General features: G+C 42.0%; 2 protein-coding genes and 1 long non-coding RNA gene across 3 annotated transcripts in view; all 3 read left to right on the top strand.

Annotated features, from left to right (window-relative positions):
* The window catches only part of pld3 (phospholipase D family member 3), a gene marked incomplete at its 5' end in the record, with an annotated part of 7,715 nt that extends 1,388 nt beyond the window's left edge, over nucleotides 1-6,327 (top strand). Inside the window, 8 exons of the mRNA XM_079225426.1 lie at nucleotides 387-567; nucleotides 674-791; nucleotides 1,799-1,926; nucleotides 2,605-2,802; nucleotides 2,904-3,043; nucleotides 3,183-3,348; nucleotides 3,492-3,591; nucleotides 5,020-6,327. Of these exons, the coding sequence (XP_079081552.1) occupies nucleotides 387-567; nucleotides 674-791; nucleotides 1,799-1,926; nucleotides 2,605-2,802; nucleotides 2,904-3,043; nucleotides 3,183-3,348; nucleotides 3,492-3,591; nucleotides 5,020-5,207 (1,219 nt within the window). The 3' untranslated portion in view covers nucleotides 5,208-6,327. The remainder of the gene's footprint in view (nucleotides 1-386; nucleotides 568-673; nucleotides 792-1,798; nucleotides 1,927-2,604; nucleotides 2,803-2,903; nucleotides 3,044-3,182; nucleotides 3,349-3,491; nucleotides 3,592-5,019) is intronic.
* A 1,172-nt stretch (nucleotides 6,328-7,499) lies between these two features.
* LOC306742197 lies at nucleotides 7,500-12,131 on the top strand. Its single transcript, XR_013771067.1, has 4 exons — nucleotides 7,500-7,722; nucleotides 8,119-8,306; nucleotides 9,854-9,902; nucleotides 11,894-12,131. It is a non-coding gene; the product is annotated as an uncharacterized lncRNA (long non-coding RNA).
* A 4,304-nt stretch (nucleotides 12,132-16,435) lies between these two features.
* Nucleotides 16,436-56,978, top strand: prx (periaxin; the record flags this gene model as incomplete). Its single annotated transcript, XM_079224847.1, has 9 exons — nucleotides 16,436-16,493; nucleotides 31,749-31,804; nucleotides 33,277-33,384; nucleotides 36,196-36,321; nucleotides 37,197-37,356; nucleotides 38,277-38,470; nucleotides 38,835-39,106; nucleotides 39,375-54,235; nucleotides 55,475-56,978. The coding sequence occupies 9 exons, from the start codon at nucleotides 16,436-16,438 to the stop codon at nucleotides 55,759-55,761; spliced, it is 16,122 nt and encodes a 5,373-aa protein (XP_079080973.1). The 3' UTR covers nucleotides 55,762-56,978.
* Between the last annotated feature and the right edge of the window lie 13,927 nt (nucleotides 56,979-70,905).

The following is a 70,905-nucleotide window of genomic DNA, read 5'->3' on the forward strand; positions in this document are numbered from 1 at the left end:
ATAAATAATTTTTGGATCCCGTTTGAATTGTGCCATCAATTACACGTACGATGTTTGTCAATTTTAACAAAAGTTGCATGTCGTCATAAAAGTGTAAGTATACGATTTTGTAAACACAGATAATACATTTCATAACTTCCAACTCTCTTTTTTTAATTCACAAACATCATATGTGTAATTTATGGCACAATTCAAACGGGATTTTAAAATAATATGTCTTTCGTTGACTACCGTACATATTTCTTTATAAAATAAGGTCCCATGGGGGGGGCACCGGAAGGGGCGGGACTTCGCCTCTCTATTGGTCAAGCAATACAGTGCACTGCAGGAAAGGAGTACAGATATTCTGAATCATTGTCACACAGCCGTCTTTCTCCCCCTGTCAGGATTGTTTTGGTGGAGAGCATTCCTGAAGGTCTGGAGTTTAACTCCAGCACCACTCACCCCACCATCTTCCAGGCCTGGCTCAATCTGATGGGCGAGGCCCGCAGCAGTGTCGACATTGCCTCCTTTTATTGGACGCTCACTAATGAAGACACCGGCACTCACGAGCCATCAGCCAATCAGGTCAGCCGGAGCTGTGATCGGCCCAAATGGCCCCAGAATCAGTTTTATTTCTCAAAGTATCCGTTTATAGACAAAGTAAGATCGTCTTTCTTCGCTGTGTTCACAGGGAGAGACCATTCTGAAGACACTGGCCGACCTCTCCGGGAAGCTCTCTGTTCGTATTGCAGTGAACACACCACAGAGGAGTCAACCGCAAGGAGACCTCAGACTTCTCAACGACTCAGGTGGCCTTTACTTTGTACCTGCGCGTGTCAGACCGACGCTCGGGTTGATGTTGACTTCCTGTTAAGCTTTTAGTCAGGCTGACCAGTTATTTCATATTCAAATTTTTTAAGATCGCTTTTTGCGACTTTGCGTTTCATCTGAGAGCTAACTGGGGAATTGGGAGGGAGGGCTATGACGTCATCACATGGTGATTGTTTCATCTAAAGTATAACAGTCGAATACACTTTATTGCGTGAAACAGCAGTTTGATGAGGATACCAAATATTTCAACATCACAAAAACATTGTGTACAATAATATTGACATATAGATAATATAAAAAATATGAGTATCCCTGGTCTGTATTTTCAATCAAACCAGTTGAAATTAAGCAATGCTTTATGGGTAAAGGTTACATTAACACCGGGGGGTTAAATTGATTAAGGACGCTGAGCTATTATCTATTTTTATTTTCTACATTTAAGTGGCAGTCTCAAAGATTTTCATTTAAATAAATGTCCGTTAAGTCACTATCTATAGCTGAAGGAGGAAACACCTTAGTGAAGTGTTGCAATATTTAGATATTTGCCAGGTGTGTACACACAAGAACTGGAACAACACACCCAATTCTGAAAAATTACATTAGTATGTCATTTTTGGACTCCAAACTTTGAGCACAATACCATAGTTTTCTCTCAAATAGAAATTCTAGCCGGACAGAAAATCTTAAGGATTGTCACTTTAAATAGGCTGTTTACCCTAAAAGATAATTTAATTATTTCTTTGAACTTTTGAGTTAGTGAAAAACACTGGTTCTTTTCCATATCTGGCTACATGTTACATGATATAATAGCAAATGTTTTTGCTCTGGCAGAATATGATTCAGTTCTTGACGGCTGCCAGTGTCCTCTGGTCTCACTGAACAAAGACGAACAAAGACTATCCCTTAAGCTTGTGGATACAATTATTTTGTCATCACCTTTGTTATTCAGGCGATAATGACTACTTTGTGTGTGTGTGTGTTGTAGGAGCTGATATCAGGACAGTTAACATGAAAGAGCTCACCTCAGGAGTCCTCCACACAAAGTTCTGGGTCGTGGACAAGAAACACATTTACATCGGCAGCGCCAACATGGACTGGAGATCCCTCACACAGGTTACCCATTATATTTTTGTATCCTGTTTGTGTGAATGAAAATGTCTTCTATGGTTCCCCGGGAGATAATGATTAAGTATTGGGCATATGAGCAGAATTATGTTCTGCTTTTAGGAGGAAGTTCTTTCGCCAACTCAAACTTTCGATCACACGCCTCACAGAAAGAATAGTTTCAAATGTAGCTTTCCTTATCGGATATTCAGGGGCCTGTTCATTTTGCTGTCACTGCCATGAGCGTCCCGAGGGCACCAACACCCCAGAGGTTTCTCCATGTCTGCAAACAACAGAGACTATTTATTAGTTTTTTTGAATTTCAGGAATTACCAGTGAAATGTCATTCAAAATAAGTTTAGAAAAGTATATCAAATATTGTCCTGATATGAAGTAATACTGTGGTTTTAAACATTTGCATTCTGACATTTGTGTAAAGAAAAATCATTTGCACGGAGATATGATGTAATAATTAGAGGAATCAAATGACACCAAACATCCGAATATTCAAGCGAAGTCAAAGGAAGGAATTAGATTTTAATTAGAAATTAGTATTAATAGTGAGCGAAACATTTTTGTGTATTTTGCTTCTGCGGTTGTTTTTTCTTCTTCTCATCTCCGCAGTTTAAAAAGATCTCCGAGCTGTGAAAAAGCTGTGATTGAAGTGAATGTTCTGCTGGTGTGCAGGTGAAGGAGCTGGGCGCGGTGGTCTACAACTGCAGCTGCTTGGCTGCGGACCTCGGTAAGATCTTCGAAGCCTATTGGCTCCTGGGGGACAGTCAGTCAATCCCATCCCCTTGGCCCAGCAGCTTCGCCACCCTCTACAACAAGGATACGCCCCTGCAGCTGGCGCTAAACAGCACGCCGTCCAGCGTCTACCTGTCGGTGAGCTGCGGACAGGGACGGGAGTTTTTTGTTGTTAAAGGCCCCCACGTTACTTAAAAATGAACAAATCATTTACGAGATCTCTTTTCTCTCCCCTCAAGAGTTCCCCTCCGTCCTTCTGTGCAGCCGGTAGAACGTCAGACCTTCAGTCCATCCTCAGCGTGATGGAGGACGCCGAGAGCTTCATCTACATCGCTGTCATGAACTACTTGCCCACCATGGAGTTTTCCCATCCTAAAAGGTAGAGCTGGCACGTCACTACAGGGAGGACAGTTTAGAAGAGTCAGAGTTCAGCTTTATAGTCAGTGAAGCACCGCCGCTGACACCCTGGAGTTACCATTTAGCGCCATGAAGCTTTAATGAGCCTCCTCCCTCTGCAGGTACTGGGCCGACATCGACACCCAGTTGAGGCGAGTCGGGTACGAGAAGCGGGTCAAGGTGCGCCTGCTGATCAGCTGCTGGGCCAGCACCACACCGGTCATGTTTCCCTTCCTGAAGTCTCTGGCCTCCGTGTACGACCCCAAGAGCAGGCTGGACATCCAGGTGGTGAGTAGCTCCTCTTGTGTGTCTTTACATGAAGAACTGGTCGTGTGTCCTCTGCCACAGAAAAAGGAGTTTGTTCATGTTATTTAATGCGTATTTTATAGGGAAATTCAAATAACCTGATGGCCGTTATTTCCCTCATACAGAGGCTGTTTGTGGTGCCGGCCAGCCCCAAGCAGAAGGAGATTCCCTTTGCCAGAGTCAACCACAACAAGTACATGGTGACCGATAAGATAGCCTACATAGGTACGCTGCACGCACACTGCACACTTAATCCATAATGAGAATAGTAATAGTCACATCTGACTGTGTATATATATATATATACAGTTATGTTCATAATAATAGCAGTGTGTTTAAAAAGGTGAGTAAACCTCAAAATTCGTCAAATAAATTGTATTTTAATGAACACAAATGCATTGGGGACTCTGCACATTCTATTTCAAAGCAAGAAAATTGGAAAAAGTAATTGAATTTGATAATATTTTACAGAAAACCAAGAAATATAATGTTAAAAAAAATAGCAGTGTTGACATGCTTACTGGTGTGTTTGGGGTCATTGCCTTGTTGAAACATCCATTTCAAGGGCATTTCCTCTTCAGCATACAGCAACATGACTTCTTCCAGTATTCCGATGTACTCAAACTGATCCATGATCCCTGGTATGCGATGAATAGGACCAACGCCGTAGTACGAGAAACATCCCCATATCATGATGCTTGCACCACCATGCTTCACCGTCTTCACTGTGTACCGTGGCTTGAATTCAGTGTTTGCAGGACGTCTGACAAACTGTCTGTGGCCCTTAGACCCAAAAAGAACAATCTTACTCTCATCAGTCTACAAAATATTACGCCATTTCTTTTTAGGCCAGTCAATGTATTCTTTGGCACATTGTAACCGCTTCAGCATGTCTTTTTTTTAACAATGGGACTTTGCGGGGGCTTCTTGCTGGTAGCTTGGCTTCACATAGACGTTGTCTGATTGTTACAGTACTCACAGGCAATCTTAGATCTTCTTTGATCCCTGGAGCTGATCATTGGCTGAGCCTTTGCCTCGCCTTTCTGGTTTTGGCTGCCCTTTCAAAGCGTTTGATATCATTTTAGCTGAACAGCCTATCATTTTCTGCACTTCTTTATAGGTTTTCCCCTCTTTTATTAATTTCTTAATCAAAGAACGCTCTTCTTCTGAACAGTGTCTTGAACGACCCATTTTACTCTGGTTTTCAAGGACAAATGCACAGCCAGCATATGCAGCATCAGTTGTTTTGATCCTTAAATGAGGGCCACCTGTTTAACACCTATTATGTTCACATAATCAATGACCTCACTAATTGAACTCGACACTGCTATTTTTTTTTAACACGGCCCTTTCAGTAAATTATTCAGTTTCACAGAATCAGCAGCATGCACGTCATGCCTGTTGGGTCTGTTGGTTTTCTATACCTTTACTAAACCTTCTAGAAACTTACTTGCAGTGTAGAAGTTGAAATTCTAACAAAAACAGTGATTTATCTTGCTAGTGATGTGGGACTGCTATTATTTATTTATGTATTTATTTATATATATATATATATATATATATATATATATATATATATATATATATATATATATATATATATATATACACACACACACACACACACATCTGTGTGTTTGTTTGTGTCTTCAGGAACGTCTAACTGGTCCGGCGACTACTTCGTGAGCACAGCCGGCTCGGCGCTGGTTGTCAACCAGACTGCGTCGCAGTCCCCGGAGCCGACCGTCCAACAGCAGCTGAGGGCCGTGTTCGAGAGGGACTGGGACTCAGACTACAGCACCCCTCTCACACAGCACTCCAACCTCAAACACTTGTGTTAGGTCCGACAGCCGGTGCTCCAGATACCACGGGCAACGTGGACGCTTCTGTTCCAACACGGGTTGCAGTGCTACAGTGCCCCATTTGTTTTAGTGTTTAATGTCTCGGGCATTTTGCACCAGCCAGCTGAGACGGTTGTTCCCACAGTGAACATGGAAACTCTTGAGTTGAGCAATCGGACGACCTCACAGCGAAGTGGAGTTTCACAGTTGGCCAAGTTCCAACAGGAGATAGTTGACTTCCAGTAAACCCGGCTAACCACAGCTTTAGTGCCGACTCCTATTTGACCAGATTAATGTGCCATCGAACCAGTAAACTGCCCAGTACTGCCAGTCTAACGCTGTCAAAGGGTTGTTCATAGGTGCCTGTTTTTAATTTTTTAAGGCAATAATTATTTTGCATCTCTTTTGTGTTTCTATCAAAGCTGTCCCTGGATCCAAACTCCATGTGTGTAATAAGACATCCGTAGCATCGGACCACGTCGGTGGTATCGTTAAACCATGAACAGGCAGTTGTTTCTCCTGAAAACCTCCAACTGACTTTAATTAATCACGTGGTTAATGCCACGTACTATAAGGCCAGTAGCAGAAGAGGTCGCTGAGTCAGCTTCTTTTAGTTCGGTCTGTTTCAAGATGAATCACAGGGATAATTCCATATCCAGTGGTCTATTCATTGATCACTTTCTAGTTGTAAAAACCTTGTCAACATCAGCCTCAGTGGGAGTTTTTGTTTTTAATATCCCAGCTTATTTCAGGGAGTAACTTTTTTTTTTTCTTAATTCATCATTTTAGTTTGCTGAAGTAGACTGGAATAACGAATGTTCAAGCTGGTGAGCTGTGCCTCTGCTGTCAATAAGATGCAGGCTTTTTATAGTCCACTCTCATTCTTCATGACTGTTTTCCTTCTTCAATAAACTCATTTAATACTAAATCAGAGGTGTACAAAATAGATTGGAAGTTTAATTTCCACTGTGTGGAGTGATTGAAAGAACCAATTGCTGGAGAGGTGGTTGTTATGACAACCGTCTGAAGACGCTAGTCGTGGCGTGCTGGTAGAATTATTGTGTACTGTCCTTATCAGCTTCCTCTTCATACAGAAATCACTCTCAATAAACGTATTTTAATCAAAGTTCTTCCCTCTGATTTCCATATATTCATTTCTTTCCAGCCTCACTTTCCACTATGACTGTTTGTTTCATTCTTATGTTGCACAACGTTTCATCAAACAAAAGAGCTGCAGGATCGAAGACAGTGTGAGAAACATTGAGGTGTATTAGAGAGAAGTATTATTCTGGGGGATAAATACCATGACTATACCAATATTGAGTCCAACTAGAATGGCCTCTAGAGCTACAGCGTTAATTGGAATATAATAATGTGCAGAAGGTCTGATGCTGTAGGACGACCTTCTCTTAGTCAGGCCGGATTAATTACTGAGCCACAGAAGGTAGCTCAAAGTGGAAGAGTCCTCTTACAAACAGATATATAGTCATGTAAAATTCAGTTGTAGGGAAGTAGCGTGGAAGAAAAGGTTTAATTTCATTGATTGTGATGCTCTCACTCTGTGAAAGTACTGAGTTTTATTTCTCATGCTAGAAATAGAGGGTGCAATGTCTGTTCTTTGTTGTTGTTGGAAAGTCACAGAGCTCAGTTACAAGTATAAATGCTTTGTTTTTTTCTGCTCTGTATCAGAGTCTTTTCAAGTAGTCTCTGCAACCAAATACCAACCAAACCCAATCTTATATTTGGTAGATTTCTCTTTCCTTCACAGCTGCACAGCATACTGAGGCTACAGTGACATTACATCAAAACACTGTCCTGTATTTAATATAATAAAGTATTGTGCTTTTGCTATAGTATTCAGTATAATATCTTTGCACCTGATGAACATATATGATATTACATTATATAATATATTGTATATGTATAAATAAAGTAAACCAACAGGATTCAACCAAATTATCTTGCTTCTTTATTTTTATTTTTACTGACAGGGCCAGCTGGGATGTCTTCTTTTATTTTAACACAAAAGACCTGCTGGGGCTTTTTCTTTCTCTACATTCCTACACTGGAAAACATGTGAAGTGGCATTTAATTTAAAAAGAAAAGCTAGGTAGCAATTTCCACACAGAAATTCTAAGTATGTTTTACTCAGAACAGTATCAAGTTAAGTTTACTTACTAGTAAGAATATTTTTTTAAGTACATTTTACAACCAAATTCCTTCCTTAGACACTCCTTTATGGCGGAGTACATGTAGGCTGAGCCTCCGCAGAAAGCCGCGCGGAGGAGGAGCGTTAACTTCACCGATGAGGAGGGACCGGTCAGCAGGGCGCCATGGCGACACGCAGCCCCGCGGCTCCCTGCTGGACTGGAGAAGTTATTAGTATGAAGAGACTTATGATAAAGTAATAATCCTGGACGAGCCACGTGTTTCGGTGCGCAAATCTGTGACTGAGAGGCTGCAAAGTTTCCAGACATGAGATCCAAACCATATCGAACATGTCACATCAAGGAAGGTAAGAATATAAGGATAAAGGGTCATACAATATAATATTAGTTTGAATTGATGCTGCGTATTTCACCATATTCGTATATAGCTCCATAGATAGTTCTAAACCACCGGTGAGTAGGCTTAGGACTATATATGGACAATATAATTTACAGTTGACCTCAACACTTCCAAAGCTATTATTAGACATGCAGCATATGGCTCGGAATGAGTGTCGCCTGAGGCCTCACTGGGCTTCTTGAGCGCACGTGTTGCATTAGCTTCAAATCCAGGTTGTCGGTCAGAGTGAGAGCTGCAGTCGTCCTGTAGCCCGCTGACTGAGGACAACATTCACAAACCGGGGCTCGAACTTCAGCCGCTTTTGTTGAATTGTTGGCCATCTGTCACACCGTTGTCTCTGCAGATTCAAGCACCGCTGATCTCTTGGTGTCCGGCTGATGTCCTCTCGGTGTCCCATCGATGTCTTCTTGGTGTCCGGCTGATGTCCTCTCGGTGTCCGGCTGATGTCCTCTCGGTGTCCGGCTGATGTCCTCTCGGTGTCCGGCTGATGTCCTCTCGGTGTCCCATTGATGTCCCAGTCGGCTCTTTCTGGTAGACATCCTGTTCGCGCTCATACTTTTTCCGCACGCTGCTGTCTCTAACTTTGTTCGCTCAAATTCTTAAAATGCTCCAAAAGTGTGTTTCAGATTGACTAACTTTGACTAAGGTTGTCAACTACAATATAGTAAATTAGGCTTCCTGTTATCCTGAAAGCACAATAATCCATAATTATATCAGAGTGAATTTATTGCAGATTCAAGAATTAAACTGTCCAAACCACACAGTGCTAATTAAAGAATGTTTTTAGCCAAAAACAATTAGTGCAGTATTGAGGTATTTATTATTGATGAAGCAATGTGATAAAAAAAAAATACATATAGTGGCATAAACATGGAAGACAGACGTAAAGACAGACATACAGTCAATAACATAAAGCAGTTAGACGTTGGTAATGATAAATTCGGGAGTATATATTATAATTAGATTGGTATATAGCAGCGGGTATGTTGGTCTTCTTATCATTTCCAGTGGGAGGTAGTTTGGGGATGACGAGTGTCCCGTTGCAGTAGCAGCTTTCCAACACTAGAGTGCAGACAGGACTCCCCTTGTCTCCTCACATGCTGTTCACAGATTCAAACCCAAATCTGAGTCAAGAATCAGGTTCAAACTGTGAGCATAGTAAACATTTAAAAGTTAAAAAATGTCACTAGAAAATGATAAGAAATGTGCGAGACGTGTTGTTCTCGTGTCTCATAACTCAACTCATTACAACGGAGTTAAATAAAAGCAGTTTTAGTCTTTGTCCAGGCAAGTGCACATTAATTAAACAATCTGAGGAACGACTAACAAGAATAGTGGGCCGCCAAGGGATGTGCCTCACAAATATAAACCTGTACACACACACACACACACACACACACACACACACACACACACACACACACACACACACACACACACACACACACACAGACACACGCACGCATACACATACACATATAAATCCTCTGCGGTATCTCCAACATGTCACTTCCCAGTATGTAAACTATTTAGAGGGTCGTGGAACGCAGCAGAGCCCAACCCTGGAGGTTATTTATGTCTCCCTGTTAACCCTCCAGCCCTCCACCCATCCAGTGTGTGTGTGTGTGTGTGTGTGTGTGTGTGTGTGTGTGTGTGTGTGTGTGTGTGTGTGTGTGTGTGTGCGTGTGTGCGTGCGTCGGGCTCTCTAAAATATAATATATGACTAACATCATACTAAACAATAAAGTCTAGCTTCGAGGAACACAATGATAAAGAATATTAACAATGCTAATGAGAAGAATAAGCTAAAGACACATTCAACCTCCAAATGTACAACTCTCTGTTGGAGGAAGGTTGACATTTTATGTCAGTGAACAGTGAAGAAACATTCAGTTTATCTGCACTGCCAAGCTGTGTGTGTGTGTGTGTGTGTGTGTGTGTGTGTGTGTGTGTGTGTGTGTGTGTGTGTGTGTGTGTGTGTGTGTGTTGTACCGAGGAACACCCAGTAAACATTTAAAATTGTCTATGAAGTGTTGTGACAGATTAGATCTTTTGTGTTTGTGTTACTTTTCATGCAGATGATACAGCTCCACGGTGCTGTAGGAAAGACCAAAGTACATGCAGCAGGTACTGTGTGTGTGTGTGTGTTCATGACGTGGCGCTGATCTTCCTTAGCCGTGTAGACATGAAGTTGATTCGCACATTGATTACAAAAATAGAGAGGAAAACTTGATGAAATGGTTTTGAAAAACAAAGCAAGTAGAGCTGCAATCAGTGAACAAGCAACGAAACAAGCAGCTTTTTGAAATATCACATTTAAACACAAAGAGACCACAAACAATCGAGATAAAGGAGGACAAAAAAAAGTGCCGGACAATCAGTCCGCTTTATAAAAAAGAGATGGGATGCAGCAGAGAAATTCAAATGGAATCAAAACATAATAAAGGAGAGAAAAATACCAGAAGGCTTTAAATACAATATTTGCTGCCTTTGTCTGTAAGATTGCTTCTTTTGTGTGTTTTTTTTATTGAAAAAAAGACAATATTTTATAAGAAATTACCAGTCAGACCTGCTACAAATTTGTCTCAATGACAGACCAAATGGGCAGTAGCTCCTCTGCAGATAAAAAAAAAAGCATACAAAATAGCACGTAGCAGCGTACAACCTGAAGTCCATGTGCTCCCTTCTTAACTCGGTTCAGGAGCTGTAAAACTGAACAAGGGGTGAACAAGCAGCATGGTGTGTGTGTGTGTGTGTGTGTGTGTGTGTGTGTGTGTGTGTGTGTGTGTGTGTGTGTGTGTGTGTGTGTGTGTGTGTGTGTGTGTGTAGAGCTGTGTGTGTCAGTGTGTGGAGGACAATACTAACACCTGCACTTTAATTACCATGCTGTCCTCTCAGTGGACAGATGTGGTGACGAGGGTGCGGACAGCAAAGGGTGGAGTCCCGTCTCTTGAACCCGGCCGGTTCTGATCCCAGACCTGCCGGGAGATGGGGCTCCACTACAAAGTCATGACTGGACCTCACGTTACGATGCATGACACTTGACTTCGCTCTCTCATGGGGCAAATAGAAATAGAGTTGTAAGTTTTAGAATTTGTGACTAAGAACATCATTTTTTATTCTATTTAAATGAAACAAGTACGACAATGGAAAGAATTCATGTGACTTTTTTGTGTTGTTTTTTTCTCATTCTTTTAATTTTGCATGTGCATTGGTGTTGTTACCATGTCAGTATTTTTTTAAATGAATTGTCAAATATACCAGAAAAAAACTATTGGTTTGCCAGGTTTTGAAAGATCCCTTCAGCTGGGGTTCTTAATTGACGTCTTATTCTAAAAGAGGAAGCCATAACACTTGTAATAGCTCGCCGTATAATTAAAGGACACCAGTTTCTCACTTCGTAGTAAAGATAGTTCTTCATTCAATGGTTCTTCCACCATAACGACCTATCAGTTGACAGTCTTAACAAAGCAAGTTTTTAGTCAAATTGAAGTCAAATTAATGTAAATAACTATAATACAAATGCTACTAAGATTAACAGTAGTTTTACGAGTAATTCAAATAAAGTTGGACCTGGACAACGTGTCCTCATTCAACGGCTCGTACGATATCATGATATCACGTACGATATAAAGCTACAGCCAATTTTTCCGCACGTTGTCCTACAAAAGTCAGGGGACTCGTGTCGATTTTTTTCTGCTTGTTCCACAGGCGTTCAGTCTTTTCAAAATAAAAGTCACAGGAAACAACTCAGTCAGGTTGAGGCAACAAAACTACTTGGGCTAGGTTTAGAAAAAGATCGTCTTTGGGGTTGAAATAACTAGGGAAGTGGCGTCACTTAAATACAGCAGTTACGTGACTAATAAATCAACGTTGAATTCTCGTTTCACACCCTGTGTTGGACGGCCTATATACATCCTGGTACAGGATTCTGTGCATTATATACAAGTTGATTTTGTGAAACATCTGCAAAATAACATTAATTTTCATACAGCAAAAGACTGTATGAGAACAGGCTGACCTGTTTGACCCTGAAACAAAATTATGTAATACTGTATGATATAGTCTTTATATTAACTGAAGGACTCTCTCCCCCCCCCCCCCCCCCTCTCCCACAGGTCACGATCAGCATAGAACAAACATTACAGCAGCCAGAGAAGAACCGCAGCATTATAACTGGACTTCCTGTGGACGATTTGATTACCTCTACTGTATGATTTCCAGCAAAAGAATCCAATGTGGCTCAACACAAAGCCTTCACTGTCTTGATGTCTCATTCTGTTTTTATTCCTGAGCTGGTTAGGTTCTGCAGCAAGACTGGAAGCTGACAAAAGAAATAAAACGTTCTGTTTCTGAGCTCTCGTCCCCTTTGTGTTTCTGAATATTATCCAGCAGCTTTGATCATTTCTCAGGTCTCTCCTGTGTTATTCATTTGATTGGCAGTGATTGGCTCCAGAAGGGCCGACGCCAAGCTGTGTCCCCTCCAGTGTGACTCATGTATTGGTCTTTAACTCACACAAGATACTTTTCTGAAGCGCCAAAGATGATTGGCAAAACTTGTTTTCCAAGATGGCCTCTCTAAAAACGCCTCTTCAAAAAGACCTGCCACGAATCCCACATGGGGATGCTGGCAATGCCACAGAGTAGAAATAATCTTAATAAACTCTGAAAGGTATTAAAGTGCCAAAAGGAAGGTAGAGAGCTAAGCGGCTCTTGTATTCGTAAACACTTCCACTTTTGTCCACAGGGGCCACCAAACTCAACCAAAAAGGTCAGCGCCTCGTACTAGCTTTAAATATAAAAATCATCTTTGAGTTAGATGTCAGAAATACTCCAGCCATGTACTTGAAATTTATTTGAGTAAATCTTTAGTTTAAATTTACTAAATTGTTGGACACATGGGCGGAAGATGTTCTTACAACACATTGAAACTCCTTCAAAGTTCCCTCAAAAGTTGCCCATGAGATGCGTCCAGTAAACAACAACAAAAGCCATTTGTCGTCATAAATGTGATCTGGTTTGTTTGCTGCCCCTCTGCTGGTCTTTCCTACAGCAGCGGTTGTGTCTTCCAAGAAATGACGATTCATGGCTCAAAATAAATGGTTCATCTTACTGAACGGTGGAAAAGTAGAGGAGTGCTGTCGACTACATTTTTTCAGCTTGAAGGTCTGAGCTGTGAGTGGGCATCGGGAGATGAAAACCTGTGTGATCTTTCTGAGTCACTTTGTTGAACTCAAGGTTCTAAGTGAGTGTGTGAAGCGCACGGCGCGTGTGTGCACGCTGGCTCCATCTTCGATGACTCAGCTCTCAACTACTCTGCACTTTATAGGGCTTAACTGAGGCATGTGGCAGACAGACAGCTTCTGATAAAAGAGTATGAACTACATTAAGCAGCCTGAGAGATGATGAAGCGTCACATGTTTCCTTTGTAGGGGAGGAACCACAAAATGTAGAAAATTAGCGGCCGCCATCTTTATTTAAAAAGTAACTCTTAAAAAGATTTAGAGCATAGGATCAATTCACATGTTAATGCTTTTGAAGGGAATATACAAACTTTTGGAGATATTGAGTGATTTTTGTTGACAGATTAGTCGCATGTGATATAAATTTGGTTCTCAAAGGGAACGAATCATCCTGTAAATGCTACAAAACAATATTTGTTCCTCTCATCCATAGGGAGCAATGTAGGAAGAAATAAGATATTATTATAGAGCCACCTATTCCGCAGGGAGAAGGTGGTGGTGGGTGTTTTTTACGGTTTGGAAGACACTGACAGAAGATGGCTTCCTGTCAATTGTGGCATCAGATCAGAAAACATGCAGCCGATTTAGTTGATTCCTAGTTAACAGCCACATTCCCACTTCCCCAAAACCCATTCATTACCGTTCACTTCCTGTCCAGCAGATGCACGCTTCTGCACGCGCTCCACCTGCTCACATGTCTCCACTTCAACTCACATCATATTTACACAGCATCTGAAAGTACAAGCATGTGCAGTTTAATCTGTGCTCAAACAGAAACACAGATGAACTAAGGAGGACAGAAATAATATAGAAATTATAATTCAAATAAAAAACACCAACTTTCTAGTTGGCACATATAGTGGCATATTCAGCATCTTGTAAATGTTACATTAATACGCAACAGAAGTATAGTTTGAGACAAAATTAAGGAAATAATAATAATTAAGATATGATTTTGATTTGATTTTGATTCTTGTTGATTTTGAACATGAACAGAAGGTATGTGCAAGATGGGCTGACTGTGGCTCAGTGGTAAGCATGCCGGACTTTCAATCAGAGGGTCTGTGGTTTGAACCCCGGCTTTGCTAGTCCATGTCGTTGTGTCCTTGAGCAAGACACTTAACCCCTAATTGCTCCCCGTTGCTGTGTGTACGGTGATTTTCTACGGTGGATTTCTGATTATGAATAATACATACATACTGATCCGCCCATACATATATTCAAACTCCTAGTTATATGCTAATCTACAAATACATGTATATACACGTACATAGTACACGCATACAGTACATATATCCTCATAAGTATATATTAATTCATATACTACTGCCAGCAGGCACATTTAAATGAATATAATCTGATTGATTGGGGTGATGAGGCACTTAAAATTAGCCGATACATTTTCCCAACACTTACGCATTTAACTTGTCTGATATTTTGCCATATTTTGCCCTCACAGCCGTGATGTTAAGCTGCATTCAGACCAAAAGCATTGCAAAAGCACACTTTTTGTGTGAACACAGCTTTAGACTTTGCCATGATTATGCTCTTGACTTCCTCATATGTGTTCATGATCATCTCTTGCTCACAGGCAAACAGGCTTGTCCTTTGAGCCTATTTGCCATTGTAGCGTTAGAAGAGCATGGATTCAGTGCTTGACTATTTCCCCTTTTGAAGAGGAACGGGCGCGCGCAATAATCCAGATGACTGACGTCTAGTTCGAATTAACGAGACTGATTAAAGAGTGCGGATCAGCCTTTGAGAAACCAAGTTAGCCTGACGTCAATCATCGGGGTAATTTAAGCTGGATAATAGGACATTTGATCGACTTAGTTGAACCACGTACAAGGAATGGAGCCCAGTTTAGTTTTCCACTCGTGTTTAATTTTGGAATGGAGGTGGATCAAATATAAGGATTTATTTGTATAACTTTGATGTCAATCATGTCAAGTTTTCTAGTCTCTCTTAAATTTTTTAAAAGGGGGTAAGTGATGAAATGTAGTGCAGTGATTCTTAATAAAACTGCAAACCTGGAGCTAGCCCAAAAGTTACCTCAAGGCAGGTTCCATTTGCTGGTCAGACTTTCAAGGTCGGCAAATGTGCCATCCAAAAACAGGTGCCTGAATAAGATGATTATTATGTTATTCTAAACTGTGTGGGCAGAGTCGAGTTCAGATGGATGAATTGTATGGTTAGTTAACGGGGTTGAATCGCTTGAAGTGTTTACAGAACTGGTTCCATCTCTTCAGTGCTGACAGAATTATTTTACCATGTTGTTCCCGATGTGATTGTGCTGCAAGGGGTGTGTCACTTGGACTTGGACTTTGGAAACGTCCACCTTTGGATCCACTATCCAATAGATTTAAAATTGTGTTCAACCAATTATCCAATGAGAATTGTACACCTGTTATAGGTTGACTATTTATGTGTTTGCGTTTTGTCTTTGATGGAAACACAGTAATGTTGAAATGTTTTAGTTGAAGGCTGCAAATCAGTTAGTGTGCGTCAGTCCCTTTTTCCCTTTTGGTCGGAGTTTGCTGTCCTTGAGCTGAGAGGCTCCTGTATCAACTGCATGCTGCTAGAAGATGATGCACGGAGCACCCTGTTTCGATTTGCTGGACTTGGGGCACAGAGCCACAGGGAAGTTGGAAAGTATTGGCAGCAAAAAAGCCAGCCTTTAACATTAAATTACATTTCTAATCATTCAGTGATAAATTGCCATAAGCATGAAGTTGTGTTGCTCACCATCCGAGGTGTGGTGGCTGTGGTTGTGTCTGACTGGTATCCAGTGTCCAGCCCCTCTAAGCCCAGTAACAAGGCCCTGCTGGGCCACAGCTAAAGCCTCCAGCATCGCAAACAATGGAGCGGGGCTTTACAGAGGGCTGGAGCAAACTGCTGACTGCCCACTAGTGCTAATACACCCCTATTCTGTCTTGTCTCTCTGCTGTCGCCTCTACCTCACACACACTCACACATACATACCCAATGTCTATTGCTAACTCTATGGTGGTTGGCAAAGAAAGTTCAGTGGTCCATATGTTACACACACTGATGAGATAGTCCCTCTCAACTTCTGTCTCTCTTTCTGTTGACCCCCACTGGTAATGTCCATCCCTCTCCCTCCATCCCTCTCTTCCCCAATCCTAGGGCCCCTCCACCTTCTCTCTCTCTCTCTCTCTCTCTCTCTCTCTCTCTCTCTCTCTCTCTCTCTCTCTCTTGCGTTCTTTCTATTTGTGATCCACACTGACAGTGTAGCTCGGTCTCCCGTGGGCCCAGACAGTCAAACCGAACCCCAAATCGCCTCCGACGCCCACCTGCCTCCCCGAGCTTCGCCGCCCAGCATTCCCAGCCCCACAGCCCGTGTGTGTGGGCTTGCTTCATCAGTGTGTTACCTCCATTGGCTTCTTGCTGTGGACCATGTGTGAGTGTCTGCGTGGAATATTCAGAGTCACCTGGACGCCTTCCTCCAATGCAGGTCAGGATAAATAACTGTGGACACAAAAATGTGAACATTATTGTCATATAATTAATGAATTGGATTATATAGAAAAATATATATTTTTCTCCTAATTGTCACATAGACATATTGACATACTGTGATGGCTGAGCTCAGTGAGCTACTTTTTTTAAGGTTCGGGAGTTCAAACTGTTGGGTTAGTTCAGAATTAAATAAGTACCCCTTTCTATCAAAAGTCTGACATGAGTAGAGAACCTTTTCTTTTCACAAATTTAGCCTTAAACTATTGCTTCTTTTTTTTCATGTAATATGTTTGTGAGGGGGAAAATGCAGTTCTCCTATTTTTACTCATTTTAGAATATGCTCACTGCACTGCATATACTCATCCTGCGTGCATGTGTTGGCATGCTGCACTGAATGCAATGTTTCGATTGGTAGGAAGTGGACCAGAGGGACAGTTGATCCTTGTTGCTGTCCTGGTGTTCAGCATTTGATGATAATGTGGCGATGTTCGGTCACATCTGTAACTCCTCGTGATGCTCGATAATATGACATCATGTGTGGTCTAAACATGATGAGGTTTCTAGTAGCTAACTAAGAGGTTCGGTGTCTTGTTTGCTATTAGCAGCTATGCTAGATGGCCAAAGTCATTTGCAAACGTCTGTCCTTCTGTGTTTAATTCTGTTTCATGAATGCAACTCGCACTGCATCTCTGCTTTGCTTATTCGGTTCACTAGAACTTGGGTAATTCAACACAGGGGCACAAGCTTCTATGTTGATTATCTCCCAGAGATCCATAAGTCCAACGCAGAATATATTTATATAATATAACAGTTGCATTTGGAAGTTGTTTGATGTTTTCTTATAATGCTCTATGTCCACTGCTCAGCAAGATGAGCTGACATTAAAGTCATGGTTCTGTTCATTTAATGGATATTAATCTAACATTCAGTTTGTTTTTCTGTGTTTTAATTATTTTACTTTGGTGTCAATCGGAGACATATTGGTGTAGAAGGTTTTGGATTTTGTTCAGCCATTTGCTCTGTATGCTGCCTCTCGAGGGTACAGTCAGTTTGTCAAAGGTTGTTTTGTGAAAATAGCTCCCTCTTTTTTTATGGACGTGTTGATGGTGTTGTGTGCTGCCAACTAAAAGATGTTAAAAGCAGCGGCTTGTTGTTATTAGGCTACTATTTACACTATACACAGTCATTTTAATACATTTAAATATTCCTATTTATCCCTCAACCCTTTTTTTTTACTATTAGACAAGAGGGGATGAAGACTCTTGGCAGCACATTCAATCACAGCACATTCAATCACAGCACATTCAATCATAGTTGATGATCCCATTTGTTTGCTTTTTCATGGGTATTGGCCATACTTTTTTTCTCAATTAGCCTTCTCTGCTTCCAGAAACCATCGCTTGGAGACTTGACGCTTGAGAGAAGACAGATGTACATGATTTCAAGTAGCGCAAATAAAACTGTCCCACTGCATTTATATTTCGTAGAAATCATACAATAGACCACGAATGCTGTTGCGTCTGGAGAAAGGACCTCCTCGCGTTCAGCTCCATTAATATCCAGAGGTCAGGTCAGCACCGGAAAGGCCGCTCAGTTGCAGGTCAAGGCGAAGCCGAGAGAGGAAGTGAGCATTGTGTCACTGAAAACTGTTTAGTTTATCTCGTCGAGCTGATGATTTTGAGTGATCACCCACTTCACACTGTGATTGGTCGGCTTTGCGGACGTGAAAAAGAAGCCAGGGTTTGGACCTCTTCTAAGCTTTCTCTGATCATTCTCTACATTTGTGGCACTTTTGGTGAACAACCTAGTTTAAAATTACGTCTGTCTTCCAGAAGAACGTATCGAAAAAATCGAGCATTAGTTCATAGATGAAAACATAGTTATCATGTTGATACAATGGCTGCTTTAAGGCAAAAACACAGAATGTGTTTAGACTCTCAGACACAGCATGTTTTTCAGTGTAACGCACAACCTGCTCCAGTTTCTTGGCCCATTTAAGCGCCGACGAGGGCATAGCTGCCGATTGGTGGGACCTCATGACAATCGTGCCGCCCATCCTCACCACTCCACTCTTGCTCAGTCCTCCTGGAGCTCCCCAAGTTTGTTTCTTCCGTGACTATCCTCACTCCCGCCAATAACGCGCATTCACAGACTCCTGTGCACGTCTGCCGAGCTGCCATAATATATCATAGGAGACTGTCGCTGCGGTTTCAACTTGATAGTGATGCTTTTGGTTTTAATAAAAGAGCATGTAATCCATCAGTTCAAATGAGGAAACGTGGAAACCACTGAGAGAGAAAAACAGATCTCTCTCTCTCTCCCTTTATCTCTCTCTCACTCTCTCTCTGTCTCTCTCTCTCTCTCTCCTGCCCGGCCCAGCCCTTGTTTCATGGTCCCAGGCCTCCCCCGTATCTAAATCCTGGCTTTGTGTGAGAGCTGGAGTGCAACAATGACCATGTTAGCTGACACAGTGTTGGCTGCCTGATCTGCGCTGACAGCATCCCCACACACGACCCCCACCACTCGCCTCTGCACGACTCTCTGGCAAGAGACACGTCCATTGCTCTACAGTAGGGCTGTGGGCTGGGTTCGGGGCTGGATAGTGCTGTACTGGGTCCATCGGGGGAGGAGCATTGGTCTGCAGTTGAATGTGGTTTCTAAAGCCCCGGTCTGGGTAGAGGCTTAAAGGATCTGCACACCAATGCAGGTGTTTTCCCGTATTTTGGCTAATCAGAACTCTGCTCAGGTTGCAGTTCGGTACAGTCGCCCGGAAGAAATGTTGGCGTTGTACATTTCAGCAAACCCGCAAACATGTTTAATGTCGATGTTTTTTGCATTCTGTCAGAGCACGTGACGTAGTATGTTGAGCAACCATTATTGAAAGTTATAGTATAATGAAGAGTTCAGTAATTGAGAAAGAGGAGCAGTGGATGGGTCAAACAATAACGTGACTTTCACCCAGGAGGCCGCTGTTTGGGTCCCGTGAGAAACCCTAAACATTGACTTTAGGCTTAGTACGTTAAGATGTTACGTAATGCCACCTAAGAATGTTTGCTCAGGGTGGTCAATATCATCTACGTTGTCACGTTATTCTGACACAGACCATGATGTTTTGTTGAACCTTAATGAGTTTTGTTGCCTGAACCTAAATAATCGTTTCACCACGTAGCATTGTGTGCTTCTGCAAGCGTGACACAAAGCTGATATGAAACATATTTATGAAATGACGACATGCTACGTATTCTGTGGTTTGCAAAAAAAATCAGAATCAAAATCAGTCTGGCAACTAAGTTGTGTAGTTTGGTGGAGCCATGATGATGGGAATATTGGGCGTTTACGCCGGATTTCGTGAACCACCAAGGAATGAAAACGTTGCAGGTTGTCCAGCTCTGAGATGTTGATCATGTGCAGTTTGGGTTTGTACCAACCAAGAGTCCAGAGCAGGGGTAGAGTGAGTAAAATTATGGGTGTGTGGGGGGCTTCAGTCATCTTGAATCCAAGAACTTGATTGAAAAGCTGACATTAGTGGTTCACATTGTTGACATCTCATTGCTTATTTTGTCTGAACAACACATAGAAATAAAATGAGGAACGAAATCCAGCGTTACAGAGCAGAGCCTTCAACGTTTTTGATTAACCTTTCTTTTAGTCCACTGACTTAAGCGATCATTTGTCTTCCTTTCCGCACTTCCTCAGACTTCACATCAGAACATGTTTTATTGTTTAATGCTGTGTATTAATCATTTTCTTCCAAGGGTTGGCTGCCAGCTCCACTAACGTCTTCTTTTGATAGATTAATCTCAGTTGGTAGTCTTCATCAATAAGTAATAAGACATTGTGCCTGCTGTTATCAACCACTTATAGAATATGGAGGCATCTACGCGTCATACAGTTGTGTTTGGGATTTTCTTTACAGTGTCCGTCCAACTTTTTTCATCCAGCTGAATTACTTCCACTGGAGTGAACGCCTCTCCATTTAATTTCCCCTCAGCGGGTGTGCAATTGTGTCTTGCCTTTTGCGCGTTAGTGCCACCTTTTTTTCCACTTGGGGGCAGGTGCTGAATACAAGCCTATAAATACAACGTATATGAGGCTAACACCTGTGGGTCCACTGTGTGACGAGCATACGTCCTGCTGCAGTGTCCTTGAAAGAGACACAGAATGACCACAAAGAGATGCAAAACATCTACAAAGAGACGCAAAATTGTTACATGTGGTCTCTTCTATCGTTGGTGTATAGCTCCTATGTGAGGGGGTGGGGGGGTTACATGTCTCTGCTCAGGGAGGACTTTGGCTCGCCAGCCAGTTGGTTTACTACATATCATCTGTAAGTACAGGGAGGGGAAGCAGACCGAGACATAGACACGTATACAGACTGATATGCACTGACATGTAGAAATGCAGACATGGAACATACAGAGACAAGCAGACAAACATGCACAAACGCACAACAACAGCGTGCCGCTCCACTGGAAGAAAGAGTTACACTTTTCTCTAAAATGAGATCCAAGTGCCTGCTGTTCCTATTTAAAGCCATTTGAGATCAAAATAACTTCGGGACAACATCACTTGTTGGAACGCTCGTTCAGGCATCCAAATACCGTTGGGATTTTATTAGAGCTTCTGTCTTCTGGTTTATTTTGGCTTCCAGTTTTTAAGTTAAATTGCTCAGCTGGGATGTTCAGATCCAAATCACCAACAGAAAGCTTTCTGGTGAGAAAAGCCCCTGTGTCTAATGTAACACAGCATGTCAGGGTGTTTTTATCCAAAGATGTTGAACAGAGTACTGCACATTTTTGGAAGCTGCCTTATTGGACTAATATAAGTCACTGTGGCACTCATACATGTAAACTCAGCATTATGCAGTTGGATGGTAGATGAGGAGGAGCATTACCTTTTTTTATTTTATAGCCTGTAGTCTGCATTGAAAAAAAAATGTATATCATTATGTAAATGTTGTTGCTGTAGCCAGGTCTATTTGTAAAACGTCCACTACAGTATCGCTTAAATTCCTCCTGGGAACAGGGAGAGGAGTCCCTGTATCTGTATCCCTGATAATTCTGCTGATCTCTTGCAAAAGAAGAAAAACACTTTGCCTCAAATCGTTTACAACCAGTGTACCAATTGTTTTTTAGAGCTGTAAACATATTCTATGAGATCAATCAAGTCACCTACAAGCACAGCTCTGTTTTTTTGTGCCTAAATGTCAGAGACGGAAAGTGATGGATTTCATCAAAGTTTGTTGTTGAGGCATGCTGCAGGCATCCGAGAGAGGCAGAGAGAGAAACAGAGTAGACAGAGGGTCTACTATGTCACAAACTTTGTTATCCTCTTAACATTGAGAGGCGTGCAGCCCCGCCTCTCACTGCCCTAATATGGGGGCATCGCTCTTCCCTTTCGGGCCAATCAGGCAGCTGGATGCGTCCCTCCTGTAGATGCCATGGGCTCGGGCCAGGCCTGAGGCTTCAGTGAGGGGAGCAACAAGCTGGCTGGTGACAAGGGGCAGAGGCTTTAGATAGAGGGGGGAAAGATTTTTTTTTAAATACCAAGAAGAACAAGTGAAGCAGATTATCTGAGGAAGCAGATGTGAGGGAGAGGGAGTCTTGGAGAAGAGCAGAAAAGAGAGAGAGAGGCTGAGATTTAAGCTCTGCAGGTGGAGGTCTGTCACCTTTGAACTGCTGGAGGAGGCACGCTAAGGCTGAGAATTAAGGTAGGCTGGCTGGATGTGGTTTCATGAAGTCTTTTACGCCATAGGGCTCTGCAGTGTTGCTCTGTGCAGAGAGGGAAGTAGGTGAATGAAGTCACGTTGTAAAAGTGGACTGATCGCTCACTTTCTGGAGTAGCAGCAGTGTTCATCCATCTTCAGCAGGCCATGCCTTTGTTGCTCTGGGTCCTGTGTATTTACTTTTAAATCAGCCTGAGGAACTACTTATTTTTTCTGAAATGTTTGCTGTCACGTTCGGCAGCTCAGGGCAGCAGCTCCCCTGAGCTGCCGAGAGCTTTGCAGAGTGGTTTGTGTAGCAGCCTGCGGACACCACACTGCTGACATTGGGAGAGCAAAACAAAAGCATGCTGTTTAAAACGCAAAGACAGTTTTAGTAAGACAGCTGCCGCTTGTGTTTATTCCAACGTGCCAGTTGCTGGTTCCAAACACTTGAGTATTCACTGGGCTTATGGGAACTATTTGCAGTGTGGCATGCCACTATGACTCAAAGTTTATAAGAGTGTTTTGTAACATGACCCGGGTCAAATAACACTTGAAAATTATTTGTAGCATTTATTTAAAACTTTTGGTATGCCAGGTGGGTGACTCCCCTCACGACACTGGACAACACAAGTATCACAACGTTTAGAGAAAAGCACCTAAACTCTAATTTCTCACAATAATAGCGTCTAAAAATAAGTTGAATTGGCCTCATGCATGGCTGACAGAGCTGCTGGTGGCCGTACGCGCTCATGTCAAATAACCCCTGTCTGAATGTTACACACCGGCGACAGCTGCGCTGTGATGGTCATAGGATCTGCAGCTCCACCAGCCCGGTATGTATGTTGGCCCAAAGTGGGCACAGAGGAAGTTCAAGCCAAAGCACACCCACTCTGTGATGGAGAACCACCAACACATGTGTGGATAAGGGGTTACATAATGCACGGGCTGGGTCATATTTGGGCCACCGATACTGGTGCTTTCAATATATCAAATGTATACCAAACCAATCTCAAAGGCAGATTCTACTTCTACAACACATTCTCTCTCCCAGCTCGCTACATACCGACGCTTGGTCCGTCGGCATCAGGGATTGGCGCACCAGGTACCCCTTTAGTACCCCTTCATTTTCAACGTGTTGGGACAGCGTGTCAATATACTTATACTTAAAGGTATTTCACGAGTTGGGAGTGACAACCTGTTGACTTTTTTTACAACTTTTGCTCCGGTTAAGTGTTTTTCTTTCCTTTCTTATCAAAACAAATCCCCATTTAGCTCTTTAAAACGGATATCTCCATTAGTTCAAGAGAACAGGTTTGAATTGATACTGTTTTTTGCTGAAGATGATTTATTGCCCTAGTGTTAAGTCCTACTGTATCAGTATCAGACAGTACTGAGCTTAAAACTCAATACTAACACTTCTTTTACAATGTCAGCTACTGAAATTCCAGTAAACGTGCCAGCATCAGCACAGACAGGCAACAGGCAGCAGTGAGCTGCGTGGTAAACAATTTACGTGGTAACAAAACGGTATAAATACTGTGAAGCTATTATAAGGTTCTAAGGCCATCAGATTCCAATAAAATTTGTCCAACAAGTGTCCATGCCCGACAGTGTGTTCTAATCTAATCTAAACTAACCACATCTTGTTCTCAACCTACAGTATTGCAATTTTGGCTCAATATCTTTTGACACTTGATTGCTTTAATATTATTATTATTATTATATTCCAGTTACCTGAATGTACATTTTACACAGCGTAATTATATGTACAGAAGCTTGGCTGCAGAATCTAGTCGTTGTTTGTATTTACTTATTCAACATATTAGAGCATGCTCTAATACGTTGTTGATGTCTCTCCGTCATAGTAATGGTCGCTGCCAAACTGCTCTTTACTCCAGCAGGTCTAAATGGAGGCTAGTAACTGAACTCGCCTCTAATTCTGTCCATACAGACTGTGATAAGGATCACAGGTCTGATGCTGCAAATAAAGTCATCGGTGTCAAACTCTTGTGGCATTTTGTTGTTGTGGACACTCTAATAGAAAGTAGTATTTTGAGGTAGTGTGTTGCAGGAAGATGTGACGGAAACGCAAAAGCAGCAGGTAGGATTTGTGTGATGAGCCGAGAGTAGCTGGCGTCAAAAGTGAAATGATGGACGATTATAGCAGTTTCCTGGCGACAGACTTTGGGTGGTGGTGGTTGCCGTTGTGGGTGTGGCTAATTTTAGACCGGGAAGTAGGGTGAAGAGTCGATTGGGCAGTTCGGGAGGGAGACCTCGAGAGGAAACAGCGCTTGACGTACGTACGAGGGTGAACTTCCCACAGAGTACACAGAGCGTAGACGGGAGGACTTTGCAGGAAGGAAGACTCATGTAAACAAGTCGCTAATGCACAGAAACAGTTCATATCTGAGATTTAAATTAATTTCATTGATTCCCAAACTGAAAAATACAGTTCTTAGCTGTGGCTATTTTTGTTTATCCTCAAGTGACCTTGTGATGTCTCTCACCATGTGCCGAGTGTATCTGTCAAGAAAATCTCTGTTTCCTGTTTGCGTGGAGGCATTTCCTGTCCAAAGCGGGTGTGTCTGGTTTTGTCTGATGTCTCTAATGACCTGGAGACATGGAGCGATTTATCACACAAATCTTGACCATTATGCTGTTTATCAAAAGTGGCTCACAGCAGCAAGCGCCTCCTAAATGTTGGTGTGTCATTGTCCTGTTGTAGCCTCTGAACTCCGCAGGCTTTTCCCCCCCTCTCTTGCTGCAGTGGAGCAGCACAATTTGATTGAATATTATGCTTTCATTCACCTCCTGAATGCCATTTTGCTTGTATGCCTGTATAAGAGGAGCGTATGCTGGGACTGTCCCACTTCCCGACAAATATCTTTCAAACACTATCCTTCTGTCCTATTAAGACGGTCAGATAGCAATCTACAATAGCACGGCCATGGTTCGTGCATAAGTGCATACATGTGCATAAACGTACACTTCGGGGTTGAAAATATGCAACAGCTGAGCCGGTGACTCACAGATGATTGTACTAACAGTGCAAACAACCACAACAGTGCAGACAGAGCTAACAGTGTTAACCTGAAGGGGGAACCGGAGGGGGAGATCTACGCTTTTGCAATGGCCCTGTGGGGTCAGGACATCAAGCTGTGAATGTCATATAGAGAACCTTTAAAATTAGTTTCTTTGAATTCAAATACAATATCGCACTGACCAGAAGTCATGATCATACTTTATTTCATCCTCTTCTCTTGATCACTGATTCTCGGCAGCAGCTAGAAAATGAGTTTGAGCTTGTGAATGATATATGTGTATATATGTTTCACTAATATCTGATTGGTTGGCGGTCTAGAACCGGCCCTCGTTACAGATGAACATAAAAATTGCATTTTCAGTGGTACTCCATTATGATACCACAGTTGTATTACCACAAACCATCTCACTTGGTTAAATACAGTGTAACACAAGTCCCCCTTTGTATAAAAGGGTCCATTTTCAGTTGCTGACTTGCAGCCATTCGGTCCATCATGTAAACCTGTCCATTTAAAATTCCAAGACATTATGTAACCGTTTTCCCAGGCTGTTGTACTCCTCATGGCATATCAACTGACCTTCACTGTATCTGTGTAAAGTTAAGCCAGTGGAGTGTCTCTCCAGAAACATGACCTTGTTAGTTATTATTCACAGACCTCATTGTAAACAATCCAATACTGCAGTTACTAATAAAAAGTCCCTCATAAAAACTGTTGACGGAGGTGAGATTCTTTTCACTTTCATTGTGGAGGCAGAAACTTCAGAACCTCCACAAATAACACCACAGCTATCCGAATGGCTAATCGATTGATTAATTAATTGGTTATATGTTTTTTCTTTTGTAATTTGACCTGACCCTTTAACTGTAATCTTTCCTTACACTGCCAACATGTGCTTGGGATTCATTCATGTTGGAGAGGTGTTGACGACGTGGTGACGATTGGACGGTTAATTTTTTGGGGGTGAAAAAATTTCAGAAAATCTATCAAAGAGACAACGTTATCCCGCTTATACACATTCATTTCTAGCTTGACTGTAATGTATTCATAACTAAAAATAACAGCACATGGTATAAACATGTCCTTTCACTTTTCCTGCTCTTTTTTGTTTTGTTTTTGTCACATTTTGCCTTTATTGGGAATTGTATGTCCCCGTCACCTCTGCTGTCCCCACAATTACCCATGACTCCCACTCATTTTTTTACCTCATCACATCTGTCCAATCTTCTTTGTGCCCATGTTCTTAAAGCCAATTGTTGGATGCTGCTCATTGAGATGCAGTCATTCTGCTTTATTATGGACAATACATATTGTCATACATATCCAATTGATCTTACCATGTGACTGAATGTACATACTTCACACTGAACTTGTATACAGTTCTGAGCAAAAGATTTTCAATTAATGCATTTTAAGTGAAAAATCTTTTTTTTTGCCACCACTCTCAGAATAAACTAGTGATACTGATCTTTAAATGGCAGAGTGTTGTTTAAGGACTGGTGTATTTTGTTGATGTGTTTTCAGCCCGTCTGGTCTCTGGAATAGAAGCAGTTTTCCTCCTCCGGTCTTGTGACTGCCCTAAAATTAGATCCAATACGGTTTGTGTTATGTACTCGGGCTGCCACCAATTGTGAAAAAGTGTTGTGGTATTTCCTATTTGTGTGTGTGTGTGTGTGTGTGTGTGTGTGTGTGTGTGTGTGTGTGTGTGTGTGTGTGTGTGTGTGTGTGTGTGTGTGTGTGTGTGTGTGACTTTGGAGAATCATTCAGTATTGACGCCCTCGTCTGATAGGGAGGGATGGACCCTCTAATCCGGGTCTCTCGTTCCAGTTCCTGTTTCTTACCAGCAACATTTCAGAAGTTGACCCTTCCTAAACCCCGGTTGTCCAAGGAATAAAAAACATTGCAGTTTGTGTAAGAAAGTCTGCTGGTCTTCCTTACACAACCGTGGAACCATTTTTATTTATATGGCAGCATTACACGATCTGCCTCTTTCTCTCTGTTCTCTACTGACTCCTAAAACTATCCGTAGCTGCAACCTTCATTCTTCAAACCCGCACTATTTTTTGGTGGATGTGGTTTTTAGAGTTTTTGCACCTTGCACATCTTGGTCATCATTGAAACTAGAGGCTGGAAGATTGTAAAAACAGGATTAAGGACTATTTGACCACTGAATGTCCATGTGGATGAACATGGTGGGTGGTGGGGACCATGATGTTGGAGCACATACCTAGCAAGGCATCTATCTCCAGATGGCTGGACCGGTCCTTCTCACTAAGAGAGAATTATCACCTTGTGTTACTTTCAATTCTTGGAGAAAACTTCTTCATTCATTAAAACGGGGTGTTACAATTTTAAGCTGTCTATTTTTCGCTCGATGACTTTAGTAACAAGCATATCAAATCTACTCACAACAACTTAATCCGGCTCCTGTTAGACAGACTGCAGAGTGCCTGACAGCACCAGCGAGCGCTGCTTTCTGGTTTCTTCTCAGATATTTTCTAACTCAGAGTCTATTGTGAGAGCAGTTAGGCAGCAAAAACGGAGACTCTATAGCTGAATGGCGTTCTGCATCTCACCCATGACAGTATTAGGAATTCAAACTTGTACCAATGGGATAGATGATTATTGACATATAATTAAGCGTGGAGCCTCCCAAGCAGGAAGAAAACCAAGCTTTTACTTGATTTTTATTTTTTATTTAGCCTCCTGGAGATGTTTTGTGACTTTTGTCACTTGAATCCTTGTTAGTCTTTTATTTATTTTCCTATGAGTTTAAATTTGCTCTTCACAAGCCTTTTTTTGATGGGCCCTCTTTTTGGTTTAGCCAAAAGGGTCAACAGGGGAGTGGGATATAAATGTTTCTGCTCTATCAAATACAGTCAAAGGACCATTTGTCAAAAAAAAGTGTATTAAATCAACTCGCCTTCAAAGACTTTTCAGTGTACCACACCCTTAATGTTTGATAAAACCTGCAGTTTCTTTCCCCCTCCGTATTTCCTACTCTGTATCACATTAAGACAATACAGAACACGCTTACCGCTGAGATGGAGAGTGATACAGAATCCCACTATTACATATTCTACGACATGTGGATCGGGACAGTCATCCGGCGTGTGGAGGTCTGCAGGTGTGCGGGTCTGATCTATAATAAGACTGGGCTGTGAGGCATTTCAAATCTTCAACTCCTCCTCCCCTACCATTCCTCCATTCCTCCTCTCCGTTCAGGGAGTGCCACCTCAACCACCTGCTGCCGTCCGTCCGTCCCACAGAGCTGCAGTTTAAAGCTGCTGTCAGGTGCTCAAGCCTAACTCTAGCTGATAATCCTATTTTTACTTGAACTGAAATATTCAGTTTTTCTCTAAAGGACCTTTAACTCGAGAAACTTTTCATTTTTATTTGAAAAAACATGTTTGTTAACTGAAAACTACTACTACTGATGACGAAAGATATTGCTTTTTTGTGGATGAAAAATGTACAGACACATTGTCATTCATAACCATAACTGTTGAGTTTACTTATTTGCACCTGTTGTTGCTGCACTGATTCCAAGCTTGTCACTCAGCACCAAAATAATAGTTGGAACGCCTGGATCTCAACACGGCTGGCTGAACATCTATGTTTGGCGAGTATGTGACCTAAACTCAATTTGCTAGTGAAACAATGTGACCGAATATCTGAACTTTAAATGAGTAATGTAATGTCGGATGGGTAAAATCTCAGTGCTCAGTGTCCAGAAGTAGATATTTATCATTTTGCAGCTTGGGCAGAAGCCTCCGACAATGTTATGAAACGGTTGTGGTTAAGGTTGTTACACATGCTTCACACACAATGGTTAACATTGAAGTGTGTAAATAACGAAACAGATGTGGTTAAAGTTGTAAAACGGTCTGAACATTGAAACACGTAGTTTACGTGAAATGTGCATAGTTGGCGTAATGTGTGGTTAACGTTGTGAAACGGTGGCCGTTAGGTCCAGGCAACCAAACCGCTTGGTTTCAGAGCGCCATTCCTCTGAAAATATTATAATTACACAGATTTGTTTACATTGGAGTTAGTTGCAAGCTCAGCACGTGTCGTACAGACACCTGAATTTACTTATATTGTGTGTTCGGGGTGTTTCTGGGCATCAACCTTTTTTTAAATGTAGCAACCAGGTGCCATATTGTTAGCATGCATCTAGAGGAAGCTACAAAAATGGCGGACATGGCACTGATAAATAGGGAATCAAAGCGAAGCAAAACTAAGCCCTTTCCAAAACCCGAGGGAACCTGGAGTATTGGCGAGGAGGGGCCTACTTTGAATGTTGGGTTTACAGATCGCAATTACTCAGAGTTGGTGATCTACCAGGAGATCAGGGAGGGTTTTGACATCTCCGTTCTCATCACTTAAGAGTGTATCACTTCATGCACAAGGGGTTCATCTCTTTGAAACATTTTCTATTCCATGAACGCCCGTCTCCGCTCCTGTGACTGATACATTGATGGCCGTGCAGAAGTAATGTGTGTTATGTGTTCTTGTGACCTGCTGGACACCAGATAGCTCTGACCCACCCTCAAAGGCATGACATCCATGCTGACAATTCACATGTCCAAACACACGGATGGGCTTTCTCTCCAATACACACACAGCTGAGCTGAGGCAGTTAAAAAAAAAAAAAAGGGATCACATGAAGGCAGGACTGTGAGGAATGGGATTACTGGGGAACACAGTGACAGAAAGCCAAGTGATTTACTACAAGAGATATATTCAAGCTCTCTTCCAGCTAATCTGAATTAAAGAGGTTATTTTTGTCATTGATGCTGCGAACTCTGCTTCATCGGTTCCGGCACCTTGGCTGCTTTTATAGCTCTCTGTGGTGATTGGTGGATGGATATCAAGCTTGGCAACCTTGAATGTCTGAGTGGACATCAAAGCATTAGGAAGCCAGCCATGGAATCTGGTCATTAATCTTGTCCCAGTCTGGACCGCGTTACTGTATTTGGCTGCACCAATTAGCGAGCCCTAAATCAGTGTGGCGGCATGGCTTTTACACAGTGACGCACTGTATATCTTGTGATTGTGACTGCCGTCAGCTACACTTTGTTTTAAGACCGTAGGAAACTTGCACATATTTGCAGCAGCTATCTGGGTATCTGTCTTTGGTGGCTCTCTTTTAGTGAGAATGTTTACTATTTGTCTCCTGGCATCACTTTATTCAACATATGTATTTTAAGTCATGGTCAACTGGCTGCTGCTGCTGTCTGTTTTCAGCGGTTTCACTGGAATTCTCTTCTGGTTTCTTCTCTCAAGACCCAAATAGAACCGCATAAAAAACAATTCTACTCTTTCTGCTTCTTTTATCTTCACTATTTTATAAAACATCCTGTTTCGTGGGAGAGACAGCCAACTGGACTTTAAAATGCAACATACTTGTCAACTAAAATTGATAGGCTTCCAAATGTCTTATTTTTGCAGTGAACTGCATAGTTACATTTTTGGTTGTTTGGACAATGTCACTACGTTCATGGATGTTTTGGGGCAGTTTTGAGTAGTCATGTAATCTGTACACATACAACACTCTGTCCTTTTAGACTCTTCGATTAGGAAGAACATACCCAAACAAAAAACTTTAACAGGGGAAAACAAATGGAAGAAACCTCACGGAGAGTAACTGGTGGGGGCTTCCTCTCCCAGGACGGACAGACGTCCGGTAGATGTCGTGTGGACCAAAAGTACCACTGGTTTCCTAAAATTGTCGGAATGGAGTCTTTGGACACTTTGGATGGTTTGGGCTCAGGTGGGTTTCAGGCAGCCGATGCAGAGACATGACCAAGACGGTGGAAAGAATCTAAAGACCGCCGTCCCAGAAGCTTCAGACTGACGACCCATGTCACGACAGCAGACGCTTCAAGTGCACATGCTCGTCATGAACACACCTCCTTAGGAATGCTACTGGAGCTTATTTACTGTCAGATGATACAGCCCTCTTTAGGAGCCCAGTGTCTTTACCCTGCGTTTACCTTATGTGTCGAATGTCCGACGAAACAAAACGTATTGAAAGTGTTGAATGTTATATTTATTTAATTTTTTGTATTGTATTGAATTTGTTTATACCGCTCGCTCTATATAACAAATACTGAGATCGTCATAGTTTCAGAAATGAGATGTAGAATCATAGGCAACACAAGGTCAGACTAAAGAAACAAATCAGCATACTTTCTGAAAGAAAAAAAAACAACCATCACAGTATAAAGTTGCAGTAGCATGTTCAAATATTGCTTTTTCTGTGTCTCTTTTCTGTCTTCTTTTCTTCTTTCAAGCAGTTTGAGGTGTTAGTGTAATCGAATTTAATGAATGAATTTAATTGAGTCAGTTAAATTAATTCAGCCAGTTCAGGAAATGGCTTTCCACCCTTATTTTCTTGTCTGACTCTCGTATGCAATATGATGAGAGATCTAATCAGTAAGCTATTACAAAATCAACAGAATAACCTAAATTGTTTTTTGTTTCTTTTCTGTTTCAGACTCTGACAGAGACCAAGAGGACAGCCATGTTTTCAGCCAGACCAGAGACCAAGCCGTAAGCACACATGACCCTCTGCTCATGCAAACGCACAACCCAACCACGCTACATGTCGTTCTTCTGCCACAACAATAAAGTCTCCATCAGTATTCAAAGAGAAGGAGATGCTAAATGTTTTATGTCTGTGTTCTCAATCCCTTTTTAAAAGTGCCATCTGTCACCCAATAGTAACACGCTGCACTTCAGCTCTGAATGTGGAGACAACACTTTTAACTCAGTGGAGCGATTCTTTTATGGGAATGTGGTTTGAAGACTGAAATGAGGGTCGACAGATGTTGCCGTTTAGTTTTCTGCAGAATAATTGACTTTACCGTGTTATTACACTTATTATACTTAATGAAAAGAGTTGTGCATTATTGTTTTAATGTAAGCGTAACTCCATATACAGGGTGCTAAATCTTTCTATCTTCAGAGCTGTGTGTGTGTGTGTGTGTGTGTGTGTGTGTGTGTGTGTGTGTGTGTGTGTGTGCGTGTGCGTGTGTGTGTGTGTTGGTAGATTTTCACAGAGAATGTGTAACTGATGCTGTTTGTCAAAAGGTTAAAAAATGGGTTATTTGGTTGTTGATATTGAATCCCAATGAGTCTCTTTAAAAAAAAAAGCATTACATGGAATAATTATGGCAGTTGTTCTTTTGAGGAGTTTAGCTCACAATCTGCTCCAGAGAACATGTGGTTGGTTAAGTCGGAGGTCACGGCGGCCTGACAACAGGTGAAGTGCTAACACAGGATGTTTTTACAATATTAACGATGCGAGGGTTTAAGAAGCATTGGAGGAAGGAGATGTGGGAAGCTGGGACATGGCGTGTTTCCTCCAGAGAGGAGGCAAGAGGTAAAAGAAAGGGGGGGAAACCAGCGGAGAAACTGTGGAAAACACACGTTACAAATAAAAACACACGATAATAATGATAGTAAAGTTTCTGGAGGATCTATTGTATTATATCGATTAAATAAGATATAGGAGATAAATAACTATCCTTCCACCCCTAGTCTCCCAGTGAGAGAACTGTGTCCCAAATCATGAAGTAACCCAAAAGGAGAGAAGACTTTAAAAAAAAGACATGTTGTTGCTGCCTCTGTGCTCTGACTGAAGTTTCCTCACTACATCCTCAGGTTTTAGTAGGTTGGTAGCAACGCATGTTCAGCATACTGAGTATCTCAGAGAACAACAGCTTGTATTTCCTTTTTTCAAGCGGCATGAGCCTCACGTGCACACCGTGACTTACATTCAAACCTGGGGAGCCTGGCACTCCGGTTGCTTCACCGGAGTCGTGAATGTCAGCAGTTGCTGTGAAATAAATTCACGCCCCTGGGTCCCCGTGTGCTTTAGATTCCCCCAGAAGTCGCAATGGAGGCACAGTTGATCTTGTTCGTTAAAGTTCAAGGGTAAATAAAACCCCACCGAGAAAAAAAAAAGCTGCTGCGTGAATGTTTCAAAGTGACCTAATGCCATCTTCTGCTGTGTGGGGCAGGTGAAAGACAAGAGGCGGTCGCCCCCCTCTAACAGATCCCCCTCCGCCCAACAACGCAACCCTCACCACAGCGGCTCTGCAGACGAACAGGAGAGCCCTGAGAGAGTGGTGAGACACACACACACAAACACACACTCTGCATGATTTAAAACACTACTACAAACACACACATACACACACACCTACATACCTACACACACACACATACACACACAAACACACACACACACACACACACACACACACACACAAGGGAACCCATTCACACATACATGCATCTGCAGGGTTGTTAGTGTGCCCATAAAGGTGTGAAGAAATACGTCTCACGAAGAAAAAGCAATAAAATGAAATTCCAGGTCACGTGGTGCTGAAGGTCTGCTCAAGTATTGTAGTTAACTGGAATAATTACTTGGTTGTGTGTGCAACCAAGTAATTGCCACAATCTTTCAATTCCCCATTTCTGTTTTCTTTTATTTATTTATCGAGAAAGTGCTTTGTGCTGGCTGAGAGACGAAGTGAATCAGTCTGTCTGACGCCATTTTGGATGATGATGTTTGCAAATGGCGGCTCTTGAGAGGTCAAAAGACCGAGCTTGACAACCTCACAGTGATGACAAGATTCCAGGAAGTCACCGCTCCCAACCAAGAAATAGTTTTTCCAAGCACCAGGGACCCTTTAGAAAACCTCTTACTGCAGCAAGGGTCTGACAGTCTGCCCAGCGCAGCCCTGGTTCCGCCTTCCTTCACACCAGTGAGCCTAGCAACACGGCCTGGGTCTCCAGCGGCGTGGTTTTGGTGCTGGCTCCCAGCGGAGGAAGAGCTCCATCTCCCCACCAGAGAGGCGCGGCGGTCTGGTCTCTGCCGGAGGCCACGCTATGAGCCTGAACTGAAGGAGTTTCTGCATTAACCTGCATTGGGACTGACATTGTGACATCAGCAGCCACAAGTCGGGCCCATACAATCCGGAATCCGGATCACAATAGTCCCCGTCGGATCTGCTGAGGTCATTACCCAGCACATAAACAACCTCGCATTTCTCCGAGCTCAGCACAGATGCCAGTCGCGGCCCTTTCATGGTGCAGCAGCGACCGCCAGCTGCTGGACACAAAGTTAACAACAAAAAGCATTTGAATGTGGCAAGTCTGAAACCAGCTGCAGGTGTCATTGTAACCCACATTCACGGACTAAAAAGTAGCATGTTAGCGCTTGTGAAGCAAAGTCGGTGTCCAACAGAAACGCCAGTGTACAGACCAGTGTTCCCTCTAAGCTGTGTGCGTGCGCGGACGCGCAGGCCAGTCGAAGTGGCCGCGCAATAGATTTTTCAGACCGCACAAAAGATTTTTTTTCAGGGGTTAAAAATCTTTTTTGCACCAGTGTTTCTGAGATAGGAGTGAGCCATCTTCACAATAATAAGATCTTTGATGTGACGTGGCGAGTCTTCTTGGCCAATCAGCGTCCCGTTTCTCGACATGCGCTCTCTGTACCTCTGCTACCGCTCTGCCTCCGTTGGCACCCCCCACCCCCGCTGTCCTCCTCCGGGCGCCACGAGTGAAGCTCGCCCAGAGCGCCACATGAGCTAGGGCCGGCGCTGTTTAGGCTACTCTTGGCGGGCCCTGCTCCAGCAGTTATAGGCTACCATGGCAAAAAGAAAGACGGGTAGGTGCCCCAGAAAAAGCTCTGCCTAACGTTCAAACATGAGTGGCTAGATGAAATAGTCCAAACTGACACAGGTAGGATGAAACTTTCAGACATATTTAAATATGAAGAATATGAAGTTATTAAATTGTTTATATAGGCTACCTTTAGGAAAAATTACACCATGTCAATTTTATAGGCCTATAATTATTGTTAAGCACTGCATTAGCATTTTTCTTTCAATGAAGTTCAACTTAAATGTTGTACCTGAGAAATGACTAAACACCTTTGATACTTTTATTTCTTTATATATATATCATTATCAGTCATAACCAGTGAACCAGTCATAACCTCCCCTTATTGAAGTTCAACAACGATCCTTTAAGTTCAACTAAACTGACTGGTAAAACACCATCATTAAAATGTTTCCAAAGTCCAGACATTATAAAGGATATTGAATAAATATCAACCTTGTATACATATTGATGCATTTGCTGTCATCTCTTTGAATCCCCTATGGCTTGTGGTCATTTTCGGCAGGTCGCGTGGTTGTGAATTGCTCACAGTGCTGAAATGTGCGCTCAGAAAAAACAACAGACGCTGAGGGTTAAAGGGAGATGTAGAACATTAGAGAACATCTAACATTATTATAATTCCTGTTGACATAATACATCACCCTTATTTTGTGACAATATTCATTATGGGGTTGCATGAATATATGAATGCCTGAACTTTTTGTGTTAGTTGAATATTGTGGAAATGTTATTACATAAATATGTTTAATTTAAAGATGTTACAAAGATCTATGAATATTTGCTTCACTGTGGTTTCAAATGCAACACCTTGCTGTATATGGACTTTTTAATTAAATAAAGGATGCTAAGAAACTTGCAAATTGTAGCTCAAAGTGCATTACAAAATAGAAACAACAGTTCAAATATTAAAATACATTTTAATATCACCAAACTAAAATAATAAACTCTTAAACTTTTCATTTTAAAAATAAAATAAAGATAATTTTCAGAACCACTTTTACCATCATCATTTTAATAATTGTAATCCTCTAAGATTGCCCGCTAATGTATATATTAAAGAAATGCAGGTGGAGTTCTAATAAGAGAGTCGAGATAAAAGCAATGAACCCCAAATACAATTGGCGATGACATTTAAACGACGCTTTTTTAACCCTAGTTTGGTTGTTTCTGTGTTGTTCTTTTGGCTTTATGACGTTCACTCACACTGCTCATCCTCTCACCCATGTCCGCGGTGTCTGTGTTGTCTGCAGGTGCAGAAGGAGAAGCTCCATGCAGAGCTGAAGCAGGTGTTGAGTCAGAAGAGAAGTCATCTGAGAGAGTCCACCTGCCAGCTGGCCCAATCAGAGATGGACTCCAAGCCCACAGACGAACAGACAGTAAGCAGCAGTCTGATGAACACTATATATATAACGATGAAGTATTGATTACTCTAGTTTGTATCGGTGGTTGATCAGCGACCGGAGATTATAGTTTTAACCGCCATCACTAATGTTGAAGTTGATGTCACTCCACTGGTTGATATAGTTCAAAGTTTCCTTCTATGGCTCGAGTTGTTTGCTCGGCTCAGTCACTGGAAAACTGGATGTACTCCAAGAATAGAGTGACCTTTTCTCCGTGACAGCTTAATGGAGCAAATGGATTCAGAAGTAAAGTGACAAATAACTTCACAGTAAATTCTGCACTCACTCAAGCAAGCGAAGCAAGATATAAGACACATCCAAAGCCCTCGTGCATCTAATCTATTTACCCAGAAAATAAAAAAAGTGAAACGCAAGACAGAAGAACATTCAGTTTGTTTTGATAGGTTGATGTTTTTTTTTTGACTGTTTTAAATTCTTCCCTTATAATTCAGACTAGTGTAAATATTCAGTGTCCCTGGTGATTTGGATCAGGCACTCTCATTTTGTGATGCAACAAAAAAAAACAGTGACTTTAAACTTAAAAGTCTTAAAATTACTTAAAATATGTACCGCTGCTGACATGTGCTGATCGAGTTGTCTAGTCACTCTAGTCCTTAGTTGATACAACCCTTAAATGAAATGCATAATACATTTTATCACTCACACAAAATGTGGAAAATCAGGGCTTCATCTTCAAGTATGAATCTAAAGTTTTACTGAAACTACTACGGCAGTCTGAGATCAGTCTCCCCAGAGATTAATATCAGAAAACAAAATGGAAATAAAATGCTTATCTTGGGCCGCATTTTGTTAAAAGTAAAGCTATTAAAAGTTGTATGTGTGTCTGTCAGTGTGGGGAGGAAGCCTCTCAATCCGTGGAAATCGTGGTGGAGACGGAGGCGGAGGCCGGAGCCAGCGGCTACAGTGTGACTGGTGGAGGACAGCGAGGGATCTTTGTGAAAGACGTCCTCAGAGACTCGCCTGCCGCCAAGCATCTCAGTCTACAGGAAGGTACCTACGGTCACAGCGTACTCATTTAGGCACCGTTACTTGTAGGAAACATACTTTTTTGTAGACTATAATAAAGATGGCGAACGGGATGAAATAGAAAAAGGAATCTGTTTGGGGGGGGAACATATACTACTTCCATTGTGTGGACAACATTTCAACCACAGATGGTCCTCCTCGGGTACAAGTGAACACGCCTGTATTTAATTGACAATTTTTAAATATGATTAAATGTCTCATAATTTGCCTGAATAAGATATTTAATATTGGGCTTTAATTTAATAATGTCAGCTTTTCCTCATGTTTCCTCATATTCTTGTTTGAATAAGAAATGCAACACATGTGCATTAGCATACTCGTATAATATTTCTAAATTATTAGGGTGCCCCATTGTTATTGGATGATCTACTGACAGTGTCAATTACGTCCATATAATGTTAAGGAAGTGGGGACAAGAAAGCAGCGTGCCGCTATTCAATAGCAGATATTCTTACTAAAGCAGATTCTAAAGTTATTTTAATGATTGCTTTTGCTCAAATTCATTATTCTTAAAAGGTAAAATCAGGCTCAAAAGCAGTGTCCTCTCTGGTTTAAACTGTCTGGTCTGTTTTACCTCAGACCACACCCAGCATGTAAATCCACAAAATAACTAATAACTAAAGATATAAAATACATGTAGTTGTGTAAAAAGTACAATATTTGCCTCTTAACTGTAGAAATACATTACTTGAATAAAAGTTACGACTCACCACTAGATGCAAGACACTACCGCACAACCAGTCCCTTATATATAGAGGATACCAGGATACTGTACATCAGATTGAGTTTAACATTTAGATTTTTAAACCACAAACCCCAGTTCCATAAATGACTTTGACAGGTCTTAACACTGGACCTAGAAACATACTGCTCTCTGTGTGAAGGTGACCAGCTGCTGAGTGCCAAGGTCTACTTTGACAACGTGAAGTATGAAGATGCTCTAAAGATCCTTCAGTGTGCAGAGCCGTATAAAGTCAGCTTCCAGCTAAGGAGGACCATCCCTGAAGCAGAGGTCTGCGTGCGGCCTCGAGTTCCCAGTGTGGAGGTCAAAGGTCCCAAAGCCAAGATAGCCAAAATGGTGATCAAATATATTCTGCATTTCTATGTGGCATGCTTTCTCTCAACCGAATTGTGTTTAAAATTAAGTAGAATTTTCCATTTGTTATAATCCAGCTTTGATAAATACCTCAAAAGCTTCAAAACGCTAAATACTTTTCCAGGGTTTTGCTGCAGCTTTTCAATAAAAATGTAACATAACTTCCTCCATTGCTTATAAATACACATACACATCCAATCATGTCCAATCATGTCTAATTGTTTAGAACCTCAAATTAGATTTAAATATAGTTTCCAAACATTCATATTACATTGATCAACCTACATGAAGACAGCAACTCAGGGAATAGTACCATACTCGATCTTGTCATTTATGTGTGTTTCAGAGTGTGAAGGGCAGCAAGACCTTCAAGGCCAAGAAGAAGAGAGGTGGTCGTTTTGGTCTGAAGAGGCTGAAGGAGAAGCACAGGGAGGAGCTGGTGATAGAGGGAACGCCCCCCAGGCTGGAGATGAGTGACGTAGACGTGGAGTTTTCTCTCCCCAAATTCAAACAGAGGAAGAGCACGAAGGTTGAAGCAGAAGCAGAAGGAGCAGGAGGAGGAGAAGCCGCTGTGGGGGAGGCAAAGAGGATCAGGTTGGCCTTGTTTGTGTCCATTCTGTGTTTACTTTTCCTGTTGAAATATTCACAATTACCTGCTCAGCAACATGTGAGCAGCATGTGAAGAGGTATGTTGAGGGACATTATGATGGTAAAGATTACTGTAATATAATATTATTACTCCCTGTATTTCAAAGACATTATCTGAAAAGTTTTTTTTCTTTTAAAAATAATTATTTACAAGGCTTTTTGAAATAAATGCTGTATCTTTGTTATAAAGTTTTTTTTTCCTTAATCTCTTCCTCCTTTCTTTACGTGGTCCTCTCAGGTTTCCCCATATGAAAACAAAGAGTTACACAGGAGAAGACACAGGAGGAAAAGTGGACACAGGACAACTTGAGGGACAGGTGAATATCTCTCCACCTGAGATAACTGGAGCTAAAGTGAAAACCAAAGAAAAAGGACACAAGTTTGGAATTACGTTTCCTAAGACCAAACACACAAAGTCAGGCTCAGCATTGGAAACTGGATCTGTAGAACTGAACCCTCCAGGTGTGATCACCCAGCTACCATCAGTGAAGTTCAGTTTGTCTGGTGATAAAAACACGAACATGGAGAAGGGAGGGGTTAAGATTAAAGCGCCTGATGTGGAGTTTGCACTCCCTTCAGGAAAAGCTGAGGCATCTTTGCCCACTGTGAAGGTAAAGGCAGAAATCAAGGCTCCTAAAATTAACATCATAGGAGGAGCTGATGCAGAGGCAACTGTGGGGAAAGGGGATGTAGACGTAGGCAAAGGAGATGCAAAGTTAAGAATGCCAAAATTGAAACTGCCAAAAGTTAGACTCTCACGTCATTCGGATGAGATAGATGGTGACATTAAGGTAAAAACCAAAGGAATGAAACTGCCTCACGCTGATAAACCGCCTCCAAAAGTAGCAATTGAAGGAGGTGGGGAAATTAATTTCCCCGGGGCAAATATCACCAAACCAAAGAAGAAAGTCGATCTCTCAGTAAAAGCTGCCTCTATTCAAATGCCTTCTGTAGATTTGTCTGGACCAAAAGTGATGGGAAAGTCTGACGTGGAAGTCTCACTCCCAGAGTTTGAAGGAGCTGGGAAGACAGCAATCAAAATGCCTACCGTTGACATCTCTGTACCTGATGCTGATTTGGAATTGGACACCAGATGCAGAATTCCTGATGAGGTGGAGGGCACTTTCAAAGGGCCCAAAATCTCTATGCCAAAGGTTGATATCTCTTTGCCAAATATCAGATCATCCAAAGTGGATATTGAAGGTCCAGAAGTTGGAGGGAAATTCAATCTACCTTCTGTGGACATCTCTCTCCCAAAGGGGAAACCAGAAGGTGGGGATGTGGATATGGATTATTATGTTGGTGGAGATGGGAAATTCAAATTGCCTGAGTTTGATATATGTCTCCCAAAGATTAAGTCACCAGAAGGAGAAGTTAATATGAAAGGAGAAGGCTTCAAGTTACTCAAAGTAGACCTGATGCTTCCCAAAGGCGAAGCAGGAACGCCTGATTTTGAAGGAGGAAAATTTCAGTTTCCATCTTTAGACATTTCCCTCCCTAAAATGAAAACTGGTGAGATGGTGGTCGACATCGAAGGCACTGAAGTGAAAGGTGGTAAATTTGAAATGCCCACACTCGACATTTCTCTGCCCAAAGACAAAATGCAAGGAGACATTGAAGTGAAAGGGAATGCTGGGAAAGGAGGAAACTTCAAAATGCCTACCTTTGATATTTCTCTACCAAAGCTGAAACAACCAGAGGGACACATGAACATCGAGACACCCAAGCTTGAGAGTGGGGGTAAGATTCAGATGCCCTCTCTTGATATATCAATGCCCAAAGGAAAGATTGAGGGTGACATGGAAATAGATGGTCCATCTGTAAAAGGAGGGAAGTTCAAAATGCCCTCACTCAACGTCAAACTCCCTAAAATGGGGACATCTGGGGTTAAGGTTGATTTACCAGAGATTAAAGGAGGTAAGATTGAGATGCCATCAGTAGACATGTCTCTACCAAAAGGTAAATCCAAGTGTGAGGTTGACTTTGAGGAACAAGGTGGCAAGTTTAAAATGCCTTCATATAATATAACTCTTCCAAAAATGAAGTTGCCTGAGGGAGAAGTTGTTTTGGAGGGACCTGAAATCAAAGGTGGGAAGATCAAGATGCCTAATGTCGATATCTCTGTTCCAAAAGGAAACGCAGAAGGAGATTTGAACATTGATGGTAGTACATTAAAAGGAAGCAAAATCAACATGCCCTCTTTCGACATTTCTCTCCCAAAAGTGAAGTTACCTGAAGGAGATGGAAAGCTAGAATACCCTGAACTTCCAAATGTTGACTTTTCACTCTCCAATGCAAACATAGAGGGTAACATGGAGCTAGAGGGCAGTGGTGGTAGTGGTGCCAGGTTCAAGATCCCAACTTTTGACATCTCACTCCCAAAGATAAAAAACAAGGAGGTAGAGCTTGATATTGAAGGACCTGAAGTCAAAGGTGGAGCAAAGTTCAACATGCCGTCATTTGACATCTCTCTTCCTGTTATGAAATCACCAGAGGGAGAGGCAAAGATTAAAGGTTCTGGAGCCATAGAAGGAAAGTTCCAGATGCCTTCCTTAGATGTGTCACGACCAAATATCAAATCACTGGGGGGTAACATCAATGTTGAAGCTGAACTGCCTACAGTTGATATCTCTCTTCCAAAAGCAGAGAATACGATATATATTGAGGGACCAGCAGGAAAAGGAGGCAAGTTTAAGATGCCTACATTTGATGCATCGCTACCAAAGATGAAGATGCCTGAGGTAAATATTGGCCTTGAGCGACCCTCAATTGATATCTCTCTTCCAAAGGGCAACGTAGAGGGTGACCTTGAAACTAAAAGTAAAGGAGGGCATTTTCATATGCCATCAATTGATGTTTCTTTCCCTAAAATGAAATCAAAGCGAAGTGACATCAACATCGAGGGACCAGAAATCAAAGGTGGGGAAATTCAAATGCCAACTATTGACATCTCAACCCCTCAGGGAACATTAGAGGGTGATATCAGTTTCGAAGGTGAAGGAAAAGGAGGGAAATTCAACCTGCCGGCTGTAGACATCGCCCTTCCTGCAGTAAAATTCCCTGAAGGGGATGTGAATTTTCAAGGGCCAAAAGTTAAAGGTTTGAAATTTGAAATGCCGAAAATTGACCTCTCACTTCCGAAAGGAAAAGCACAGGGAGACATTGATATTGACATTCACTCTGGAAAAGATATTCATTCGTATTATATTGGACTTCCAAAAGGAAGGGTCAAAGGTCCTGAATTTAAAGGAGGAAAAATCAACATGCCAGACATTGACCTGTCACTCCCCAAAGGAAAGGTTGACGCTGACCTCAGTATTGAGGGTCCTGAAGTAAAAGGAGGAAAATTCAACATGCCCAAATTTGATGTTTCCCTTCCAAATATGAACCTGCCAGAAGGCAATGTGGAAATGCCTACAGTTGATATTTCACTCCCACAAGGAAACGTAAAGAGAGATATTGACATTGAGGGACATGTGGGCAAAGGAGGCAAGTTTTGTATGCCCTCGGTTAATATCTCTCTTCCTAAAATAAAAGCCAAAGGAGTTGATGTTGAAGGGCCTGAACTTAAAGGTGACATTTCATTTCCTGAAGGAACAGTTGAGTGTGACCTTGATATTGAGGGGCCTGAGTTGAAGGGGGGTAACTATAAAATGCCAAAATGTGATGTCTCATTGCCAGAAGTAAGTCTCCCACCGGGGAATGTCAAACTAAAAGGCCCAGACCTTAAGGGAGGGAAGATTGAGATGCCAGACATTGATATTTCACTCCCCAAAGGAAAAGCAGGAGGGAAAATTGAAACTGAAGGGCATGCTGGCAAAGGAGGCAAGTTCCATATGCCCTCTGTTGATATCTCTCTTCCTAAAATGAAAGTTAAGGGTCCAGACATAAATATTGATGGTCCTGGTGTTAAAGGTGGAAAACTAAACCTGCCATCCCTTAATATTTCTCTGCCCAAATCTCCTGTAGATATCAGCCTTGAGGGTCCTGATGTCAAAGGAGGAAAGATCAACATCCCAACTGTTGACATTTCACTCCCCAAAAGAAAAGTTGAAGGTGACCTTAATGTTGAGTGTCCTGAGGTAAAGGGGGGCACATTTGAAATGCCCAAATTTGATGTGCCTTTACCAAATGTGAGTCTCCCAGAGGGCGATGTCAAAATAAAAGGCTGGGACATCAAAGGAGGGAAGATTGAGATGCCAGACATTGATGTGTCACTCCCCAAAGAAAAAACAGGAGTAGAAATAGACATTGAAGGGCATGCTGGAAAAGGAGGCAAGTTCCACATGCCCTCTGTTGATATCTCAATTCCTAAAATAAAAGCAAAGGCACTTGATGTGAATATTAAAGGTTCTGAACTAAAGGGAGGAAAAATCAACATGCCAGACATTGATCTGTCACTCCCTAAAGGAAAGGGTGACCTGATTATTGAAGGTCCTGAGGTAAAAGGAGGGACATTTAAAATGCCCAAATTGGATGTTTCACTTCCAAAGATGAACCTGCCAGAAGGCAATGTCGAATTGGAAGGACCAGAGATGAAGGGAGGAGAGATTGCATTGCCAGCTGTTGACATTTCTGTTCCAGTGGGAAAAGTTGAGGGAGATATCAATATTGAAGGACCATCTGGAAAGGGAAAGTTTGAAGTGCCAAAAGTTGACCTATCTGGTAAAAAAGGTAGTGGGCTCCAAATGCCTAGTCTTGACATTAATCTCCCCAAATTCGATCTTGACTTCAGCCTTCCCTCTGGGCTGAAAGACAGAAGTCTTAAAGTGGACACCAGTAGTCCTGAAGCATCAGGAGATTTGAAGATCTCTGGTCTCAAAAAAGACATTATTCCAGCCAGATTAAAGGTTAAAGGTGCAGATATCGAGACAGGTTCTGTAAAACTACCGATAGTTGACATCGCAGCTCCAAAAGTTGATCTAGACTTTGGCTTCAGCAAACCTAAAGTTGACGATGTGGAAGTGGAGCTTCTTAAAGCAGAGGTAGGCGGGCCTTCTTCCGGGGGAAGCTTTGATATACCTGATGTCTCCCTCAAAGTCCCCAGTTTCTCTCTTCCCAGGTTTGGTGGAAAGTCCAAGATTGGTGATTTGGCAATATCTGGCCCCAAGGGAGATGTTTCCCTCAGCCCACCACATATGGAAGGAGAGATTAGGGCGCCATCAGTAGAGTTTGATGGGGATGGGAAAGTCAAAGTGAAAAAGACAAAAATCAAAATGCCTTCATTTGGTGTATCCAACAAGAATGCAGATGTATCTGTGTCTTGTCCTGATGTGGATGTCAAAGTAAAAAAGGGAGAAATTGGCATTTCTAAACCAGAAATCTGTGTTGAGAATCGAGACAAAAAATCTAAATACAAAGTGAAATTCCCCAAGTTTAAAATATCATCACCAAAAGGTCAACTCACAGAGGGAGAGGTCGATGCTAAACTGGAGGCCGAAGTAGAAGGGAAGGGTGGCTTCCATGCACCCGATGTCTCTATCAAACTACCAAAGTTCTCCATGCCAGGATTTGGTTCTAAAGAAAAAGATTTAGGTAAGCCAAGTGGTTACCTTGAGTCTAAGACCAAGGTTAAGATGCCCTCTATTGAGCTGTCACTGCCAGCAGCTAAAACACCAGAGACGGAGGTTCTTCTCCCAAAAGCAGAGGTTGATGTGTCGGAGGCTGATATCAGAAGTTATGAAGGAAACCTCAAAATTCCCAAAATGCCAACAATTGACGTTTCCATTCCCAAAATAGACCTGGATGTGTCCTTGCCAAGAGTAAAGCATGAGGCGAAGGTTGATGAACTAGGAGGCAAATTCAAGATGCCAGACATCAAGATTCCTGAAATTGACTTGTCCCTTCCTAAAGGAAAAACGGGTAACATTGAAGGTCACCTATCTCTGCCCAGAGTAAAGTTTGAAGGTCCAGATGTTGAGATGGAAGGAGAGACTGGAGGGAAATTAAAAATGCCTAGAATGAAAATGCCCAACATCGACATCTCTCTGCCCAAAGGAAAGATTGAAGGTTCAGAGATGGAGATCAAAGGAAAAGGTGGGAAATTCAAGATGCCACATCTCAGTATGCCCTCTGTTGATATATCACTTCCCAGAGGAAAGATTGAAGGTCCAGATATTGAAATGGAGGGAAGTACCGGAGGGAAATTAAAAATGCCTTATATGAAAATGCCAGATATTGACATCTCTCTGCCCAAAGGAAACATTGAAGGTCCACATGTTGAAATGGAGGGAGGTACTGGAGGGAAATTTAAAATGCCTCATGTGAAAATGCCCAACATTGACATCTCCCCACCCAAAGGAAAGATTGAGGGTCCAGAGATGGAGCTCAAAGGAGAGGGTGGAAAATTCAAGATGCCACATCTCAACATGCCTTCGGTTGATTTATCACTTCCCAAAGGAAAGATTGAAGGTCCAGATGTTGAAATGGAGGGCGGTGCCGGAGGGAAATTCAAAATGCCTCACATGAAAATGCCCAATATCGACATTTCTCTTCCCAAAGGAAAGATCGAAGGTCCAGATGTTGAAATGGAGGGAGGTACTGGAGGGAAATTCAAAATGCCTCACATGAAAGTGCCAAATATTGACATCTCTCTGCCCAAAGGACAGATTGAGGGTCCAGAGATGGAGATCAAAGGAGAAGGTGGAAAATTCAAGATGCCACATCTCAACATGCCTTCGGTTGATATATCACTTCCCAAAGGAAAGATTGAAGGTCCAGAGATGGAGATCAAAGGAGAAGGTGGAAAATGCAAGATGCCACAGTTTAACATGCCTTCTGTTGATATATCACTTCCCAAAGAAAATAATGAAGGTCCAGATATTGAAATAGAGGGAGGTACCGGAGGGAAATTCAAAATACCTCACATGAAAATGCCCAATATCGACATCTCTCTTCCAAAAGGAAAGATTGAAGGTCCAGATGTTGAAATGGAGGGGGGTACTGGAGGGAAATTCAAGATGCCTCATATGAAAATGCCCAATATTGACATCTCTCTGCCCAAAGGAAAGAATCAAGGTCCAGATGTTGAAATGGAGGGAGGTACTGGAGGGAAATTCAAAATGCCTCACATGAAAATGCCAAATATTGACATCTCTCTGCCCAAAGGAAAGATTGAGGGTCCAGAGATAGAGCTCAAAGGAGAAGGTGAAAAATTCAAGATGCCACAACTCAACATGCCTTCGGTTGATATATCACTTCCCAAAGGAAAGATTGAAGGTCCAGATGTTGAAATGGAGGGAGGTACTGGAGGGAAATTCAAGATGCCTCATATGAAAATGCCCAATATTGACATCTCTCTGCCTAAAGGAAAGATTGAAGGTCCAGATGTTGAAATGGAGGGAGGTACTGGAGGGAAATTCAAAATGCCTCACATGAAATTGCCAAACATTGACATCTCTCTTCCAAAAGGAAAGATTGAAGGTCCAGATGTTGAAATGGAGGGAGGTACTGGAGGGAAATTCAAAATGCCTCACATGAAAATGCCAAATATTGACATCTCTCTGCCCAAAGGAAAGATTGAGGGTCCAGAGATGGAGATCAAAGGAGAAGGTGGAAAATTCAAGATGCCACATCTCAACATGCCTTCGGTTGATATATCACTTCCCAAAGGAAAGATTGAAGGTCCAAAGATGGAGATCAAAGGAGAAGGTGGAAAATGCAAGATGCCACAGTTTAACATGCCTTCTGTTGATATATCACTTCCCAAAGAAAATAATGAAGGTCCAGATATTGAAATGGAGGGAGGTACCGGAGGGAAATTCAAAATACCTCACATGAAAATGCCCAATATCGACATCTCTCTTCCAAAAGGAAAGATTGAAGGTCCAGATGTTGAAATGGAGGGAGGTACTGGAGGGAAATTCAAAATGCCTCACATGAAAATGCCAAATATTGACATCTCTCTGCCCAAAGGAAAGATTGAGGGTCCAGAGATAGAGCTCAAAGGAGAAGGTGGAAAATTCAAGATGCCACAACTCAACATGCCTTCCGCTGATATATCACTTCCCAAAGGAAAGATTGAAGGTCCAGATGTTGAAATGGAGGGAGGTACTGGAGGGAAATTCAAGATGCCTCATATGAAAATGCCCAATATTGACATCTCTCTGCCCAAAGGAAAGATTGAAGGTCCAGATGTTGAAATGGAGGGAGGTACTGGAGGGAAATTCAAAATGCCTCACATGAAAATGCCAAATATTGACATCTCTCTGCCCAAAGGAAAGATTGAGGGTCCAGAGATAGAGCTCAAAGGAGAAGGTGGAAAATTCAAGATGCCACAACTCAACATGCCTTCGGTTGATATATCACTTCCCAAAGGAAAGATTGAAGGTCCAGATGTTGAAATGGAGGGAGGTACTGGAGGGAAATTTAAAATGCCTCACATGAAAATGCCAAACATTGACATCTCTCTTCCAAAAGGAAAGATTGAAGGTCCAGATGTTGAAATGGAGGGAGGTACTGGAGGGAAATTCAAAATGCCTCACATGAAAATGCCAAATATTGACATCTCTCTGCCCAAAGGAACAATTGAGTGTCCAGAGATGGAGATCAAAGGAGAAGGTGGAAAATTCAAGATGCCACAGTTCAACATGCCTTCTGTTGATATATCACTTCCCAAAGGAAAGGTTGAAGGTCCAGATATCAAATCGGAGGGAGGTACCGGAGGGAAATTCCAAATGCCTCACATGAAAATGCCCAATATCGACATCTCTCTTCCCAAAGGAAAGATCGAAGGTCCAGATGTTGAAATGGAGGGAGGTACTGGAGGGAAATTCAAAATGCCTCACATGAAAGTGCCAAATATTGACATCTCTCTCCCCAAAGGAAAGATTGAGGGTCCAGAGATGGAGCTCAAAGAAGAAAGTGGAAAATTCAAGATGCCACATCTCAACATGCCTTCGGTTGATATATCACTTCCCAAAGGAAAGATTGAAGGTCCAGATATTGAAATGGAGGGAGGTACCGGAGGGAAATTTAAAATGCCTCACATGAAAATGCCAAACATTGGCATCTCTCTGCCCAAAGGAAAGATTGAGGGTCCAGAGATGGAGATCAAAGGAGAAGGTGGAAAATTCAAGATGCCACAGTTCAACATGCCTTCTGTTGATATATCACTTCCCAAAGGAAAGGTTGAAGGTCCAGATATCGAATCGGAGGGAGGTACCGGAGGGAAATTCCAAATGCCTCACATGAAAATGCCCAATATCGACATATCTCTCCCGAAAGGAAAGATTGAAGGTCCAGATGTTGAAATGGAGGGAGGTACTGGAGGGAAATTCAAAATGCCTCACATGAAAATGCCAGACATTGACATCTCTCTGCCCAAAGGAAAAACCGAGGGTCCAGAGATGGAGCTCAAAGGAGAAGGTGGAAAATTCAAGATGCCACATCTCAACATGCCTTCGATTGATATATCACTTCCCAAAGGAAAGATTGAAGGTCCAGATGTTGAAATGGAGGGAGGTACTGGAGGGAAATTTAAAATGCCTCACATGAAAATGCCAAACATTGACATCTCTCTGCCCAAAGGAAAGATTGAGGGTCCAGAGATGGAGCTCAAAGGAGATAGTGGAAAGTTCAAGATGCCAAATCTTAACATGCCTTCGGTTGATTTATCGCTTCCCAAAGGAAAGATTGAAGGTCCAGATGTTGAAATGGAGGGAGGTACTGGAGGGAAATTTAAAATGCCTCACGTGAAAATGCCCAATATTGACAACTCTCTGCCCAAAGGAAAAATTGAGGGTCCAGAGATGGAGATCAAAGAAGAAGGTGGAAAATTCAAGATGCCACATCTCAACATGCCTTCTGTTAATATATCACTTCCCAAAGGAAAGGTTGAAGTTCCAAATATCGAATCGGAGGGAGGTACCGGAGGGAAATTCCAAATGCCTCACATGAAAATGCCCAATATCGACATATCTTTGCCCAAAGGAAAGATCGAAGGTCCAGATGTTGAAATGGAGGGAGGTACTGGAGGGAAATTTAAAATGCCTCACTTGAAAATGCCAGACATTGACATCTCTCTGCCCAAAGGAAAAATCGAGGGTCCAGAGATGGAGCTCAAAGGAGAAGGTGGAAAATTCAAGATGCCACATCTCAACATGCCTTCGGTTGATATATCACTTCCCAAAGGAAAGATTGAAGGTCCAGATGTTGAAATGGAGGGAGGTACTGGAAGGAAATTTAAAATGCCTCACATGAAAATGCCCAATATCGACATCTCTCTTCCCAAAGGAAAGATCGAAGGTTCAGATGTTGAAATGGAGGGAGGTACTGGAGGGAAATTTAAAATGCCTCACATGAAAATGCCAGACATTGACATCTCTCTGCCCAAAGGAAAAATCGAGGGTCCAGAGATGGAGCTCAAAGGAGAAGGTGGAAAATTCAAGATGCCACATCTCAACATGCCTTCGGTTGATATATCACTTCCCAAAGGAAAGATTGAAGGTCCAGATGTTGAAATGGAGGGAGGTACTGGAGGGAAATTTAAAATGCCTCACATGAAAATGCCAAACATTGACATCTCTCTGCCCAAAGGAAAGATTGAGGGTCCAGAGATGGAGATCAAAGGAGAAGGTGGAAAATTCAAGATGCCACAGTTCAACATGCCTTCTGTTGATATATCATTTCCCAAAGGAAAGGTTGAAGGTCCAGATATTGAAATGGAGGGGGGTACCGGAGAGAAATTCAAAATACCTCACATGAAAATGCCCAATATCGACATCTCTCTTCCCAAAGGAACGATCGAAGGTCCAGATGTTGAAATGGAGGGATGTACTGGAGGGAAATTAAAAATGCCTCACATGAAAGTGCCAAATATTGACATCTCTCTCCCCAAAGGAAAGATTGAGGGTCCAGAGATGGAGCTCAAAGGAGAAAGTGAAAAATTCAAGATGCCACATCTTAGCATGCCTTCGGTTGATATATCACTTCCCAAAGGAAAGATTGAAGGTCCAGATATTGAAATGGAGGGGGGTACCGGAGGGAAATTCAAAATACCTCACATGAAAATGCCCAATATCGACATCTCTCTTCCCAAAGGAACGATCGAAGGTCCAAATGTTGAAATGGAGGGAGGTACTGGAGGGAAATTTAAAATGCCTCACATGAAAATGCCAAACATTGACATCTCTCTGCCCAAAGGAAAGATTGAGGGTCCAGAGATGGAGCTCAAAGGAGAAAGTGGAAAATTCAAGATGCCACATCTTAGCATGCCTTCGGTTGATATATCACTTCCCAAAGGAAAGATTGAAGGTCCAGATGTTGAAATGGAGGGAGGTACTGGAGGGAAATTTAAAATGCCTCACATGAAAATGCCAAACATTGACATCTCTCTGCCCAAAGGAAAGATTGAGGGTCCAGAGATGGAGATCAAAGGAGAAGGTGGAAAATTCAAGATGCCACATCTCAACATGCCTTCGTTTGATACATCTCTTCCCAAAGGAAAGATTGAAGGTCCAGATGTTGAAATGGAGGGAGGTACTGGAGGGAAATTTAAAATGCCTCACATGAAAATGCCAAACATTGACATCTCTCTGCCCAAAGGAAAGATTGAGGGTCCAGAGATGGAGATCAAAGGAGAAGGTGGAAAATTCAAGATGCCACAGTTCAACATGCCTTCTGTTGATATATCTCTGCCCAAAGGAAAGATTGAAGGTCCAGATGTTGAAATGGAGGGAGGTACTGGAGGGAAATTCAAAATGCCTCACATGAAAATGCCCAATATCGACATCTCTCTTCCCAAAGGAACGATCGAAGGTCCAGATGTTGAAATGGAGGGAGGTACTGGAGGGAAATTTAAAATGCCTCACATGAAAATGCCAAACATTGACATCTCTCTGCCCAAAGGAAAGATTGAGGGTCCAGAGATGGAGCTCAAAGGAGAAAGTGGAAAATTCAAGATGCCACATCTTAGCATGCCTTCGGTTGATATATCACTTCCCAAAGGAAAGATTGAAGGTCCAGATGTTGAAATGGAGGGAGGTACTGGAGGGAAATTTAAAATGCCTCACATGAAAATGCCAAACATTGACATCTCTCTGCCCAAAGGAAATATTGAGGGTCCAGAGATGGAGATCAAAGGAGAAGGTGGAATATTCAAGATGCCACAGTTCAACATGCCTTCTGTTGATATATCACTTCCCAAAGGAAAGGTTGAAAGTCCAGATATGGAAATGGAGGGAGGTACCGGAGGGAAATTCAAAATGCCTCATATGAAAATGCCCAATATCGACATCTCTCTTCCCAAAGGAAAGATCGAAGGTCCAGATGTTGAAATGGAGGGAGGTACAGGAGGGAAATTCCAAATGCCTCACATGAAAGTGCCAAATATTGACATATCTCTGCCCAAAGGAAAGATCGAAGATCGAGATGTTGAAATGGAGGGAGGTACTGGAGGAAAATTTAAAATGCCTCACGTGAAAATGCCCAATTTTGACATCTCTCTGCCCAAAGGAAAGATTGAGGGTCCAGAGATGAAGCTCAAAGGAGAAGGTGGAAAATTCAAGATGCCAAATCTCAACATGCCTTCGGTTGATATATCACTTCCCAAAGGACAGATTGAAGGTCCAGATGTTGAAATGGAGGGGGGTACCGGAGGGAAATTCAAAATGCCTCACATAAAAATGTCCAACATCGACATGTCTCTGCCCAAAGGAAAAATTGAAGGTCCAGATATTGAAATGGAGGGAGGTACCGGTCAAAAATTAAAAATGCCTCACATGAAAATGCCAGATGTTGACATTAATCTGCCAAGAGAAAAGATTGAGGGTCCAGATATGGAAATCAAAGGAGAAGGTGGAAAATTCAATATGCCCCATCTCAGCATGCCGTCTGTTGGTATTTCACTTCCCAAAGGAAAGTTAAAAAGTCCAGATCTTGAAATAGAAGGAGATACCGGAGGAAAATTTCACGGCCCAGATATTGAAATGGAGGGAGGTTCTGGGGGAAAGTTAAAAATGCCTCATTGGAAAATGCCAGATTTTGACATCTCTCTGCCTCGAGGAAAACTTGAGACACCAGATCTTGAAATAGAGGGAGGTGGAGGAGCAAACTTAAAAATGCCTCCCATAAAAATGCCAGATGCTGACATCTCTTTGCCAAAAGGAAAATGTGGCAAAATTGAAGGAGCAAAGCTTGAAATTGAGGGATGCACATCTAAAATGCCTTCAGTAAACATTGCACTGCCAAAAGGAAAACCTGAAGGTCCCAAATTTGATGCGGGAGGAAAGTTCAAGATGCCAAAAGTGGACATATCTCTTCTTAAAGGAAAACCTACAATCAAAGGTCCAGAGGTAGAGATTAAGGCAGATGGGGGACAGTTTAAGATGCCAAATGTCAACATATCTACCCCTGAAGCAAAAGCCAATATTGATATACCGGAAGAGAAAATGGAGGCAGAGGGAGGAACAATCAAACTGCCACACATCAAGATGCCAAAAGTTGGTATCTCACTACCTAAAGGTAAAAATAAAGCACCTGCTGTAGAGATGGAAGTCTCAGGAGGAAAGTTCAAATGTCCACATGTTAAACTTCCAAAGGAAAGTATATCACTGCACAAGAGTAAATCAGGTGAAGCAGAGATCAGCCTACCAACCATTGAGGCAGGAAGGAAAATACATTTTCCACAAGTCACATCACCAGATCTGGATATCGATGTGACACTAAGTAAAGCCAAACAAGACATAGAGGCATATGGGGAAGATACTCTGCATGTTGAGGGAGAGCACAAAGGTCTGAAACTCAAGATGCCAACACTAGATATCAAAGGTCCAAAAGGAGACCTGGAGCTTGATATAGGACTTCATAGAGGAGAGGGCAAGAAGGACAGGAAAAAGGTTGAACTACCTGATTTGGATCTCAACACAGCAGGAACCAGCAGCAAAGTAAAAGGACCAAAAGTGAAAGGAACAAAATTCAGGATTGGAATGCCAAAAAAGAAAACTGGCAGAGATGTAACAGCAGAAGCAAAGATTTGCAAAAACTGTGGCGATGAGGATTTAGGTGGTGCGGTCAAACACAGATGCAAGAGTAAAGAAAGATTTGAGTACGAAGTTGAAGTTGAAACCCACAACGGACATAAAGAGAACAAAGATCGTGTTAATATACCAGTGCCAGAAGTTACATTACCAAGTGTTAGTCTGAAAACCAAACAAGGTTCAGCTGATTTAGGAACAGGAGAGTGTGGCCCCTTGTCATCCAAAGCAGAAATCAAAGTTCCCAGGATTCCTGACATAGAGTTTGATATTGGTACATCACAAGATGAGGATGAGGACAAAACAGAAAAGGGAAAGAAAATCAAAATCCCTAAATTTGGCGTTCCATTACCCTCCATCTCCTCTCCTGAGGTAAGAATGAATATCTATGGGCAAGAAATCCAGTATCAGGGCCCTAAAATGCCCAAAGTAAAGAAAGCTGTTTTTGTCTTAGTAAATCCTTCACAAGCAGATGGGCCCGCTGCATGCACAGGCCTCATAGGTGGGGAGACAACATCTGAGGCTGAAAAAGGGGACGTCAAAGTGAAGATGCCCAAAATCAAAATGAAACCAAGTTTTGACAAGTCCAAAGATACATCAGCGGCCGTATCATTTTCACCTGGCAAATCAGGGTTGTTTAATATCAGTCTAAAGGGCGAAGGTTCAAGTTCAAGTCTCAACAGTGAAAAAGATGTTAATCCTCACAAGGGCTCTAAGGACAATGAAGGGACATTCAGTGGCAAAATCAAACTTCCAAAGGTGGAGTTAACCTCTCCATATGGTAAGGTGGCTGCAGAGGGGGAGGACACGGAAATGAGTATGAAACTGGAAACGGATTCGTCCCCAGGAGAAGTGGAAGACACTAAAGGGTTTAAAGGAATATCAGGCAAAATGGCCTTTGCTGGTTTTAGTGAGGAGCTCTCGAAGGATGTGGTGTCATCTCATGCCAGAACAGATATGTTGGACAGGGACAGCTCAGAGTCCCCAGCTAGTTCGACCATGGAGTTCAGCTCAGCAAAGGTCGAGGCTTGGAGTGAGGGCGATAGCCAAAGCAGGGAATCTGAAGAAAGAGAGTCTTCCCCCTGGTTCAAGGTCCCGAAGTTCACCCTGAAGCCACACTCTACAGGTAAGAATTAGGAAAATTCAAACTGATATGACAAGACATTAAATTTGACATGGACGTTTACAAAAGGTTGATCCTGTCCAGTTATGTATTGAGGAATATATCAAGTAGATTACCCTTTTTGTAAGATTCATTCACTTTTTCTTTCAACATTTAAAGAGTAACTGCACATTTAAACCATAAACAAAATGATATGACTGTAGATGTGACACTGAATGATGTTGTTAATTATTAGGGGACCCTGGAGTTTAAAGCGATATGGACATTTCTTACCAAAAAAAATAAATAATCTGCATTTCATGGTGAAAAATGGCTCAAAACACCATCTACTCTTTTTAAATCAGCCCTAATCTTGTAAAGCCGAAATCCGGAGATAGAGTTGACTGTTTGGGAATAATCTACGTCATGAAATAAAAGAATGTTAATAAGACCCCCCTCTTCAATTCTTCTCACAGTGCCTATTGTTTTTACTTTTTCCATCGCCACTTGTAGTATTACAATCCCAGCACAGCACAAGCCTGTTTTCTCCTTTATGTGTACTGGAAATTAAGCTATCAGCACATTACACAATCTGGCGAATCAGTGTTCCTCAGATAATGACTCATTATCTGCGATTGCAATGTGCTTCACTACGCTGTAACAACAGTATGTCAATGAAGCATCAAGTTGCTTATTTTTTTCTCATTCTCTGTTTACTGAGCTAGCTAAATTAGGCTAAATAGGCTTAGACCTACACTTAATCAACTTCTGTCCAGTTGCATTAGGGGAAGTGTAAGACTCATATTAAAGACTCAAAGCCTGTATTGCCTTTGCTGCATTGATTTTGACCACTTTTTGATGTGTGTGTGGGTTTTTCCCCTACCTTTTAAAGTGCAATATTAAAGCAGAGGCAGTGTATAATTGCAGATATCTTCCAGAATTAATAATAATCATTAGTATAAGCTTTGCATGCATGTTTTATACTTGATACTTGCATCCTTATTTCACTATATTATCATACAAGTTAATACAATAGGCCTTATATTATGCATTATATGTATAATGTAGTGCGTATTTGTCCTATTGCATGTGATTGGTTTTGCTTTTTTATTCTATAAATTATTAATATATCTTCTTCTGTTTTGTCTCTGCTTCATAAGACTAAGTTTATTTTCCCTCTGGATGTCTTCACCTATCCCCTCTCATCTCGTGGCTTCATTTCTTCTACTTTCTTCTGCTTGTTTCCATTCCCTCCACCTCAAGGCTTTCTCCAAATAACCCCAGAGGGTTCTCCTCTGGCCCAGCGGAAGGGGGAGGTGGCGGGTGAGGCCGACGTCTTGGGGTCTTTCTGCCTCCACACCTCAGGGCTCCACTTAACCACAAAGGAAATGTCCGAAAAGCACCAAGTCTCCTCCGCCGAGGAGGGAACTCTTACCATGCTAACCAAGACCACCAGAATCACCCAGCACACGGTTACCACTGAGACGCGAGCAGGTGAATCTTCCGCAACCACGACAACAACTCACCGGGTGTCGGACTTCAAGTACTGAGGATGCTGTAATGATATCTTAAATGTCTTGTGATTTGGTAAGGTTGCAGTGTTCTTGTATGCTAAGCCTGCAACGTGGCAAACCTTGATTTAGTAAAAGTCTTTATTTTAATATTTTATTAGGTGAGGTATGAATGTGATGAAAAACGATGAGATTTCATCAATCAGCAATATTGTCAGCAACAGAGTAATATATGCTTCCTTTTTGCATTTTAAATGTGATAATTTTTTTTTTACTGTTCTTTGAGTTTAGTCCTAATTATTTATCAGACTTTGTTTGGTTTGAAAGTTTTGACTCTGAATGTAAACATGTCACATTACTTTATTATTTATTGTTGTTTGTGTGATCAAAATGCGCTGGAATGAGTCTTTCACTCACGTCAGCATCGTGGATTTGACCACGATTATTTCAAAATAACTAATTTTCAACCACTACAGTACAGGCCGGAGGAATATTAATGTAAATACAACTATGTCACTGCTTTTTGGAAGCAGCATCCCTTTGATCGGAAATGTAACTATTTTCATATTCACCAATTGGGAGTAGAAATTATATTTTTTCTGATCCTATTTTGTTTGTCTTGGAGGAAAGGTGTGAGCTTTTTGAGATTATAGGCTATTCTCCTTTGCTGCCATAGTTTTATATTTAAGCATTTAGCTGGTGCTGTTACCCAGAGATAGTCACAGTGAATGGGCAGGACACTCCGCACTCTTTTTCTGCTGTGGGGATCAAATCTGTGACCTTCTGGTAACAGATTGCTCTCGATCATTTACTGAAGGCCACCCTGCTGCTAGTCTATTTTTTATATCAATGTTTTTACTGTACACTGCCAGAAATAGAAGCCACTATATATGTCATGGTAGAGGCTTTTAGCTCCAAGATACACCTCCTGACTGATGCAGATTTTTTAAAACTCTGTGAACTGTTTTGAGTTTCAAAACATCGACAACGGGCTGGTATGGAATTTGGGGAAGTGCTGTTGGGCGCTTTAACACAATCAGTGAGAGTTTTAAAAACTGTAAACTCTTTTCTCTTGACACTTAATAATATAATACAAATTCTAAAAGTATGCTACTGTCAGGCTGCTACAATGACAGACTGGCTAAGGAGTGGCGAGCCTTGATGTTGTACCAAAGCTTTCCCCCTAAGACTGAAGCAAGGTAATCAAGGACAAGAGGACCAAGGCACTTGTCCCTTTTGATTAAAATGTCTTTAATAATCTGACATTTTTCTATTTAAAAAAAATAAAATATATATATATATATATATATATATATATATATATATATATATATATATATATTTAATATATATATATTTAATATATATATATATTACAAAATAACGTTGAGTGTTAAAATGTCAGATTAATAAAAGCATTTTCACTATGGTCCTCTACCCCTTATTTTTCAAAAATCATTTCTACTTTTTAAAGTAGAAATGAATTTAAATTGGAGGGGATGGAAGGTGCCTTGTGCCGTATTTTAGATCTTTATTTTATTGTCTCTACATTGAGAAATTTAAGTTCCATTCGTAAATGCAGTAACTATTTGAGAAAAAAAACAGCTATGTTTCTGTCAATAAAGGAAGATGTATTGTTTTTAAAACTACTGCTTGTATACACAATTTACAGTTTCACAGGATACAACTATCTGATTATTCAAAATAAGGATCTACTTTTCAAGTGGATGTAAAGCATTTCAGAATGAAAATTTAACTTTGATTACTTTATTTGGTTGGTAGATGGAATGAAATTGTGTGACAAATTGCCTCCCATGCTTTTTTTCATTAACAACTTTTAACACCGTGCCTGTATTTCCGGTGAGAAACAGATAATAGATTTAAAAAGCCAGGACGAGAGTAGTGACATATCAAAGTAACACGCACTGAGTAGTATCTATGTCTATTGAGATTTTTACCTTTCTGGTGTAATCAAGTCTTCGAATTTATTTTAGATTATTAGGGTTTCAGTGCCAATTGTTTTTGTCAAAGCTGCATTGGAGAGAACGTTGTTGAAGATGTTACATCAATAAAATGATATTCACACAAAAATTCATTTAAATTGTTTCCTGACGTCTTGACCTTCAGAGATGCTGAAGTATTAGTTAGTTATAAAAGCAAATGTTTACTTACTATTTCATAATTTTGATTTTATAATTTAAATTCAGGATTCAGTAAATATAACCATATTTAACATAATATCTTGTTATTTTATTTATAATGCCGATAATGTCTTTGTTTGTCTTTGCCTGTCAGAAATGGGCTTCCATACAGTGTCCCCACTTGATGGGAACCCATTTTAAAGGCCTGTTTTTATACGATTCATCCAATCATCTTCGTTGAGCAATGTGTGCTAAACAACATCCTCATGGCCAGCATGCAAATCAAACAATAATCTTATCATTAGATGAAACTTCAGTGGCCATCACCAGAGCAATGAAATGAAAGAGTACACATTTCGTACACAAATCGTAACAACGACTCGTTGTAATTATTATCTTGAAAGGTCAACATGCTAGTTATAGCTTCAATATACATTTATGTCAGCTTCAAGCACATGGCTGAATTTTTTTAAGCTTTATTGTCACACTAATGTACAATGCAATTCCTGCAAGAAAAAAAAAAAGCACTATCTCCAGACACAAAAGTCTCGCCCCATTCCAAAGATGTCCCTCATCAAATCAGGGTTATATTCGCTCCATTACTACAATATGTCACATTGTGGCAATATAATTAAAACAAAGTCAGTGGGTGTAGCATTTCTAAAATGTGTTGATGTTGGTGCCCCCCAGTGGTGGAATATAAAAAGTCACAGAGATAGACAGCGCTGCACTGCCCTCAATAATAACCTGTGAAAACACAGAAGCTTTGTAAATATTCTCATTCTAACCTGTAAAAAATCCTATAGAAAATACTGCAGGGCCATTTACTGTACTGTTCGATAAGAACAGGCACAGCAAAACTATTTTGAGAAACGTGTTACTCTCACCTTTAAATTGAATCAGTCAACAAGTAAAAAAGGAGGCTGAATCAGTTTCTGCAGCGGATTAGAGACATAAGAGTCTTCTTGAAAAAATCCTGCCGTCTTCCCATCGTGTGCGCGCGCGCGTGTGTGTGCGTGTGTGCGTGTGTGTGTGTGTGTGTGTGTGTGTGTGTGTGTGTGTGTGTGTGTGTGTGTGTGTGTGTGTGTGTTTGTCTGTGGACGTGGGTTTTCAATCTACTTATCTACTGCTGTGATGATGCTGTGCAACGTAGGCTACGATGGTGAGTGTGTGTGAGGGATGTATGAGGAGCGAACAGTGCCACAGAGAGCAGAGAGGAGGGGCGCAAGCGACTGCAGCGTCACCGGCTACGTGTTTGTACTGTTTAATGGATCTCACTATGGATGGAGATGACTTCAAGGAGCAAGATGAGACGTTTTCTTAGGCGTGATTATTCAATTACTTTTCAGTCGAAGAAGAATAATTACCATGCAATATTTGTAATTTCAACATTGATTGAAAAATATTTGGTCTGCTGCACAATTAAAGAGTTACAGATGAGTATTGGGGCCAGGCATGAGAAGAGGAAGATGTTTGTTATTTTGCATTTTCAGTTACAGTGCCAGGCATATGGAAAAATAAATCATAGGAGGAAAAAAGTCAAAATGTTGAGATTAAATGTATGGTTAAATAAACTTTTGAGAATAAATCAAACTAGCTGAGATTTCAACTCTATTCTCCACACTTATTGATTTTGACTCAAATTGAAAAATAATAAAAAAGGAAAAACAATTGTCTAATAATTCCTCTTATTCCTGGCCGGAATAATGATCTGTTTGGATTAAGAAACTGTTGTTGATAACCCGGTTTAAAAAATATTTATATCATGTGAAAGACGCATACTCTTTTCAGCCAGATGTCAAACATTGCCAAATATAGCTGAGTCGGCCTATATATTTTTCAGGGGAAAGCTCGCTTACACAAACGTAAATAACTACTAAAGAAATCTGGGGCTATGCCTGATAAAGAGTAATTTCCGCAGTATCTATCCGAGTTTTGTTTCTTAATTCCTTTTATATATATATATATATATATATATATATATATATATATATATATATATATATATATATATATATATGTATATGTATATATATGTATATATATATATATATATATATATATATATATATATATATATATATATAAATAAACTCCCCCACGGCATCAACAACCCCGCATACACTTCCGCTCTGCTCACGTCAGCCCGGTGCGGCACGGATCGCCTCTTCTACCGATGAGTGGGCTGCAAGTCAAATTAGCTCTCCGTCATCTTGCTCGCTGAGCGCACCGGAGGCTACTGCGGTAAGATGCGGCGACGCACTATGCCCAGCGGCGGAGGATGAGATGATGCGCAATGGCCGAACGAGTTGTGGGAGGGGGGTGTGGGGGTGGGCAGAGACCGAAATAGGATTTCACTGTGCCGCTCGGCTCTAATTTAGACGATGGGACAGAAGCGGGTGCATGTTTGACTCATTGTAGTGCTGAAGCGCCAGTGGTGCAGGCCGACTGGATGAATGTGGCGGCGCTGATCCCGCTAAAAGATGCTCCACAGCCCGAGGAGGGGTTGACGAGGATCCGCCTGTAAACACCGAGGAAGCAGGAAGACGTGAAGTAAAGGACACGTTATTCATTCAAAGCCTGTACATGAAACACGGAGGCATCGGGGGAGGTGAGAGGCGTGGAAACCTTTCCACGGGCATCTCCGTCTTTCAGGACACGTTGGCTGGAGATACGGATTTTCCAGGTAGGTGTGTGTGGTATTTGAGGTGGTTCATCTTCACCACCGTGGAGCACAGCCTGCCGAGGCTATTGTGCTATGCGTGGTCCAAACCGATTTACCTAGACGAAATCATTTAAACTGTTTAGGGATGAGCAGTGGATTTATGGATTTATGGACACCTGGGTTTCATTTTCAGTCCATGTGATGATTCTGTTTGGCTGATGCAACAACTGATCTAATTGGCACCGAGATGGACATGACGTAAATGCACATTGTTTTAATAATAAGAATTGAGCTTGATTGTGTGATTGTGTGAGTATAGTTTGTGGAGGAGCCACCTGGATTCAGATGTATGACCATTGACAGACGCACACCCCACACACATGATAGCTAAATCCCAATCACTTCTCTGTGTGGAATTAATTAAGTATGAGAAAGTCAAAATTTTTCATTTATGTTTTTATTTACATGTTACTTACAGCTGCTTTGAATCTGCCTTCATTTTGTTCTTATTAATCAGGATAGTAAAGCACACATCACATTATTTCATCTATGTGTCTTTAAATTCCTTCTTTTGTTCTGTTTCTCTGCAGGTTGTTTTAAGACAGCTGAGACCTGCCGACAAGAAGGGCAGTGAAGCTCTGAAGACTGTTTTCACTGAGCATCAATCTGGGGAAAAACAAGACTCAGACGTCTGACCTGGGCAGGTTTTTTTTCTTCGCCTGGAGACTCTCAAAGTTAAGGAGCATTAAAGCGAAAACAGAGGCACGACTCCATCTCGCTGTCAGGAAAACAACAATTTTTCCTTTTTTACTGTAACAAAACTCAGACATTGTCAGAATGAGCTGCTAAGCAATTCGCGAGAAAGTCAGCTCTCTCTCTTGCAGTGTCAAGTAAATGAATCAGTAAGACACTAGCTTTTTCATAATGCTTCCTTTTTTTTAAACTATGATATTTTTACCTTTGAGCTGTCACACTCTGAATCAAAAATAGACTCTTGATAGTGCCAGCATTCTCCTTCACAAATGAGAAGTCAACTTGAACCCGACAGGCTGATTTTTAATAAAGCATAAGCGTGGACTTACCAATCAAACATAGATGAGGCCAACAACGAGCAGCATGCTCCAGCAGAATAACAACAACAACTACCCCTGCCTGAATGTGTCAGGCTCAACCAGGGAGATGCTCCAGAAGTGCTCTCGAGCCTCTCTGCCCTTCCCCAGCCGAATGGAGCTGGGCCTGGGAGACCTGCCGCTGATCCGGGGCCTCCGAGCCTGGGCTCTGTGCTCCAAGAACCGGCGGAAGGCTGGTGGTCTGCTGGATGGAGGCCAAGCCCCCACAGCTCCTCCTGCAGGCCGTGGGGGTTCGACTTCCTGTCCCAGGCCTGCAGATGTGTACCTGAGCGGGGACTGGGGTCGCATGGGCTACGGCCTTCCCTTGGGGGTGGATGCCAGGCAGGTTGGGATCGGATCTTTGGTAACAGTTGCCACTCTGAAGACCTCAGAGGGCAGCGGGAAGACACAGACCCAATGCCTCTTCCTCCGGACTGAGAAAGGGAGCTGTTTGTACTCCACGGCTAAGCCCAGTTCTTGTGTGACTACCGGTGCAGCCTCCAGCGTGGTTGGGGGATGGCTGAGAGGGAAGACAGGAGGAGGGGGAGGAGGAGGCAGAGACATCCCAGCCGGAAGGAGGGACAATGGGCCAACTGCGCCGGCACATACCGGAGTAAACCGGGTTAGGGTACGATCCGGCCGGAGATGGAGGAAGTCTGGTAATGCAGCAGCCCGGGAGAAAGCAGACGCGAACAGAGAGGGACAGGAGAGTAGCAGGGAGGATCCTGCTGGAGAAATCACTCCCGAAGAAAGGCAGGAAGAGCAGGACAAAGGTGGCCTGGCCAGTAAAAAGTCTCCCAGACGGGAGAAAGAGGAAGCGTGCAGAAGCCCTCAATGCTGCCACAGTGCTGCTCCCAAAACATGTACTCAGTGTGGAAAGAGAGCACAGAGGAGGGAAAGCCAGGATGAACGCGATGGAGGTGAAAGTCCAAGAAGTGGTGCTTCGAACAGGCTGAACGGTGAGGCCAAAGGAATGAGGAAGGAGAGGCTAATGAATGAGGAAGAGGAGAAGGGGGGTCTTTGTGGGTTAGAGTCATCCAACTCATTTTTGGCTGTATCAAACCCTGACCTAGAAGCTAAACACTTTCACACAGACTCCCACAGCGGCTGTGATGTTGAAGAGATCAGAGAAGTCGAGAGCAACGAGGAGCCGAGGACGCCAGCCTCTCAAGGCGAAGATGAATATTCAGAGAGAGAGGAGAATACAAACTCTGAGGTCATGAAATTGCATCCCGTAAATAACGGTTTGATTCATAGCCACTCTGTGCAGGTGACTGATGACTTTATATCATTTCCCTATCATGTGGAGGCAGATCAAAAATCTGTGAAAGAGATGGAGAGCTTTGATCTTGAAGATGAGGAAGGCAGCATCAATCAAACTCCTGCGCAATTCCCAGTTTCATCTGTCCGGTATGAGGACATCTCTGTCTCCGCCTGCCTTGCCTCTATCAGCACTGCAGTCGCCCCTGAGCCCTCCCCTCCTGTAGAGGGCAGCACCTGCAATGCAGACCCTATGAGTTGTGGTGTTCAGAGAGAGCAAGAGAACAGCAGAGGAGATGACCTCGAGGGCTGTCAACAAGGGGTGGCAGACCCAAGGATCGCGGGTAGAGAAGAAGTGGTTGTCAGCATATTTGAGCAACAAGAAACAAACCGTGTGGCTGAGGAGAACAACACTGTGAACGAGAGCACAAGCAGAAAGTATTTCGTTCAAAATGCGGTTAGCTACAGTCAGCCAGAGGAGAGAGAAGCTTCATCTTTGCCTCTCAGACACAGATATCCTTCCATCTCTAAGACAGACACAAGGATCGTGACAGGAAACGTTTGCAACTATAGGACAACTGAGCTTAACAGAGCAGAGCGGAGGGATGAGTTGGAATGGGAAAATAGAGAAGAGGAGTCACAAGAAGAGAATGTAGGGGAGAGAGAAAATCCTGAGGAAAGGGATGAAGCTGGGACAATTTGGAGGAGGGAGGGCACTTGCGACAAACTGAACGATGGTGATGGTCAAGGCGATGACGACATAAATTACATAAATGACAGTACCATACGCAAGGATGATGATGAAGAAGAAACGAAAAACTGTGCACTAAAAGACAACTCAGTGGAGTTTGTAGATGAATGCAGGGGAAGGAAGAAAGAGGTCAGAGACACCCGTGGACAAACCAGCACCACCCATGTTGAAGCAAGTGGAGAGGCTATCGCTAACGTCACTAATGTTGCCTGTGTTGATCCCTTCACCACTCTTGCTAATCCTGCCCTCTCTTCGCCCCCCCTGGGATCCATGGCAACCAGCCTGCCGGGTCTGGAGGCGGTGGAGGAAGAGGAGGAGAAGGAAGGGTTCAGAGTGCCGGCAGGAGACGAAAAAGGAGGCCAGCAAGGGAACGGGAGGTTTTGGAGACAACTGGAGGAGCAGGGCAAGGAGGAGAGGGGCCCCACCGTGGCCACTGACGAGGGGAGGGACGAGGAGGAGGTGAAGGAGGAAGATGAGTTTGGAGTATTCATGCAGGCGGAGGGAGAGCCGGCCTGGAGCGCGGGGCACACCATGTCTGCCTCAGTGCCTTGTGGGAGCAGAGAAAGTGTTGGTGAGTCTCACAATTGTTAGTTTGTCTCTTTCTATGTCTTCTGGCTGGCCTTCGCTGCTCTCCCTTTCCCTTTTAGTATGTCCCTCGCCCCCTCTGGGAGCTTTAGTAAGTTCGCCTTTCTGTTTGACAAAGACATGGGACAGAGGATCTTTTGGTTAAAGGCAACAACAGCTGACATTTAAAGGCTTCAGAAGTAAAGCAGAGTCTTTTAAAGATGTCAGAAAAGTACAGATTTAGAAACAGCACTTTCAAACTCGCTCAGAGTATGAGTGCATTTTTTATTTTTTGTGCCATTTCAGGATGCACACACACACACACACATACACATACACACACACACACACACACACACACACACACACACACACACACACACATACACTCTGTTTTAAAGGGCCACACCAAATCACATGGACTCTATACGTCACAGTTAATCATTCTGTTGTGTAACCATGCTGTGTGTTAGAAATGTAAATGTATTTTGCTCTAGTTACAGTAGGAATTAGCAGCCACAGTATCGTTATGAGGTAATCAAGGAGACTTTTTAATTTGATCCACACTTAAACTGCTTTGCTTGCAGTAATGATGCAACACTGACAACAGTACTGCAGACTTGGAGGATTTATTTTGGTCGTGTTTGGTTCCGCATGTAAATTTCCCATTCATGTTTCCCATTGACCATGTTATGTGACTCACAGTTGAAGCACGTAACTCTCCTGCTTAGTTAAATCAACAAAAGTTATGTTTTTGTAAGAGATGAGATAAGAAGTTAACTACAACTCGGAAGGTGCATTTCAGCTCGTTTAAAACTCTTTTACGTGTGCCGCTAATGGCGCTCAAAGCTAAAAATTAGGGTGTTGCAAAAACTGAAACACAGTTCAACAATGGTGCTGTGTTTTTTTCACAAATTCAAGGACGGAGATTTCCCTGCAGCTCTGATATACACATTTGCCTGGCTTCTTCATGGTAGCCGTGGTGTATTTAGACCGTCCATCTGCCATTGGCGAAATGATAAACAAAACATGATTTCCCAGAAACAAAGTAAATCCGAAAAGATGAACATATTTGATTAAATTAGCTTGTAGTGCCACATGTTTCTCTGTGAATGAAAAATATGGATACCGTAAAAAGAAAATCTAGAAATTGATGTTGTTGTGAAGAAGCTACAACTCACAAACACACTGGTATAGTGATTTTAAAGCAAAACTACTAAATAATAAATGTACTAATAAATAAGTAAATAAATGATGTCAGAATGTATGACTAAAATGATTTAAATAATCTGACAAATGTAATTGTGTCTTTTATAGTCAACACACATGCAGCTGGGTGTGTGACATCTTTGACTCTCTGTGCCTTTCTGTGTTAATCAGTCCTTATGTTCAATCATTATGCTCCCTTTAGCTAATTAACTAAGCCCAGTTTCCACTGTGGGGCCAAACAAGGCTAAGCCAGGGGTTTACTCATTGTTTATTTCCATTCATCCGCCTAAAAACATTATTTCTGTGATTATTTTGACATATTGCTGAAGAATTATGAGCAGAATACGCTGTTGTTTGACAGAAGGTTAATTAAAGAACCATTCCGGTGTTTTTTCAACCCTTGACTCCCTTACTTTTGAAGGGTCACTTCACCCAAGAATAACACAAATGTATTTTTGCTCAGGTTTAGAGATAATCCCCTTCCTTTGAATAATCCACATAACATTACACAGTATCATTCGTAGTTCCAATGAAAACTGTTGTAAAAATATGCACCACAAAACATCATTCATCTCCACTGTATTGAGGCCTAAAATGTAAGTGAACCAACTCTTAAACTGCTCATATTCAATGATATTAATATGAATTGACCCATTGCTAAATTCCGCCCCTTGAACGCAGGCCAATCATAGCGCAGCATTGGTCAGCTCTGACCAGGTTACGACTACTAACAGGCTCTGCTCCGACTCTCATGCAGTTGTTTCAGACTGGTTTTGTGGATTTGGAGCTAGTCATAGTAAACGTTGTGTAATAGTGATACTTGTTACCCGGAGAGGTTGGAACAGGAATGAGAATGTGTTGCAACCATGCAGAACTACAGGTATAGCCCATGGGTAAGGTACTGAGCCTTCATTAGGTTACTGACTATGGAACTAGAACATTAATTAATTGCATTAAATGTAAAATGAGTTGACCAATACTCATGTTAATCTTGTGATAAACATGGAGAGTTGTTTCTTGCCCTGGAAAGCACCATTTGGCCCTGCAGTGGAAACTATTCTCCAGTCTGTCCTGACCTGAATTCCTAACAAATCTCTCATTCTCGCTACATGGTATTAATCATTCAGAGTTGGGTTCAATGAGGGTGGAGGCAGAAAGCAGGGCCTGGGCTCTAGGCTCCTGTTAGCCTGAGGTTATGGGGCAACGGGTGGAAGAGAGTCTCACGAAGGCGACGTGTCAGATAGATGCATCATGCAACGTCTGAGCAATGCAGGATACAATGAGAGGCAAATATTCATTGGCTTGTTTTCTTGCAACACGGTTATAAACGTGAACTCGTCATGCAGTGCTGCTAAAAAAGAAAGGGGGACGTTACTATCCCACGTTTTCCTTTCTGATACCAAATGTCAGGGGTTTGACAGATACAGATTCAATACCAATTTCAAATCTGTGTTCCTGTGTGGAACTGATCTCTCAGGTGTAAAATAGTGACTTAAACTGACCCTTTTTGTGGTAATTCTCATGATTAATCACATCTTCAATGGCATGGACAAAGTTATGATTATGAATGCCGGTTGTTGTCCACCGTTAGCCATCTGTTTAGCTAGCTAACCCCTTCAAAATCATCAGTCATGGGTCATCAGAATGAGGGCAAAGCCGAATGGAAACACACCACAGCACTACAGGGACGTCTACAATGGAAACTGTACACTCTAATATTAACTGTGTTTCTGTCTTAAAACAGCACTTGGAAACCACGCCATCGCCGGGGAGTCGACCCCCTGGACACCAGGCTGGACGGACAGCTCGTTCCACCAATCAGACGACACCTGGACAGCCTTTTCTCAGGATTCGTCAGAGGAAGGTCGAGATGTGGTGGGACAGTGGTGGCCGACCAGCGCCATGGAAGGGAGCAGAGACAGCCTCTCGGCCAATCAGACTCTGGTAAAAATTTACTTGTGTGCTCAGACTCTTTATGACGGCTTCCGTGAAAGTAGAAATTCACCCTCATATCTTCTTTCTGGTTCAAATGCATCCATTTCTCTGAAAGTTCACAGATAAACTCTCTGTGATTAGTCTGTTTGGATCATCAGCACCGTGTCATTGTGGCCAAGCTTTACTGGCTGGGACTGCCTGGTTTTGACTGCTGTATCATCGACCTGTGATGTCGAGTGCAAGAGTCATTAATTACCATGTACTTTGTGGATCACATGGTAAAAATGTGGAAATCTGTTTGCAGCATTGTACTGCGATTACATTGTTGGGCTGGGCGATAATTAAAAATGACCATACATCATCCTTCAATGGAATCACATTGTGATGAGATATCGTGATACGCAATAACGTTCTCTAAATTGATACTAGCAAGCACATACCAGTTCAATTTTCTCAGAAAATCGGATCATTTTGCACGTAGGTTCTTAATTAAATGAGAAAATACTCATTTCATTTGTTAAGCCGGTAATTCACCCAGGAGTATACAAAACCATGTGGTTATTTCATATAGACTATGTATTTATTGATTTACTATAAATCATGCTATATCGTAATAGAACATTATGGTCATATTTTCCCAGCCCTAATTGGACAGTTCAAATCCAAGCATTCTTCCTCCTGAGCAACACTTACACGCCTCCATTACCAATTGTGCATCTCGACTGGCAATCGAAGATTTATGTGTTGTGCTAATAGCAGCTAATGTAGCGATGAGGAGCTGGCTACCAACAGCGACTCAAGAGAAAGTGAGATTGAAGACCCCTAAACACAATTTAGCACACGTTGATGAACCAAGCAGCACACTCAGTCTACAAACCTTCACTCACAGCTTTCCTTTCCAGTCCCTTATTTTAGTCTGCTTTATGCCTCATTTAGTATGGCTGTGTATATTTGGCATAACGTCCTAGATCAACATTAGTTCAACCTGCTTCATCTGCTTTCTTACAATTCCCCAAATTGCTTGTAAAGTCCCCCAAAACAGGTGTTTTAAGATGTCTGCCTTCAACCCAAAAAAATGTATGACCTCACAGTTGCTCCCGTTGTTGATAGTTCATGAACATGACTAGTTGGGCTGCTCAATTACCCGAACATTAATCGATCAAGATTAAATAAACATGATAGACTGCAATGTTGATGTTTAAAAGGCTCCTACGTCATATCAAATCAAGCGCTTCCTAAAGTAACAACCAGCCACTAAGCACCATCACCATGTTTCGACTTCACTTTTGGGGAGCTGACAAATTTTGCTGAATTTTGCGGCTGCAGTCAAGCGTAGAAAAGTAATGTAGCCAACTGAGTTACTGTTGCCTGTGAAGGGAAAAACCAAAATGTACTGAATTCAGGTGAAGAAGAACTTTATTTTAAGTCTAAGATTAGTACATTAGCAGGAATGTAGCACAGTGCATCTAAAACATTTCAAATCTATTGATAATTGTGTTAAATAACCATGATGTCAATATAGATCAATCTTGGCTATAATCAAATGACTAGTTATTTGTTCTGTCTGCACGGATTCGTGGTCAATCACTGTAAGGATGTGCATCTCTCTGTGGTGGGTTCCTGTTGAATGTTGAGGAAAAATGGGGATTTTATAGAAACTCTTGTTCTTTGTATTTACAAAGGGACTCTAAACCTGACCTTGACTGTCAATCTTTTTAGATCGATCTAATATTTTCTCAAACTGTAGTGAAGTTGTAGTGAAAAGAATGCTTCTTTTAACGTAACGTTTATGTCTAAATTATATCACTTTCAGAGATCTGGCCCTGTCTTTGGTTCAATCTTTAAAATGTCAATATGGCAAATTGCTCAACATTTTGGCATATTGCATATTGCTTGCCTTGTGTTGATAAAAAAATTCCGCCTGCATGATCACTTTCAGTCTGGAGCATATTTTCTAAAAGATGAGTCAGACAAAAAATAGTTTGCAATTATTGATGATGAGAGTCAGGCAGAGAACTGAAGAGAGCCAGCGGTAACTGCACATCCCCAATGTCGCAGGCAGATTGCTGAAAAAAAAAGTGTTCCAAAGTAAACTATTGCTTTACGATTGCTTTAGTAAAACAGGTGCGTCTCAGACACAGCAGTAGTGCCATTCCACTGTATTTAATATGGCTTGGTCCACACATGAAATATGGCCCACAAACAACAAGTGGCTCTCGGTCCACCGGGAGGTTTTTGAGGTTGAGTTATTGAGGTTGCTCTAAATTCTTAGCGCCACTGACAACACAGCAATGTCTTCACTTGACTTCCAGCTGAGGGCTAAATGTGTTGACACAGGTTGGCTGCTGACTTCCAAGGCCCAAAAGTAAATCAGTGACAACGATAAACACCCGTTATATGGAATATATTTTCTAGTTATAAATCCAGGCCATATTTATCAGGGCAGTTGTACCCCGAAGGACACTGTATGTTAACCCAGATGTGTCTTAAATAAACGTGTCATGGATCATTTCAGTTATTATTTATTCATGCTTTGGTGCTTCATGTGATCTGCATATCTACTTGAGGCCACTTCTTTGACGTGGTTTGATTTTTGTGGTTTTGATATACATTGTATTTGGTGCTAAGTAGCGACTTGTATGACTTTATCATCGGATCCAAAAACATACCAAAAACATTGTATATTTAAAACCAATAGACCTAAAACGATATAAACTCCCTGTTCAGAAGTAATGATGTGCCGAGCTGTCCCTTTTTCCCTGTTTCCTGCACCATCACCATAGAAACACAGCTCGCCCTGACATCGCCCTGCGGGTTGGGTGGCTACGTTTTCAGACTTGAAATTAGTTTTCCTTTGCTCTCAGTGATTTTTTTTTTTTCTTTAAAGATGGTGAAAGGGAAAAAAAACGTTAGGAAGATTCTCCCAGTGGACATTAAACGCAGCATAAAGATGCAGATGAAAAATGAGCTCTGCCGAAAGCTGCAGTGAAGGAAAGTGTTGGGAGAAAACTGCTTTAATGACTCGTGCTTATAGCGCCATGAAGAGGTCTTTAAGAACTTCATATTTGTTAAACTGGAGAGGGCTGCAAAACTCTGTGCTGTTGTAGGAACTGACGAGCTCTCTTTTTCTCCCCTGTAGGAGTCAGTCTTCTCTGAAGCCTTCCCGTTGCTGCCTCCTTCGTCCTCAAATGACCCTTGTGACCTCCATGCTGTCCCCACACTGGCCTGGCTCCTCAGGGGCAGAGCCAGTCATGACCACGGGTAGGTGAACCAGCTCACTGCATGTCCATTATTCACTGTATATCTATTGATCTGCTGCAGCCTTTACCGACTGTGTTGACACATTCCTCCAACTTATATTAGGATATTTCAGAACCCACAAAAGAAGAAAAAAACAACATGACGTGCTAAAAATCAGCTTTAGGGAAATGACGTTGAGCCTTCTCTCCTGTCAGAAGCTCATATTTACCGCAAATCTGACAGGAAATGGATACAGGATTTTCTTTTTAGACTTCATATCCTTCTGAAGCTTCCCAGTGGTGTTCATTA

Source organism: Taurulus bubalis (genome assembly GCF_910589615.1).
Source record: "Taurulus bubalis genome assembly, chromosome: 10".
NCBI classification, from domain to species: domain Eukaryota; kingdom Metazoa; phylum Chordata; class Actinopteri; order Perciformes; family Cottidae; genus Taurulus; species Taurulus bubalis.